The 68,764-nt window shown below is 52.9% G+C and overlaps 3 protein-coding genes across 7 annotated transcripts in view; 1 reads left to right on the forward strand and 2 right to left on the reverse strand.

The window, feature by feature from the left end:
• Positions 1-16,869: 16,869 nt before the first annotated feature.
• On the reverse strand, positions 16,870-30,885 carry MFNG (MFNG O-fucosylpeptide 3-beta-N-acetylglucosaminyltransferase). Of its 2 annotated transcripts, none has more exons than XM_042050842.1 (8): positions 29,536-30,885; positions 24,959-25,007; positions 24,337-24,439; positions 24,096-24,249; positions 22,961-23,046; positions 21,502-21,667; positions 20,907-20,992; positions 16,870-20,063 (listed from the first exon to the last, which is right to left on the reverse strand). In XM_042050842.1, exons 1-8 carry the CDS (start codon positions 29,872-29,874, stop codon positions 19,997-19,999), a joined length of 1,050 nt encoding a protein of 349 aa, XP_041906776.1. In that variant the 5' UTR covers positions 29,875-30,885; the 3' UTR covers positions 16,870-19,996. The 2 variants fall into 2 exon arrangements, with proteins under 2 accessions (XP_041906776.1, XP_041906775.1); XM_042050841.1 differs by having other exon boundaries at positions 16,870-20,066.
• Positions 30,886-31,480: 595 nt separating this feature from the next.
• CARD10 (caspase recruitment domain family member 10) lies at positions 31,481-50,582 on the reverse strand. Of its 3 annotated transcripts, none has more exons than XR_006020069.1 (21): positions 48,324-48,698; positions 47,963-48,100; positions 47,298-47,623; positions 45,268-45,450; positions 44,769-44,924; positions 44,534-44,659; positions 44,191-44,385; positions 43,954-44,091; positions 43,110-43,225; positions 42,826-42,866; positions 42,060-42,180; positions 41,402-41,582; positions 40,459-40,582; positions 39,862-40,102; positions 39,495-39,564; positions 39,054-39,153; positions 38,572-38,730; positions 36,495-36,616; positions 35,768-35,883; positions 35,247-35,537; positions 31,481-34,610 (listed from the first exon to the last, which is right to left on the reverse strand). XR_006020069.1 is itself a non-coding variant. In XM_042050840.1 (21 exons), the coding sequence occupies exons 1-21, from the start codon at positions 50,486-50,488 to the stop codon at positions 35,330-35,332; spliced, it is 3,087 nt and encodes a 1,028-aa protein (XP_041906774.1). In that variant the 5' UTR covers positions 50,489-50,582; the 3' UTR covers positions 34,689-35,329. The 3 variants fall into 3 exon arrangements, 2 of the variants coding, with proteins under 2 accessions (XP_041906774.1, XP_041906773.1); XM_042050840.1 differs by lacking the exon at positions 31,481-34,610 and adding an exon at positions 50,482-50,582 and having other exon boundaries at positions 34,689-35,537; positions 48,324-48,542; XM_042050839.1 differs by lacking the exon at positions 31,481-34,610 and having other exon boundaries at positions 34,689-35,537.
• Positions 50,583-65,247: 14,665 nt separating this feature from the next.
• CDC42EP1 (CDC42 effector protein 1) overlaps positions 65,248-68,764 on the forward strand; it is an 8,178-nt gene continuing 4,661 nt past the window's right edge. Inside the window, exon 1 of one of the 2 annotated variants that reach the window (XM_042050561.1) lies at positions 65,248-65,557. The gene's annotated coding sequence lies outside the window, so the exon portion shown is untranslated. Of the gene's footprint in view, positions 65,558-67,984; positions 68,120-68,764 lie in introns of those variants that run through there. The other variant, XM_042050562.1, reaches the window with a different exon arrangement.

Consider the following 68,764-nt stretch of genomic DNA (forward strand, 5'->3'; position numbering starts at 1 on the left):
GCCCCATCTACCTCACACCTGCAGCTTTATAGAGGGAAGGTGAGCTCCTTTGACTCCCCTGCACATTTTTTTTCTCTGTTGGAAGAGAAATAATCTCATGTAAACCCAACCCCAGCAAGCAGATGACTGCCCCTGATCTTCTCACATGCATGCAAGAGCTTTATGGCCAGAACACCAAACCAACAAACCTCTGCATGGGGAGGCACACAATAAATAGCCCTAAGGGCATGGGTTGGCTCCCTCAAAACACAGGCAAACACAAAGGACCCATCTACAAAAGCAGGCCCAGGATCACGCACACCAGCTGGATGGCACAAAGAAACAAGATGGCCCACTAGACACAAACACACAGGGTCATCAATCCTGTTGAAAATGACACATAGGAAGCTTGTTGTGCCCTCTTGTACTCCAAACCTGCAAACCCAAGTGGGAAAAAACACCCAGACACAAAAATACACACCAAGAGACACACACACACTCCTCAGGGAGACAGGCATGCAGCTCTGAGGACACTTCTGGATGTTCCCTGGACCATCTGTAGATATCTGTTCCCAGTGGATTAAATGCCAAAACTACTCACACCTCCCGGAATCAGAGAAGGAAGCTTGGCAACTACAGACTCAAGTCTCCTTGCCTTTATCACTTTGGGGTGTTATGACTGTGGGGTATTTCCTCCAAGCTCTTTTGAAGCTAAAAGCCAAAGGAACAGAGACTTGCTTCCATCTCTCTCTACTTCCTCCAAGGACAGACAGTATCTAATTTTGGAGGGTGTTGAAGTAGGAGAAAAGGTTTCCAACTCCAAATTAATGCAGGATTTGTTCCTGCTTGAGTTCCTCCAGGATCATCTTGCAGTCTGTTTGTGATGAGTCTCCCAGAGGCTCTCCTGCTGGCACACATCCCTTCAGGACTCAGAAGTGCTGGGGCAGGATCCTTGTACTACCAGGGGCTCTGGGGGTCGAATGGTATTTGCTCATACTCCCACTGACCCAGGAACAACACTTAACTCCAGCAGAACAGAGGTGCCCCAAAAGACAAGCAGAAGCAAGTACCACATCTCCAGCAGTGTGGGACATTTGGGTCCTCAATCTAATTCATGCCTATTTGTCCCATTGCAGATGATCTAGAGGGTACAGAAGCTCACCCCCATGTTTATTTTGCAGAGGCTCTGACCTTGCCAAAAGCCCTGGAAAGATTCTGTTGTTTTTCACTTCACAAATACAAAAAAAAAAAAAAAAAATCACCAAGAGAGAAAAAAAAACCTCCTAAAGACGTCATAGATACTTTAAGTCAGCTGCAGAGGTGCCTCATTCCCTGTGTCCAGCAGTATAGAAGAAGAATCACCTTCTAATTCATTTGCGCCCATGTCTCTGAGACCACTACGTACAGTCAGGCCTGACCTCTCTGCCTCCTTAATGGGGATGAAAACAGCCCCAAAAACCACTTTGGTTTATACTTTTCTGCTCAGCTCCTGTTCTGTTGGGCTGCCACATCCTCTAAGACTGGAGATGCTGTTAGGGGTGAACAAGGGAGCTGACCTTATTAGAGCAATTCCCTAGTGTTATTCCAACATATGCCAGGGAGCTGTTAAGTCCTAGAATAGCCCAGAATCCGGGAATCACAAAAGTGATGATAAAACTGATTTTTTAACCCTCTGTGCCCAGCCTGGAGATTATCAGTTCAATGAGGACAGTACCTATGGTCCGTGTAGGGAGTAGGGGCTGGGAGTGCAGCCAGCCATCCCCCTCTCACCCCTCAGCCTGTGCCATGTACCCCCCCGAGGAGGGCAGGGCCAGGCAGGGAAGGCAGCCACGCAGGCTGCCTGCACTACCTTCGGTGTGTGCTGCCAGGGATGGGAGCCTTGCTGGCAGCGTTTCCAGCTCACGGAGCCGGCAGACCAGCCCTTCTCCCTCTCTGCCTCTTCCCCTGCCCATGTGCCCATCTCCCACTAGGGTGCAACTGGGTCCCACGGATGGGGAAAACAGACCGAGGGAGAAGGCTGGGCTCTGCCCTCCTTGCAGTCAGAATCTCTCACTGATCTATACTGCGGTGAGCAGTGACAGATTGATTTTACAGCTCTGCTTGCAGCCGGCCGCTGGCCCTGGGCTGTGGATGAATCAGCTTTCTCTGGTCCTTGGCTTTTATTTCATTATTTTACTGCAACCTCGCTCACAGGCAGCTAAAGAGGGAGCGACAGGGAGAAACACGAAGTTGGCAGGTTTCCTTCCCTGCTCATGTGCTCCCAGCCTGGCTTTGGGACTCCAGGAGGAGGGAGGGAAGGGATTGTTTTCCAGAAACTGACATCTGTCAGGAATAAAGACATGAGACTCCTTCTACATGGGTAGATGCATGTTGCAGTGGCTGTGGGAGACAGCAAGGACTGCGAAGGCACTGCACAGCATGAACAGTTCCTGCTCTGCTACGACAATGCCCCGATCTTTCCCCCATGGAGGAGGGCCCAGGATTCAGTAGACAGGCAGCATGTTTGAATATAACAGTGCACTCAATCCACGAGTGCGTTGGACACTAATCTGCTTACGGACTCCTTACAGAACCTGGAAGGGAGTTCAGGTTCTCCTCTTACAGCTGTGGACGCAGAGGAGGGGGCAAGGGCTGTGCAGCTGCTGTCTCCATTAGGCTGAGAGGTCTCGGAGCATGCCACAGATATGAGGTTCTCCTGGAATGAGGAAGCACCTCCAGCATGGAATTAACCTTCTTCCCTCTCCTGGCTGTGCATATTGTAGACGTTGCCCAGGGAAAGCCAGTCCTAACTCTCCTGGTTCTTGTGCCATCAAGAAGAGCAACAGTGAACTCAAGCAAGGATGAAGCAACAAAACCAAAGGACAGAAAGGTGTTGGGTTTTTCCAGCTCTGGTCTGGAACAGTTCAAGCCAGACTGGTCAAGCAGTCTGGAGGCAGAAGAGCAGAGAACAAAGGGACCAACCAAAGCTCAACAAATGTTCCTCTCTGCACCCCCAACACCTCAGGAATGAATAGGAGCAAATATCAGCTCTATCAGACTTGCTTCTGAAAAAATACCTTTGTCAGAACTGAAGATCTACTCAGAGAGCCCCTCACCCGTGCTGGCACCTGCTCTGCAAGAGGAGGAGTAGCCAAAGGAACCCAACACCAGTTTGGTCTGTTCAGCCTTCTTCCCACACACACACCTCCCAAGGCGGGCTTCACATCACCATGGGTAGTACTTTCACTGCAATGGGTTCAGGATGCCTTGGAGCTTTCTCCTGCTTTATTCCAGAGCTCTCCAGCAATATAGACCGCCTAGGGAAGGAGTGATCCTCAGAGGACAAATGTCTGAAGACAGACAGCTAAAGCACTGTGTCATTGGGCTCCCCCAAGCTCACATATATCCTTTCTCTCCACCTGCCCCTGAGCAAGCACCAGAGAGTGGCCTTGAAGGTGGCCAGCACAGCTCAAACCGTCAGAAGTCAAGGGCCTTTGATCTGCAAAGATCAAGGTGTAGGAGGGGAAAGGAGGGGAATCAAGACAGGAAAAGCAGGAGAGAGAGGCTTCCCAGTGGTCTGTCCCAGCAAGAGGGAGGGAGGCAGCAAAGTCCATCTCATCCACTTTGTGTAATCTTTTAATCTCTTGGTTTTTAATCTCTCACATCAAGAATGAGACACATCATTAAGAATAGAAGAAATCCCAGTTGGAAGGGAGATGGGGATGGTGAAGGAGACAAAAAGTCCTCTTACTTTCAAGCCTTCTGCCTTGTTCCCTTTCTCTATGTCTCTCCCCTCCTTCCTTTTTCCTCTCTGCTTACAAGCAATAAAAAGGTGACCTGGCACTGGGGGCCTCAGCACCCAGAGAAAGGGCAGTGCCGTGACCTAGGTGTGGTGCAGGTCAAGCCCTCCCTTGGGTGACAGTTGGCAGTGACCCACCGGCACAAGGCTCAGTGCCCCAGCTCGTCTTGAAAAGCTCTTCTGCAGCCAGAGAGACAAACAGCAAACATTACCAGACAGGTTTTCTCTTGTCAGAGACGGGGTGACCTGTGGAAGCCAGCCCGACCCTCATTGGGAGAGGAGAGACAAGTTTTTGGAGGGCAAAGGAGGACCTGGTGGCACTGACTGACTTGTCCCACAGCCTCAGGCTGGGCACTCCACATCTCAGCTTCTCCCATCTGTCCAATCCCGTGGATAACAATCCTCACCTCAGAGGGTGATGGAGAGAGGTTAATGAATTAACATCCATAAAAGCTTTAGATAAAAGGCTAAGGATTATTACTGTTGTTGTGCATGGAAACAACTCCTAACGAGCATTTCCCATCTCCTCCCTCCTGTGAGCCTGGGGGATCATCTGACACAGATCCTGCCACACAGGAGCTCCCCCAGAGATGGAATTAAGGGAGAGGGCTGCAGGCTGCCAGAGACACTAATCAGGGGAAAACAAATTGGGGCCACTCTATCAACCAGCAACACGCCGGGCTGTGGGGCCGAGAGCCTCCCCACTCACTCTCTAATGACTGGGGACAGGTCCATGCCACTCCCATCAAAGTTCAGCAGGAAAAAGCTGCTGACTTCTGACCATAGCAAGTCTGCCCCTCCTCTTGCCCTTTTGAGGCTGTCGACTGACCCAAGATAGATCACAGGGATTTGCTTTAAGGAAAGCTTAATCCCCAAAGGAAACTTCTGTGCTGCTGGCTTGTGGCAAGATTCAGGAACAGGCCAGGCAGATGTTCCAGTCATAGGCATAGGAAGAGGCTGGCTGGGATCAGATTTTGGTGCCTTAAACCTTGAGCAAAATGTTTTCTAGGCTAGGGATGAGAAGTAATTCAAAGCAGGAGTCTTAACGTTATACATCTCTCCCTTACACACAAGTATAACCTCAAGGGACAAAAGCCCTCCCTAACTCGCCTGCTATAAATACACCAAACCACTTAAAATGGCTACGTTAAAAGAGAGCTGGTAATTTGATAGTGGTCTCCACTTAATTAGATTAGGCTCTTCTTGAACTCAAGGGCTGAAAGCAGCTCATCCTCCTTTCTTTTTCAGTGTTATCCCATCAGCTGCCATGCAGGAAGTTATTGTACTCACCCATGTCTTGGGCAGCTGGATCACCAACCACATCTGTGCCACACAGTGCAGAGCTCCAGGTCACCAAAGAAAGTGGCTGCACCAGTAGAGTGCCCTGTCTGGGCTGCTCAGCACTGCTGAAAGTAAACAGTGCTGTGCACAGCTTGGTGACAAAGTTCTTCAGTCACATCTGGGGCACAAATCAGCCTCCCTGCACTGCAGTGGGTGGGAATTACACTTGAGCTAGGCAAAGAGCAAACAGCACAGTTAGTCCCCCTGGCAATAGGAGACCAGAGGGCAGCACTACCTTGGTCTTCTCAGGAGACTAGAGCAGATATTAATAAAACATATACACAGCCAGAGTATTTTAAAAAACAACTGGTTTGCCTGACTTCTCATTTAGAAGGAGCTAAGTGACCTGTTTGTATGTTACTGGAGCTAGTTGGCAGAGTCTGTACCTGAACATCATCAATAATAAGACAGAAAGTCACTTGGAAGGGAGAGGTCTGGTCTTAGGACAGTGAGTTGACTTTGTCGACTCCTGAGAGATTTGCCAAGCCTCCCTAGCAATGCAGTTAGCCAGTCGCTACCTTTCTCCCAGGAGTCTAATCCAGTTCTCACTCAAACTGAGGATAATTGTGGCCCTGCTATTTAACTGCTGTATTGGACTGATGCCCTTCCTATTCGGGTCTTCCAGCCTCTGCCCAGTGAACTTTGTTCTGTCCCTAGCAGGGCTGCATTCTGCCCCCTCCACAAAAGACCTCCAGATCTGGAGAATTAAAATTCCAGGACCTTTTGCTCGCCTCTAACAATGGAGGAATTTTATTTTAACAACAGACAATTTTCTAGTCGGTATCTTCTTAATTAATAATAAAATATATGTCGGGTTGTTTTGTTGTGGGTTTGGTTTTTTTTTTTTAATCCTCTTTTTTTTGTTAGTTATTCAGTTTGATTTTTTATTTTACCTCGTTAATGTAGTGGTGATTTAGATGCAGTTTCCTCTCTCTGCTGCACTTAATGAGTCGTCAGCTTTATTCACTCTCACCCGCATCCTCATGGGAGCATGCTTTGATTTTCTAGTGGGTGCATGAAAACACAGATTAAAGCAATTAGACAGAAATAATCTTAGGGAAAGGGGAAAGAGATCCAGAGCACCTAATTATACCATTTTAATCAAGATACAATTATGCAGAGACTTTTATAGATTATAAATTAACCAAACTCCAAAGGCAGAAAAAATATAATTTTAAATATGGCTCATTATGCTTGTTGTTTCTGTCTTGTGAGCTCACTCAAACCGGACTTCGGGGTTCATTTAGAAAAAAATTCTGGACAGGGCTGTGCAGAAATGGAGGAGAAATAAACTCAGAAGACCCTGCTTGCTAGGAACAGGGTCTGGAAATGGCCTCTGAGGGAAGGTGGGGAACCACAGCACATTTCTCCCTCACTGATCTCACCAGTCTTTGCTCATTGAGTAGGTGTGCCTGCTGGTCAGCCAGGCTTGACTGAAGACCTCCAGTTTCCTGCATGGCTCAGGTAAGGAAAGCCCCAGTTCAGGTCTGGGTCTTGCTTTGCCCTAAAAGGCTGTGCCGAGCTGCCAACGAAGGACTGTGGGTACTGTAGTCTAAGGAGCAATTTTCCAAGATACAAACATTCCAATTAGAAACACAGTGAGTGGGCAAACAAAACACATCAGGCTGGATGTGTTTTCTTCTGAACCCTGGAGGAACTTAAGCCAGCTGCTCCAGATTTATAGCTGCTCCAGATTTATTGCAGCAAAACCACTAGGCACTCAGGCTCTCAGAGCACGTTGGAAGGTGCTCTGCTCCTGCCATCTCTGCAGAGGAGACAGGGAGGACCCCCCCCCCCCACCCCACAGAGCTCCAGGGAATCCCAGTTTCCCATGTAGCTGTCATACTGACTTTATGATGGGGAAAGTGTCCAGACCTCGGGCAGGAGCAGGAGGCCAGCTCAGGCACCTCTGATTTTGTGGCTGCAGCCCAGTGATGACTGTGAGGCATCCTGCTGTTCACTTCTGCCGTGAGCGCAGCTCGCGAGGTGCCTCCTGCACTGGCGTGCGGCACTCCTTGAGCTGCGTCCAGGTGATGAGGAGGCAGGAGAGGGCTCACTGCAGTGATCCTCTTCCTGAGAGGTTTGCCAGCAAGTCTCCTGAAAGGTTTTGCTGCACTGCGGCCTGTGCAAAACACTTCTCCAGAAGAATCTGCTGCCAGGCACCTCTCACAAGGGAATCTCAACCCATCAGGGCTTCTCTCCATGGCCATGGCTCCCCTGTACCATGAGCAGCAGTGCTGAAATGGCTCCTGCCTTCTCCATTCAGGGCAATGCTCTCATTTGCCAAAGGACTAGCCTTGACCATTTCCCGCCTGCGAGTCAGTCCTGCTGACACTGTCTGCAAGGTGAGGATGGCCGGGGTGTGCCCAGAGCTGGTCTATCACAGCGACAGGGACATCACCAGGACAGGCAGCTGGGAAAGGAAGGGGTCTGAAGGCTCCTACTATTGAGCCTGAGGCTCCAAGGAGTGAAAGGCAGCTGCCCTGTGCCAGAGCCATGCTGCACCCTCTGCGTCGGTGGGGAAAACCCTGGGCTGTGTGTGCTGTACCTCCCATCCATGTCTGTGTCCAAGTGAGCTGATGGAGACAGACATGGGAGATTCCTAAGACACCTCTCCCTTGCATCCTCCGCACCCATTTTCTCCTTCCCCCTCCCTCAGTGATGAAAACACGGCTTGCAAGGCTGCTGCACTTCATCATCATCGCCTCCTTCAGTCAGGGCAAAGCCCCAAAGGGCTGTAGGGTTTTGGGGGCGGCCCCGTTCTCCATCTGAGGGCTCTGTCTGGTGGGTGAGCGATGGTATCGGAGTGCCCTCTGCTGGCCCCATTTCCGGACTCTTTGGCCTGTCCAAGCCTTGCACACCCCCAGTAGCCCTGGAAAGCTGGGTCTCGGCTTGCCCCCACCGTGCCCCGGCACCCCTGCCATGGTGGGCACCACTCCAGCAGCCACACGAGCCAGCCCCTGGGCAACACAGAGCGCTGCCAGTGCTGGGCCACAGCCCCAGAGGAGCCAGCATGGTGGGGAAGCAGGGACAGAAATGATTGTAAGCCAGAGATCACTCTCCTGCTTACCAGGTGCTGTGGCGGAGATGTGGCAGAGACTCCCAGTAGCCTTTGGGATATGTGCCCCATTAAGTGGGAGGAAAAGTCCATCCCCTCCTCCTTAGCCCCAAGAGGCAAGAAAATGAGAGTTGTGGTGAAAGAGGCAGAGGAGGAGCACTCTCTCTCCCTTTAGGCTTGGTGCCATTCAAATGGTTGACCCTGTGAATGAGTCTCCACAGAGCTGGGGCAAAACATCCTGACCATTTACCTGTTCCAGATGGTTGGGAGCTTCCGTCACACTGGGATGTGCACGCATCTTATTCTCTTATTCTTTACGCCAAATTTTCCTGCAGAGACAACTCCTAGTGTTTCGACTATCCCAATCTTCGACGGTGAAACTGGCAAGGAAAACTGGAATCATTCTGCCTGCACCCAGGACACCTAGGTTCAGACCCACCCGTGGATTCCCGAGTTATGCTAAGAAAGCTCCCAAGACTGTGTGCACAGAGTGGGGGCCTGAAGTCCCTGTGGGTCAATGCTGGTCTACACCAGCAGAAAACCTGACATGCTGTCTCTGGGCTCTGGAACTACAGAGGTGCTCTCAGTTGCTCTCAGGAGTGGGGAAAAGGAGAGAGCGAGGTGACAATCCAAGGAGCTCAGGTCCCTCTCTGGAGCTGGTCACTTGGTGCTTTGGCATGTAAGCCACGTAAGCAGGGATCGCACTGACCTGACAGATAAGAGGTGAGCTAATTAGCAGTGCTCTTCTCAGGCTCCTTCCAAGCTCAGGTGCTGCAGAAATGCTGAATACCAGCTCTAGTTACTGTTCAGGGCAATTGTTAGCTGGAAAGAGGTGATGGAGACTGGTTATCCAGGGAGATGACTTGAGTTTGGGTCTGGGCATGGTGTGACGAGGTCCTCTGAGAGAGAGATGCAGCGAGGTGCTGAACATGCCAGTAACAAGTGGGCCTGACAGAGCAGAGAGGAGTCCCAGAGGAGCCCTAGAGGAGAATCCCTGAGGAGAAACTTCCTCCCACATGTCATGGGTAGGCAGCTGAGCCCTGCAAGAACTTCCATCAGGAACTGCTCTTTATAAATATTACAAAACAGTGTCAGAAAAAAAAATCATATGCAGTGGAAGGAGGGTTTTTAAAAGAGGATAAAAGGTGTCCTGCAGCCTCATCAAGTGGAACAGTGCTGTGCCCTGCACTGGAAGAAAACACTGAAATTGCTTAGATATGCAGCACATCAAAAGCCTTCATCACGGGACTCACATGCAGCATTGCCACCCTCACTAGGACTGCTTGTGGTCTTGAAATGCCACGCATGGCAGCTCTCTGCCAGGGAGGGAGCTATGAGTGGAGGCCACTCTTTCCTGGCCTCCATTAGAGTAATGTGAAAAATAAGCTGACAGCATCCAAGGTGAGGTAAAAACTTCCCTTTCCCTCAGCTTTTCATTAAGCACTGCTGGAACCATTGCCCTCTCTCCCTGTCTGATAGTCATCTAAATGTCAAGCCACAGACAATGAGGAGCCAACCTCTGCTCCTATTAACCCAAAGTGCTGGAAGAATTGCAGGGCAGAAAAACTACTTTTCCTGGTATAAATGTAAATGTCACTTTACAGAGGACAACTACAGTTTGACAGAAAATCCATCGCCTCTTCCAAATACTTTGTGAGCTCTTTTGGGTGCTATGCTGTGGCTTGTTAAGCAAGCAAGGTGGAACACAACTGCTATTTTTCCAGACTCATCTACTCAATCTCCATCTGCAGTCCATTTATTTGTCACTGGCTGGGCCTGTCACTGCCACAAGGGCTCCCGTTTTAAAAAAGCACCAAAAAACAGTGAAAGGCAGCCAAGACCTCCTTCCTTTCTCCACACCAGACAAATTCAGATCCCTAAGATGTTGGCATGGATCCCATTCTCCATGGTCCCCTGGATAAATCCCAACCAAAGTGGTGTCAGGCTGGGAGTTCCCTGGGCTCCTCTAAATGAAAATGATTTTCTGCAACTGAAATTGAGATCCCATTATCCCAAACTGGATCATGTCCAAGTAGCACAGAAGCCTTCAGCCTGTTTTCTCACCGGCTAGGTACCAGCTCCTCCCAAGTAAGTCAATACACTTCACTGGTGTCCTGCAGCCGTGGTGGGGAACAGCTTCAGGGACACCTCAGGGTTTGGAAAGTTCCCAGGGGGAAGATGCCTGTGATGATTCCTGTGCCATCAAAACCGGACTATCGGGAGAAGAGCTGGGAGACAGAAATCCACACTGAAGTCCTGGAACCAGCCCTGACTACAACTCTCTGCAAGCTTCTTTCCCTCAAGGTCTCTGTGGCCTTCTGCCCCACTCCCAGACTGGTTGTTCTCTGTTGGCACAGACCGTGTGGGAAATAAAGACCAGAATTCTTCTGAGATTCAGGAAATGCTTTTTAGCAGAGCTCTACCCAATCCACCCATCCATTAGTCAGTGACTCCCACTGTCTGCCAGACTGCTTTAATTCCTTCTCCATGAATGCTTCCTGCCTTCACCACCCTGGAAGTTCCTTCTTAGATCAGGTGGAAGGCACTGGGCAGTGTCTGAAGTAGTTAACTCCCCTGCTGAGGATGCCAAGCTCCATCAGCCGTACCAGGGTCCCGAAAAACAAGAACACTCCAGGTATTTTGCACCTGATCTCAACACACGGCACTCCAGGGCACAGAGGGCTCTCAGAGAAACTCACAGCATTGTGGAAATAACCACAGAGAAACAACGAGGAGAGGGAATGAAAAAAAGAGATATAAAAGGGAAATCAGAAAAATGCACACATTTGAGGGCAGGGAAAGCACAAAGAGCAATGCGGAGATGCAGAGCAGCAGAAAGTGAGCAGATGAAATGATACTCACGGAGACCTGGCTATAGGGAAAGACAAGGGGAGGGAGGCACATAGAGGGGAGAGCACAGATGCAAGGAAAGAGAACACAGGGCACGGAAGGGAAGGGGGGAGTCAGAGAGGGAGAGAGGGAGGGATCTGGAGGGATTGCCTGATGTCAAATCTGATAGAAAAGAGGATTTATCTGCAAAAATAACCCAGATCTAAGCCACAGCTTCAGAGCAGCTGCGTACACAGCCACAGCACTATTTGCTCTTAAGTAAGAGCAAAAATGAGCTGGTGCAGGTTGCGAGGAAAAGCAGGGTCGTGCCACACCAGGAGGCTGCCCATCCCAGGCTGCTCATCAGCCTGGACCAAGACAAGGGAAGGCAAGGCAAGGGAAAGAAAGACAGACAGACAAAGCAAGGGCGAGCAGAGGCGGCGCGTCCGTCCCTGTCCAGGGTGCTGAGCAGAGCCCGCCACCCCTGACCCGGCCCGCTCCCGCCTCCTGCCCCTTCCCGTCCCAGAGGGCAGGGGCCGCTCTGGGGACTGCGGGCAGACAAAAGCAGGGTGCTTCCCGGAGCGAGCTGAGCAGCGGGGAAAGAAACACACAGTCAGCTAGAAATAAAAGATATTCTCCCCATTCCTCTCTCCTGCCAGTAATTCCAGCAGCGGGGCTGGGCTTTCTCAGGGCAGGACTGGGTGACCAGCAGTAAAGTATGTGCTCGTGGCTGGGGAAGTGAATGAGCATAAGGCACCTCTAGAGCTGCATTTCGGACCTGTATGGATAGGTCATTGTATGGATTGGGCATCCTCTCCGTGAAGGACAGCCCTCACTCCTCATTGAGCTAGCCTGTGTTGCCCTGGATGCATCTGGGTGCCCTCTGTCCCTATTGCTGCTGTATCCCAGGTTGTCAGAGATTGAGGCGGGAGGATGAACTCACAGCTATCCCACCTGCACCTGATCTGTCCAGATTACATGACCAGGAATTGGCAGTCACACAAGTGCTGTGTGTGTTGGGCCACATTTGCCACACTTTTGGTGAGGAGGTTTCACTCCATGGCCTTGATGCTTACAAAAGGCTTAGTCTGAAAAGAGGTCTTAAAACTGCGGTCCACCCACAGGTGGACAGCTGCTCTGCCCACACAGCAGTTTGAGCTGTGACTGTGGACTGCCAAGTCATTTCGAAAGATGAAAGGGCTGGAATGGAGCTCAGCCTCCTCTGCCCTCAGCTCCAGGATGCGTCTCTGCCTCTTCCCAAACACATCCTGGCCTCACCAGGCCATTTTTGTTCCAGAGAACTGCAGATCAGCTGCCTCACAGAGGAGAAAGCAGTGCCCAGGACCCTGACGAAGCTGCTCAATGGGTATCTACAAATGGTGTTGGCACAGAGTTGCAGAACAAACCTGTCTTTTCACCATCAACCCAGTAGCAGTGCCTCGCTACCAGCAACCAGGTTTTCAATTCTAGCACCGGTAGTCTGGACCAGAACAATGTGTTTTAAGAGCCAGCTGGACAAGCATCTGAGTGGTATAAGTGGTATAAGGTGGCTGGCCCTGCTGCAGGATTAGATAACCTCCTGATACCTCGGCACCTCGCTCATTCTCTGTGATTCTGTGACCAAGTCAGAGTGCACACTTTCCAGTCACACAGATTGTTGTGCTACCAGATTAATAACAACACAAACACTTCCTTCCAACACTGAAATCTTGCTCATACTTCACATGTAGCAGGAACTTGACATGGCATGAACATGATTCGTGCCATGTCCATGTAACAGCAACCATGTTACATGTCCATGTAACACAACTCTATAAGCACCTTTCTCCAGGTCACTGTAAGAGGCAGAATGACCTCCAGGGATGCAGATGCAGGGCATCATCTGGCTCCCAACTCTCCTGTGAACCGAGCAATTCAGGGAGCTTTTAATCAACTGGGCCCACATTACATGAGGATGTGCTGCCTGTCAGCAAGACAGCCCTGTATTTTGGGGTGACTGAAGCCAGGAAAATAAACCAGGAAGAATCAGAACAGAACAGCACAGTCCCAGGTCAGCCAGTATTAATTACCTGCCTTGTGGCATCTCCCCCAGCCCTGCTCTCCTCAGCTGTCCAGTGCCCAGTAGCTCACTGGCTGAGTAGCCATCTCTCTCCAGTGGGCCAGTGCCACATGTTTAAGTTGGAACATTATTCTTCAGTTCTGGGAAATTGGATTAAGGGTCAGACAATACTGACTGTTATTTACCTTTGATTAAAACCAGCCCTCCTCCCTCCCGGGCCAGAGAGACCAATGTTGCTGTTATTTACTCTGCTGCCAAACCTGGAGTTCAATCCCTGCCCTGCGGCACTCAATAAAAGCCAGTGCAGAGGTGGGGGTGTGCAGCAGGCAGGGCTGAGTGGGTGGGAGTGATTACCCAGGCCACCATGTCCAGTTTGTTTCCTCTGCTGTCAGACTCTGCCTTAGCAAGGACAGGGGTGCTCAAAGTGCCTGCCTCTGTGGCTCACAGGGCTGTTTGCCCCCATGCCTGTCTCTGGTCCTCTCCCCTCAACAAATCCCCACTTCCACACAGCTCCCCTTTTTATGTCCTTCTTTCTCTCTCTTCCCTCAGCCTCCACCTTCACCTTCAGCCTCCCCTCCCTGCTTCCCCTTTCTGCCTTCTCTTCTGCTCCCCCTCCTTCCCACCCTCTTCCCCCCAATCCCTTTCTCATTCCTCTCATTCTCCTCCTTCCCTCTCCCCCACTCTCCAAGCCGCTATTCCAGGACAATAGAGCAGATGGCAGGCTGTTTGTTTTATATGTCCCTTTGGAAAATCAGCTCAGCTGTTGAATCTGCGACTTTTGCTAAAAACAGACACCGTCCAATACAGCTGAATGCCAGGGAGAAAGGAGAGGGGGTGGGGGGGGCCCTGCTCTCCCTACCAGCTGCACCAAGACCCTGTCTGTCTGCACCCCACACCATGCCTTTGGGAAACAAGCCTGTCAGAGAGCCGAGAGAGGAGCTTCTCCCCTGCAGAAAAAACACCATGGCAAGCAGAGAGAGCTTCTAGAGTCAGCCTCACTCCAGCCAAAGCTGACGGTGATGTGGGAAAGGTGGGGCAGTGTGGAAGGGGCAGACTCTTGTCAGCACATCCCTCCTGCTCGTTGCCCCAGCCTGCTGCTTCTGCGAGCTGAGTTAGATGGGAGCTGAGTTAGATGGGGTATGCTCAGGCAGCAGATGCAGCACAGAGTAGAAGCCGGCGCTCTTTGCCAGCCCCATGTCTCCTCCTATGCTACTGGGGGCACCACGAGTGAGAAACCACCACCAGCAACGAGTGTGTGGGGAGGGGAAGACAGTCCTTGCCTTTTTCCTTCTGGCTTTCCCCTCTTTTTTGTGACCCCCTAAGCTCCAAGGTACTGGTCATCAGGCCACCATTTGCCACCACAGCCATGAAGACGATGTAGATTTTTTTCTGGTTCTTTCTCTTATCCAAACCACTTGCTTCATCATTCACCTCTCCCTTCATATATTATATCTGCTTATATCACACATCCTTCAGATCTTCATGGTATTTCTGGTGGAAACTCTGCTCCTGAACTCTGCCCCTCCCTGGCCCAAAGACCATCTTCTTCTCCCTGCTTAGACATGACAATACTGTCTCACTGATCCTGCAAGCCCTCCCCTCCCTCCCCACCCTGTCTCTGCTTGTAAGTAATTCACAGTAGGCACCCTGTCCAGCACGAAGCACAGGCTTGCCTTGGCTCAGAACCAGGCTGCTGGATTCTCTGCCAGTGCAATTGCTGGATATTCTATGGCATACCCTCCGTCTGATACAGCATGGCCAAAGGCACCAGCTGCAGATTCTCTCTGTGCCCCACTTCTGGGGGTGGGATGGGGAGAGCAGGGTTTCAGAATAGCAGCATCTCTCCCCATCCAAATGCCCTGTTTCATTGCACTTCTTTTTCCTACACTGCTAAAATCAACACTGTCTTGTTTTCAAGCGGTGGCAGAAGGGCCAGGGCCAGCAAATCCTGTTTAATTTGTTCCTAAAGTTCACTATGGATCAGATGCAGCTCCCAACAAAACCAAGAGAGGCTTAACCAAGGCACAGTCAGCTGTAAAATCAGAAGAGGCTCCTTAGCCTGGAAGACAATTTAAACACAAGACATAGGCAAGGAGCCCATTCTTGGGGTTTGTAATTAATCACTTACAGTTCAAACAGGGAGAGGGATAAGTTCCCAGCTTTCTTGGAGTCCAAGCTGGATCCAACAGGAAGGGAAAAAAATCTCAGGCTGTCAAGGAACAGCCATAAAGAGGCAATGCCATCTGAGCAACAAGATCTCAGTTCTGCACTCCTTTAACTTCCCAAGTATTTAGGCAGAGAGTCTACAGGAAAAATTCCTGCATCAGCTGGTGAGAACGGGCACAGTTACTTGAACATCTACGATGATGCTCTTCTTCCTGGCCTTGCTTATGTCTATGGCAACACTTGCATCCTCTTCAGTGGAGCCACATGATGAGCACTATTTGGCACAGGAGAAAGTTCCAGTTAGTCTGAGATTCCATCTCTGGCACCAACTGCTAGCAGGTTCCTCAAGGAAGAACATAAGGATGGTCCATGCCTCCCTGGGACCATCCACTTACTGAATGGAGTAATCACCCACCCTCCTTCAGCTTTGCATCCGTCCCAGAAGTGTGCAGAGCCAGCTGTCAAGTCTGGTTTTTTAGAGATTGAAGACAAAAGAAATTTAACAAATTAATCAAAAGAGCTGCTGATCCCACTCTGGACTGTCTGAAAAGCCTGCATTGTAAACAAGGACAGAAGAAGTATCAAAATTAAGAAGCTAAATCTGTTGCAAGCAAGTGACCATTAACACTGATGAAAAGACACTCACTTATCTGGAGTGTTATTAAAAAAAGAAGAGGTTCAGGGCCAAACAAACTGATCTCACCTCTTCCATGGTGAACTCTGCCTCACAGGCTGCCATCCTCAGTGGCACTGGTGAGCTGCAGTTGCCCTGATCACAAAAAAAACCATCCAGAGCTGGGGGGCCAGGCAACACCCCCTTTCCTGCTCTGGCTGGGCAGCCCCCAAACAGCACTTTCAATGCACTACTAAAATTTCCGTGCTCCTCCAAGGCCTTGCTTGGTGGTTTCTTTCCTTCCAATCTCCTCTCTTCTTGTTCCTATTTCTCATCTTTTGACTCCTGTCTAATAAACTGCTTGCCTTTTGAAGGCTGCTTCTTAAGCAAGAAGCCTGGGGAGAGAGCTGAAGGCTGCAATGTGGGTACACGTTGGGTAAATCCCACAGTGGCTCAGGAATCTGTTTTTCTTCGGCAGCAGAGCTGTTAAGAGGAGTTGGCACCAGAGACAGAACCATTGTCTGATGTTGCTATTCTTCTCTCTCCCCTTCAAGTCTTTAGCAACAACTGCAGTTTCCCACCTATTTCAGCTAACTTCTCTTTCCCCCTAAAGAAAGGATAGTTATTAGCATTTTTTTTGCACTGTCAAATAGGGCTTTTCTCATAAAAATTCTTCACGCTAAGGGGAAAGTGAAGAAAAGATATTGTTAACATGAAAGCTTTACTTAATATTTTACATTTCAAATACTGTAACTGCCTTTTTCCTCCCCTCCTTCTCCCTTTTCTGAATTTTCAGGATACAGTTTAAACATCATTAATAGTGTTGGTTGCTATGGTGTTGGGCAGGCAGGGGTGTCTATACTTGAAACCTTGAACTATACTTAATGTTGTACAACAGCAGGGTCATGCCAACACCCTTGACTTTGACCCCACTTTTCCCAGTAAAATAAAAAGACCATGTCTCCATTCCTTTTCGTTCTTGGGAGAGGGTTTTTTTTCCCTGCAATGAGAAAAGGAAGTGAGAGCTAGAGAAAGGTAGAGATAAAAAAAAAAAAAATACAAATTTAATAGACCCAGTGGAACCTTTCCAAAATCTTTGTTACATCAAGAGAAAGAGAATAAAAAATGACAGCCCCCTGAAAAGTTTCACATGAGATTGTTTCTCATTTTCCCAAGCAGCTAAACATTTTAATAAACTAGGAAAATGAGACTGTAAAACCACAACATCTGACAGCAAGCCCCAGGGGCAGGAACCATTCCTGAAACTAATTTTAACTCATGTTTTAACGTTGATCAGATTTCATGTGGTGAATGTCCCATTAAGCTGTCTCTCTGTTCTTAGAGAAAACCTGGTTTCTTTTGTCGACTCAGAAGCTATTTTCTTTCCAGCGTATTGTCGTCACAGGCATAGCAGGACTTTTCTGTCATTCACTTCTCTACAGCCCAAGAGATGCCCTGCCCCAGACATCTTCTCATCTGTTCTGTTTCCTTATGAGACAAGATATTTTCCATAAAAGTGGCACTTAACTGCTCCAGCAACGAAGCCCAGTCTTAAACGGGTCCCCATGCAGCCACTCAAGGACTCAACCCATTAAACATCTGATCTTCAGCCATGCAAAAGGCACCATGTCAATTCAGACCAGCTGAGGCCAGGATCCAAAGCGAGCTTTCAGTGTCTCTGCTTTGCTTTTACCTCAGGGAAGTGAAGCTGCTGTACCAGTTTCCTCAAACGAATCGCATTTTGCTCTGATTGTCACTGGGACATCTACAGACACGACCAACTTTTTAACTCAGTCTCTATTAACATCAGCTGAAAGTTTGAATGGGGAAAACTGATACATCCAAAAAGTGTAGGTTTCTCTTGAAGACTCATTTCTTCTCACAAAAGCATATTTCATCTCCTGGTTGAGTTCAAACCCAACCACTTGTTCTGTGGGGCAGGACTTCTTGGTGCTGCATCCCCCTTCCAATAGCTGTGTGTCTGTTTTGTGGATTCTTGGCTGGCACAGCCGTGTGAGCCAAGGGCTTTGCACAGCTCAAGGAATGGTCACTGGCATCAGCTTGCTCCTCTGCCTGCTCAGGATGAGCTTCTAGTTCAAAGGCCTGTTGTGCAACAGAAGGAAGCAAGGCTGTGTGCTGCTACACAAGCTGACTAAATGCCAGTAACAACGACCAGGTTGGAAAACACAGAATCACAGAATAACAAGGTTGGAAGAGGCCTCCAAGATCACTGAGTCCCAACCCATGTCCTAACACCTCAACTAGACTATGGCACCAAGTGCCATGTCCAGTCTTTTTTTAAACACATCCAGAGATGGTGACTCTACCACCTCCCTGGGTGGACCATTCCAGTACTTGATTATTCTTTCTGTGAAAAACTGTTTCTTAATATCCAACCTATACCTTCCTTGACACAGCTTGACACGGTGCCCTCTTGTTCTGTCAGTTGCTGCCTGGTGGAAGAGACCAACCCCCACCTGTCTACAACCTCCTTTCAGCTCTACAGGCTCCTGCCTTCTGTTTTTCCAGGAATTAAAGTGCTCATTCCTCTCTAGATCCCCCTTTGCAGAGGTGGAAGGTCTTTCTGACGCCTTTCCTTTAAACCTTTTGTGCTCTGTGTAGGAGATGCTGGTGCTCAGGGGGTGGAAGGAGGTGACAGAGTGGCCAGTTTTCAAAACAGCAAAGCCACAGTGACAGTCGCCTTTGGCTCTTCCAGCCCACCAGCAGCAGGCTTAGTCACATCAGCAGCATCAAAGCTGAGCAGCTCCTTAGAGAAAGGGCATTTGTCCTTTCATCTGGAGATTACAGGATCTCTCACAGATCCCAGCAGTCTGTTTTGAAATGCCCTTTAAAGAGATACCTGTTTGTGGTACCACCTGCCATTTAAAACAGCCCCTTTGCCTTCCAACTTTCCCTGCAACACTCTCCCCCAGCTATTTAACCGTGTGTACAAGGACAAAATTATGACTAAGTTCCTTCCCCAGCAAGGACCGTTGCCCAGCTTTCACACTGGGCCCTTTATTAAGAAAAGGACCCTTCACAAACATGCCAGAAAGCTTGTAACCTATTTGGGCCCGCTCCTTCCCCCTGCTGCACACAGCAGGGACAGCAGGGAGGCAGAAAGCGGCTATTAGCATCTGGAGGAAAGACCCACAGAGATAAAAAGCTCTTTGCCTTGCTCTTGCCGTTTCTTCATGACTTAATTTTTTCGTCTGGGGACAGAAAAGATTATAAAGCTGTAACCTCTAATCTGCTCCCGAGCGCTCCTTCTCCATCTCTTCCTTTCTCTTCTCTTTCAGCCAGTTCTAATCCTTTATGTCTCTTCTCACAGACAGGAGTTGGAGTCTAATCTCAGGTGACAGGTTGGTAATTAGAGCAAGAGATTATCCTGACCCCACATCAAGAAGGTAAAAGGAGAGGAATAAAGCAGCACCATACAAGATCAAACCTTCAACATTCAATGCGGGAACCAACCCCATCTCGCTCAGTTTCCTCCTGGCTCCCTTACCACACACCCTCTCTTTTGTCCCAGCAGAGCAGGGGATTCCTGATTCTTTGTACTTCCTGCCCATCTCCCCTCCATTGAGCAAGGACTATGCTTTTCCAGGATTCATTCAGCACAGAAGTGGTCACATTTTCCATTTCTATGGACTTTGATTATGCAGAGACTCAGCAGGTCTGTGGCTGCAAAGTGTGGGCAGTAGGGAAAGCGCAGATATAGAGGAAGAGGCCCTGTTCACAGAGTCTGGAGCCACGATGTGCTGCCAGCCACCCTCAGTTGGGCACTGGGTACACACACACAGGGCCCTTCTAGTCCAGCAAGATGCAGCCAGGGCACAGAGCAGCAGCAGCAAGTCCTCATCTCTACCAAGATGCCCAGCAGCCACTATCCAATCCTTGATCTGCCCAGAAGGCATACTGCTCCCATCCCTTGCATGTATCCCAGCACAGATGAGAAGCTCATTCATGTGTCCAGCCCATCTTATCCATCTTTGGATCAGACCTTGTCTCTTGTCCTGTGTCACCAGTATTGAGCGAGGACCAAGAAAGCCATCACAGAGCCCCAAGACCACCACAGAAAAGGTGAAACTGGGAGCACCAAGCTTCTTCAGTGTCCCACTCCCTAGAGGGGAACAGGTGTCACCAGGATTCACTGTAGCTAAGACTCAGGCATCACCAGCCAACAGCCTGCAGGCACCAGGAGGTGTCGGGATAGAGGTGGCAGTGGAGTGATCGAAACCTGCTGGGGAGAAAGCAAAGTAAGGTCAGAGGACAGTTTTTACACCAGCACACAGCTGGAAGATGGAGGACCTCTCCCTTATGCCCCATTCCACATCAGGCACCCACCCTGCACCACAGAGCTCAGGACTGGTTGTTCACCCCATGATGTCTTTTCTCAGCAAAGCCTCCCTCTGGTACCCAAATCCAGCTCCAGCCCATGGAGCCAAAGCCCACAGCTCACCCTGATCACGGGCAGGGAGATGGGCACTGCACCAGCCCCTGCTACGTGGTTCTGCTGATGCTCTTTTCATCACCCAGCTGCTTCCCACCCCTGCTATCTCCAGCCAGGATCTTCCTACTCATGCTCTGCAAATAACAACTTTAGGTTTGTTCACTCAAAGAGGAGAAGGTAAATCAAAGAACAGTTTTGTTTGCAGTCAGCCTGAAGTGAACCTTTTTCTTTTTTCCCTTCAGTTTTCTCAGCAAAGCATAAAAGGAAAAAGCAAGCAGAATTTCCTTTCCTGAGTTTAAAAGAACATTTCTGCTCCTGTCCCTGAGGTAAAAGGTTAGCTTGTTCAGCCTCAAAATGGGAAATAAACAGCAATACTTTCGGCTTAGGAATTGTCCAAATAAAATGTTTTGAACACTTTGTTTCCTCCCACTCACCCAAAAAGGTCTGCAAAGTTTATAAGCCTTCACAATCAGCTTAATGCTGGGGTGCCCCTCACCCCATAAGCCATGTGACTGTAAGGTTTCTGTCCCTCTCTCTTGCCCTCCTGCACCCCGCTGGGCTGCCTCCCCCTCCCAGCCTGTTGTCTGAGGGCTCACACAGCAGCAACACCCAGAGCACCATGCCCCATACCTTGAGGGGTCCTCCTGGGGCGAGAAGGGGCCGCTGAGCTCAATGACATTAAGTTTGTTCTCAAACATACCATAGCTGAGGGTGACCTACAAAGCAGTGGTGAGAAAGGAGCAGAAAGGGCGAGGTGAGTTCAGGAGCAAGGAATTTGCTGTAGGTGACAGAAACTCCCGTTCTAGTCCTTTCTCTGCTGGCTTAGCCTCTGCCTTCCACATCTCTCCTGTCTTCCTTCCCATGATGGTCCACCCTACTAGTCCTTTGCCAGGCAGACACAGTGCCATGTCAAAGGCCCTTTCCCAATCAATCATCATTTCTGCTTGTCCGTGTGCCACATTCTCCCAGGGATGCCCTCAATCCTCCCGTCACTCCCCATACATGTGCTCCCCACCACTGATCCCAGGGCACTGTCACTGGCAGCTGTGCTGCAGGCAACATCTGCTCCTTATTTCAAAGAAGCATTTGTCAGGAAAGCCTCCCCAGACAAGTAGATGATTGATCCAATGCACATCAGCGCCATCAGTGGAACCATGTGCCTGTAAGCTCCCCTCTACTTCTCCTTTCTCACACACCTCCCTCTTGCTTCCTTTCCCCTCCTCACCTGCTGCATGAGCTGAGAGCTGGGGATGAGCTGCAGGTTCTCCAGGTGGGAGTGGAAGAGTGCATTGGGAATCAGCTGCCCACCGACCTTGCACTCAATGATGTAACCCACGGTGCAGTCATCTGGCAGGCGGATGAGCTCGGAAGTGCTCAGGAAGTTCCTGCCACTGGAAGAGAGTAGGGCTGCATGGGTTAGGAAAAGGGTAGGGGCAGATGTAGGCATCCATTCGTGCAGGAGATTACTGAAAACCAGAGTAAATCCTGTAACCAGGCAAGAAATCCCCGAGTTCCACCTGCAAAGATTCAGGAACACGTTTGATCTTTCACCATTCCCAGCCGTGCTGCCCCACAAATTGTCAGGTGCTGCCCCAATACATGCTCAGGTCCTTGCTAAGCTGATGCAGAGAGTTGACAGACTTCCCTGAGTCGTTTCCCCACCTGTTTGGGGAAGTGCACTGAGCCCCTGGGGGCGTCAGACAAGCCACCACAAGAGAATCAGTGGGAGCACACGGCCAGGTCCAGGAGGAAGAAAAAACAGGACATGCAGCTTGGATAAGCCATCCATGCAATGTAACACCACATACTGGGCCACCTTTTGATGACAGGCTAAACCAAATTTCTGTATTGGCAGTAGTTACACAGTGTGAAGCACTGTCTACTGTAACAACCCCCAGCCAGTTCAAATGTGTTTTAAGCAGTTCAAAACAATAGTGGCAGACTTCAGGCCAGGTTAGGCATTATCTATTGGTGCCACTTTCGTTTTACCCTAGATCACAGATCATCCTCCTGACTGAGCCTACCATAACACACATCTCATGGGCTTTGGCTAAAGCAGCCACCTGGTGTGGATAAGATGTGTCCTTCTGGGTATGCTCAGATCTGGTTAAGGCTGGCACAGCCAGTGCCTACCAGTGTATGAGCATTCAGCCTGTGGTATAACCCAGGGCATCATGGAATACATCATCTTGTTGTAGGCCAGGCTAACACAAGACCATGCATCAAGCTGAGGAAATGACAGTGGGCACCCTGAGAAACCAAAGACTGTTTGGGGTGAGGGAACAGAAAACTGGCTCAGGGGGAGAGTAGAGAAAGTTGGAAAGAGGCAGGTGAAGGGGAGATGAGATAGGCAGATAGGGAAATCACTTAGGAGAAGAATCAGAGGAAGCTAAAAGGGATGGGAAGGAGCGTGGGGAGTAACCAAGAGCTTTAAGGAGATGGGGAGAGAGGAGTACATCATCCTATGACCATGCTTGCTGGTGTGCCTGCTCTGGCCAGTTTTCCATCAGTTAGCAGGCCCACCCACTACATCCTTCCTCCAGTCCCACACCTTGCAGACATGCAGCATGTGGCACTCTGCCCCTCTGCAAACACCACATGCACAAATCCAGGTCTGACACTGCCAGGAATTAATGTGCAGCCATGTTGCTCATCCCCAAAGGCTCCCCTGCTCCCCAGCTCACCTGGCCCAGGGCACCATCTTCCTTGCCAGCACGCGGCTGATGCAGAACCCAGCCCCTCCTGTGGCAAACCAGAAGCGCACGGATTTCTGGAGAGAAACACCAGAGAAAATCAGTGGCAGAGGCTCAGACAATACCATTCTCCCAGAGATGGGAATGCTGGAAACCTGGCTTTGATGTCAGGACAAACACAGCCCTATCGTCACCCCAGCCCCCTGACTGCTGCCCAGAAGATGGACTTGCCAGCAGTACAGCATCAATTTTCACCTCCTCATAACCGGAATGGCCAGCTCCTCCTGCTGGCAGCAACAGGTGGGCTGCCTAGGGCAGGCTGGTGTCCTGTCAGACACGTACCCAAAGGCAGAGCAACAACGTCAGACTCTGCCCCTTGGATGATCAAATTTACTCAACACCTACAGCCCTGTTCAGACAAGATGGCAAGTGTTCAGCTGTTCCCCATTCCTGCTGGGACCTGTCTCTCCTTGCAATATTGTGCTGGTTTTGGCTGGGGTAGAGTTAACTTTCTTCCCAGGGGCTGGTATGGGGCTGTGTTTTGGATTTGTGCTGAACACGGAGCTGACAACACAGAGATGTTTTTGTTATTGCTGAGCAGGGCTTACCCTGAGCCAAGGCCTTTTCTGCTTTCATACTGACCCATGGGTAAGGAGACAGGGTGCAAGGGAGGTTGTGAGGAGACACTGCCAGGACAGGTGACCCCAACTGACCAAAGGGATATTCCAGACCATATGACATCATGCTTACTATATAAAATGTGGGGAGAAGGAGGAGCAGGAGGGAACATTTGGAGTGATGGTGTTTGTCTTCCCAAGCCACCATTATGCATGATGGGGCCCTGCTCTCCTGGAGGTGCCTGTGCACCTGCCTGCCCGTGGGAAGCAGTGACTTAACTCCTTGTTTTACTTGGCTTGTGTGCATGGCTTTTGCTTTCCCTGTCTTTATCTCAACCCATGAGTTTTCTACCTTTTCCCTTTTGATTCTCTCCCCACTCCCTCTGGTGGGTGAGTGAGCGAGTGGCTGCGTGGGGCTTGGCTGCTGGCTGGGGTTAAACCACGACAAGTGTGAGCCAGAGCCCCAGAACAACCCACTGCCCCCACACCACCACCACCACAGGCTGTACCGTCTGATTGTTTGGCAGCGTTTCAGAGGCCCAGATGGGTCGGTTGAGGCTGGGTTTGCCCAGGTAAACATCCCACGTCTCCGAGTAGGAGGACAAGAGCTTCAGGAGCACCTGAGGGTTCAGGTAGTTGTCATCATCCAAGTGGCAAAACCAGCTGGGGGAGACAGGAAGACACAAGAAGTTTGCAGTAAGGAGGGTGCCTTTTGCTCTCAGGGGTCCCCCCAGGGCAGCCCTGCCTCACCTCAGGCTGCTGGCCAGGAAGGCGTCGAACTCTGCAGCCATCTTGCAGGACAGGGCCAGGTGGCTGTGCTCGGCAGAGCAGTTGGTGAAGATCACGCGGCCACCTGCCAGAGGAGGGAAAGCTCAGAGCCAGCCCACTTTGCACAGTCACAGGGAGGACATCTGGGCAGGAGGGAAGGGGTTTGTTCACAGACAGTCTCCTCACAGCCCCCCAAAAGGCATCTGAGCCCATGGTGACATGGGTTCCACTCTTCCCCCTACCAGGAGATGAAATCTGGACAAAGCCGAGCAGCTTGGCCAAGACCAGGATGCCTGCCATCCACACACCCACCCTGCTCACCGCCATGGGCAGCGGTTGAGGGGCTCTGTCATGGGCTGCTTCTACCCATGGATGCAGACAGCACCCTGCCTCCAGTGGGCTGCATGCCCTGGGGTAAGCCAGATTCACCAAATCATCGCCACCACAGCTTGGGGCCCTCCCACGGGACACGGCAAGGGGCGTGTTTCAGTGGGCAGTGCTGGAGCAGGAGAGCCAGCCCTCACAGCAGACCCCCTCTCAAGGCCAGGGCAGCTGAGCGGCTGAAGGTGGAGTGGAAAGGTGGTGTCATAGGACAGGTCATTACCCACTCTCCTTTTCAAGGCATCATCTTCTTCATCAGTGAAGATGTAGGTCTGGGGAAACAAGGAAAAGAGGTTACTCTCAGGGATGGAGCTGGTGCTGTTCCTGGCTGCCCACTTCCTCCTCCCACAGCTGGACACACTCAACATGGTTACCTCACTCCATCCTCTGCTGCTGTACCCACTCCCAGGCAGCAGCTGAACAGAAGCATGGCTGTGCTCCCCCTTCCTGCAGTGCACAATCCTCAGCGCCTGTGTGGCTTCACTTTCACCCCCACCCCACTGCCTAGGGAACAGGGGATCCATGACACTGAGTGAGGGGGCAAGATAGCCCTGGATTAGGTGTCAGTGGTACAAAAATTAAAGCATTGTGGTTAAATTAAGCTTGGGTTAAAAGAACATCTGCTTGTGAGTGAAGTGTGCACAGCCCCCTGCCAGTTTCTGCCCCCTCCTCCTCCTCTCTCTCCACTCCCAGGCTTCTCTAATCCCCCTTGCTGCCATTATGTGGCACATCTCCCCCTCTTCAGAGCCAGGCGAGGATCAGGGCTGGTGGAGAAAAGCTTTCTTCAGGCAGAAAATGAGCCTTCATGGAATGAAAAAGGAGTCGCGAGCCATAAACAGTCTCCCCACCAGCTGCCCACAGGCTGGTTAAACACAGCACCTGCGCAGGCACAAAGGGAACAAGGCAGGCAGACAACAGCTCCAGGAGCCATCACTGTTCCCCAAGGCTCTGGCAAGGAGACACAGTCTCTACATCTCCCCACACCCACCCAGCACTTGGGAGATAGAACCCTCTCTAGAGGACGTAGCAGGAGAAATGTTGTGTACATGAAAAGAAGGTAATGAAGGACCCTCAGAGACCACCTGGCTCAAGCAGAGACAGCAGGATGGTTTCATGATCTCAGACGGATGAGCCACAGCGCTGGGTGAATTACCCTCCACCAGCTGAGCTGCAGCAATGGAACACGCACACATTCCCACCCCGCCCCACCAGTAAAGTCTTTTAGTTAAAAGCACTTTCAAGGCAATCATGTGACAAGAAGCAATTAGCGAAGTCTCAGGTAAAGGAACTGCTCTGGGTCAGGGGACCATATCACAACCTTCAGGCAAGGCAGGGATTGTCAGCAGCATGGGATTTCCCTTGCCAGCATGTCAGAGTTAGAAATTTACACTATGGCAAATATTTTCATCTTAAGAAAAAAAAAAACAAACCTGAAACAATTGAAACTTTCTGCCATTTTCAAAAAAAAAACCCCAAGAAATATTTTTGCTGGAAATTACTTGCTTACAGATATAAAACTAACTAGATATCACGTGCTTAACAAACATCACATTTGATTGACTTAAAATAGCAATCTGCATTTTCTCCAAATTTTCTACTTGTAAAAATATTCTGAGGTTCCCAGTTTTCTCTTGATGCAGGATGGGAAACGGGTTTTTTTTGCAGACATCCAACACATTTCTGTGGAACCCAAGGATGAAAGTACACTGTCACCACAGGCAACACCAGACTGTCCAAAATAACTGGGAAAAGGGAACTGTGAGTGTGGGGATTAGGCAAGTCTGATTTTTCTGGCTCTTTCAAACTCTGATCTCCATGGCACACCTGTCTGTGCTCGAGAAACGCAAAAAAAGGTCACAACAGCACACACAGCCTCCATCCATGTCTCTTCATCCCACATATGCCTGAGGGTGGGAAACCTGGAACAGCAGTTGCTGCCAGAGACGAAGCACAGAAAGTATCCCTCCATTCTGGAGTGGAGAAGATGTCAGTGTAGGAAAGGATGTCTGCTGGACAGCAGTGCAAGCAGTGATATGGAGCCCCTGTGTCAAACAGCTTTTTCTGGCAGATCTTCATGAACATCAGAGCCCATGCAATGGATAAATGCTAGACTTCGAGACCTCCTCACCCCAAACTGGGGAAATAGCCTAGCAAGAAAAAACTAGGAAAAGGGAATAAAGATATGGAACCTGAAAACCCAGGGCCATGTTCATCTCCCAGGCTCACAGGGTACCCCTTCTCGGTGAAGAAACCCTCTCCAAAATGCAAATACTTCAGCAGGGTTATAGTTGTGTCCTGCACAGAGAACAAATTCAAAATCTGTGGTGCATTCACATCACTGAAAATCTGAAAGCCAGTTCAGGATGGGCCATTCAAAGGTTTCATTGCTGGATGTGTGGGCTTCTAAAAGGAGGGGAAGTGCTAGAATTAGTCCACATTACCAAACAAAATGCCATTTCACACCAGAAAGCTGGACTTATCTCCATCAAAACTTCTGGGGCCAAGAGTGTAAATCACTCCCAGATTATGCCCAGCCTAAACAATCATCAGAACCGACACTTCTGCTTAGATTAAGCTTTTGCTGAGGAAAAGCCTTTTGCTAAAATGACTTTCACATCAATATCCCATGGGAAGTCTGTCATGGATCAGTTCTCAAGAGGCAGAGCGTGGTCCAGCAAAGAGTGCCCACCTCACACTTCCCCATCTCTCACCAACTGCACGTCTTCAGATTAAACAGAGCAGTTTCAGAGACAATCTCTCTTATTTTCTACCCCAACAGAGTCCAACACAGAGGATTTTTAATTCGGCTCCCATACAGTCTGTCCTTGCCATCAAAGCCACAGCTGTTCCTGCCTCCTGTTACAGTCACCTAAGCCTGATCTGGAAGGTCTGGGTTGCTTCCTTCAGAGGAGGAAACCATGCAGGTAATCAGCTCCAAAGCCAGGCTTGGCATCAGCAACACGGCCAGCTGCTAAAACTTCCCTGCTGGCCACTGGTGGAGAAAGACTCACTGAATTGGTCTCCAGCCATGAGTAAGGGTGAGACAGTAAGATGCTGGGTCAGCGCTAGGAGAAGGCAGCCTCTGCACATCAGGACTTCTGAGACCTGGATTTCTCCAGGACTGGCTCCTAAAGCCTGTGTCTCTCTTTTTTTTTTTTTTTTTTTTGGCTAAGTGAGGTTTTCTATATTGTCAAATTTTCAAAACCAACCATTTCCTGTAAACCTAAAAAAACCCTTAAGCAGGGATATATTAAAAAATAAAAGTTTTTGACTTTCATATACGTCTCTTTACTTCCCTTTCTGCTCCCACTCCCCTTCCCTCAAAGCCATTTCATAAAAAAAGCAGAAGAAAAACACAGAAAACTGAGGAGGGGGGAGGTAAATACTGAACTTGCAACAAAAATTAGTAACACTGAAAAAACTCTGTTTAAAAATGAGTGACACTCCCACTCTACCCTTCCTTCCTATTTTCCTGCTCAGTCTGTGTAGTTTTCCCAGAGGCTGGCAGCAGCATGGAAAATTCAACACCTCTTCCCAGGTTTGGACATCATTTGCATGTCAGAGGGGATCAGAAGAATCTGGGGAGCTAATAGCTAATTCCTGTCATCAGCAGAATGGCCAGGCACTGGTTTGTCAAACAAAGGAGGGAAAGAAAGGTGAATTGCTCCTTTAAAACCCACTGGGAAGGCCCCACGAGCAATATCCTAATGCCAGTGCAGCCACGTGGTTGGGTTTGGTTTCTCCAAGGAGCTGCTGGGCTGGAGCCGGCCGGAGAGGAGAAGTGCATCTGGAGGAGGAAGCAGGGCATCTCAGATGCTGAGAGGGACACACAGCCAGGGGAGGAAGCATGCTCAAAATAGGACACGGCTTCCTGTGCCGACCGCAGCAGACCAGAGAGCTGCAGCACCACGAAGTGGAAAACCACCCTTACCCAGAAAACCCCGCATTGCTTCAGGCGCTCTCCTACCAGTACCTCCGCCCCCGTCCCCCTTCCTCGCTGGGGCCTGAATTTGCCTTCTAGGCACCCATCACACACAGGCAGAGGCAAAAAAACCCCAGCCTTCAGGGCAGCCACAGGATTTCTTCTTTCTTGAGGAGCAACTCTGCGAGGGAGGGAGAAAAGCGCCGGAGCTCTGGGGAGTACTCCTGCCCACCAGTAAGCCGGTCTGCACAGCACCACTAATGTGGTGCCCCCCATCAGTTCCTCTAACAGGAAGGAAACTCTCCAAACTCTGTTTTAGCAAAGGATGGAAACATCGGGCCCCCAGTTAAAAAAAAGAAAATTAAAATCAAAAATACACCCGCATCACTTCAAGATCATGCACATGAAAGCATCTGCCCAAGAAAGGAAAGGATGGATTGTGCTGATGTGCTGGGGAGTGAACAGGGCTGGCTACAGGAGGTCCTGCAGGAGCCTGCCTGCCTTGTTCTCTTGCCCACTGCACTGCCTCTTTCCAGGGCAATGGGTGCCCAGGCACCGTGTAGGCATCCTGACGAAGGGCCAGGGGAGCCTGTCAGCTCCAAACCCAGCAAACTCATGGCACTAGGAGGTAGAAAGCCACCATTTCATACAGACACGGGATGGTCTGTGCATTCACTCTGGTGTGGCATCTCTGCCAAGCTTTCCCATGAAGCAGCAGTGAAACATTTTGCTGGGTAGCATCTCCCTTCGAATGTGGAGTGAGAACTAGAGAAAATGAGGCAAAGTCCCGGGGGGCACTACAGTGCCCAGCCTCCCCTTCCTCTGGCTTTTATCACCATTACCAACACCTTCTCTGTAGTCTGAATCTACACACTCACCTGCTCGCTGGCCTGGGATATCCACGTGTCCAGGAGCAGCTCCATCCTGCTCTGGTGAAATCTCTTGGTTGTCTTCACAGCTATGAAAATGTCCCCAAGCGTCAGGCTTCCCTCAGTCCTGTACTCCTCCGGAGGATGGGGTTTGAGGTCCTTCTGCCCCCTGCCACCAGCTCCCTCTGGGCTCCCTCCGCTCTGTTGCTCTGGCTTCTCCAGCATCCCCTCCCTGACCCCTGGGTGCTGAGCTGCGTCCCGAGCCCCGCGGTGCCGCATGGAGAGGAGAGCCACGCTGGCAAGGAAGACTGCGGCCCCAGAGACACCACGGATGAGCCGACGGCCCATGGCTCCCAATCGATCCCGCCGCAGCCAGTATCCTACCGAACAAGGACAAGCTCTGCCTGTAGCTCCATGTGAAGCTGTCTGCTCTTCTCGAAGCCTCCGAAGGGGCAGGATTAGTCAAGAGCAAGGTCTGAACAGGATGTGGTCAAGGAACAGGGTGGGCAAAGACCAGGAAGCCAAAGAGTCAGCAGACGTGAAGGATCCCGGTGAAGCAGGGGGGATTTTCACAGACTACGGAGGGCTCAGTGGCCCAGCGAGGCAGGGACACATGACGGGAAAACACTCCAAGGCGACGGCACGTGGCTGGCACAGCCTGCCAGGAGGAAAGCGAGCATCCCCGCTCCCGACAGAGAGGCCGAGTGTCTCCAGGCTGGGTGTTGAGGGGGCGGCCGAGGAGATCAGAGCCACGAGTGGGAAGTCTGGACCGAAGGCATCAGTTGCCCAGAAGACACCAGCCCACACATGCGAGCCAGGCGCTCCGGCAGCAGGCGAGCGGCGGCTGCAGGGACCGGGTCCAGCGTGCGGCGGGGCTGCCTCTCCACCTGCTCCCTCCCGCAGCTCTGGCTCCTGCCAGCCCCGGTCCCGCCTCCGGGCACGGGGCGGGGCGCCAGCCCGGGGGAGGAAGGATGGAGAGGGGGGAGACCTGCGTCTGACAGTGGGCTTGCCTCACCAGGGCATCCCCGGTCCGGGACGCCTCCAAGGTGACAAACGGCAGAGCTGGGAGGACAAACCTGTTGCTTGACTGATTTCCCCGCTTCTCCGTGACAGTCCAGCCCGATCTCTGCAGCCCTGCTCGGCCCGCTGCTCTTGAGGGAGGAGGGGAGGGTGACACTGATGTGGGCTCTGGTGAAGTTAAGGTGTGGGCTCCTATATTGTTCTTGGGAAGAACGACTTTTCCCAGGAATTCCCTCAGCCCCAAACTTTTCCTATGGATACACGTCTGAATTGCTGCCCCTGCCTTTTAGTCGCAGCCTGCCTCCCCACAGCAGGGTCGTGTGTTCCCTGCTGTCCCTCCCACCTCCCACCACATCCCAGAGTCTCAAGCTTCTGATACCCATCTCCCTATACCATGACTCTGCTCCTGAAGGTCCCTTTTCCTTGGCCTCCAGCCCTGCAATCCCCACCCTCTGCCCCACCTCACATCACCACCAGGATGTCCAAGGACATTCTGCTGCCCAGGTGGCAGAACAGGAACAGGTACACCAGCAACCGAAAGCAGGAGGAAGGGCCTGCTGCCTCCCTTTCAGTTGTAGAATCATAGAATTACTTGGGCTGGAAGGAACCTTAAAGATCATCCAGTTCTAAGCCCACTGCCATGGGCAGGGACACGTTCCACTAGAGCAGTTTGCTCAGAGCTCCATCAAACCTGGCCTTGAACACTTCTGGGGGAGCATGGCGGGGGTGTGTGCAGTGTCACCGCAGAGTTTATATCCCACCCAGCTCCTTGTCCCCTGCAGCAGAGCTGAGCTCAGCAACGTGTCCCTTGTGGCTTTCATGCTGTCCAAGGTGACGCTTCCCTTTCTCTGGGCAAGGAAAGGGGATGTCCTTTCTCTCTGGAAAACTTCAGAGACCTGCAGGCACAGCAGCAAAGTGGCACCTCCAGCTCCTTCCCCACTCCCCGCCTTCACCACTGGTCGCCCCTGTGCCACCTTCACTTCCAGCCCTCTGGTTGCCAACAAGGGGTGAGGATATCAGAGACCCTCAAAAAGGTGTGGGAGCCCCTCCCAAGGACAAAGACCACCATGGAAGGGAAATTTGGGGGTCAGCACCACAGATTGCTGCATGCTTTTGCTGGTTCAGTTAGATATAGGGTAGGTGACCATGCTGCCCCCTTCACACTACCTGTAGGCCACTTTACAGAGTAGCCAGAGGGGTACAGAGAGACAACAGCCCAGGACGGGGGATGACATCCATACCCCCACCTCAGCTTCCCTGTGCAGCAAGAGTGGGGACAGCAGGATGGTAGTGCTCTACATAAGCTGCCGAAATCAGAGTGCCTCCTCAGGGAGCGACAAGCTGTGGGCATCCAATCTCAGCATGCCAAAAAAATAAAAATAAAAAGTAATAAGTTGGTGCCCAGAAGAATTGGTGGGGGTGTGGAAAAGGGCACCCCGCCCCATGCACATGTCAGATCATGGAGCCTTAGAAAAGAGGGGCAGGGCAGCCTGCCAGGGTCCCTCTGTTCCACACTCCCACTGTGCGTCCAGCCACAGACACTGCCCAGGCACACAGGGAAAACCTCCCTGCAGGGCTAAACCCGTGTGCTCAGTTTCTCCAGGTCTCAGACACACACTTTCACACCACCCCTGTCCCTGGCTACTTTTTTCTTTTGTAAGGAAGAAACTACTGAATCCACTTCTTCCTCCTTCTTCCCTGTATTTCTCAGTCTCCTGCCTTCCCCTGAAGCAAGAATATCTCAAGAGCATCTCCCATATCCCTTTGGAGGGTCCCTGCAGGTTTTATTTTTAGATCCCTTTGAATACTGATACTTTCTCACACTGATTTGGGGCACAGGGGGAGTCATTCACCTTCAGGCCTTACATTACTGCAGGGATGTGAATGTGGTGTGACTGGGATTGCTCACATGGCTGGCCACTGCTCCTGAACCAGAAATTAACCTCCCTGAGTGCTCCAGCCACATGCCAGCAGCCTCAGGCACCTGTAAAGGAAGCTTCTATAGCTCCAAGGCATCCTGCAGCACCTCCCAGCTCTGGCTTAGGAAATCATTTGGGAGGCACAGGTGGGACACAGGCACAGGATCATTAGTGATGGCCCCAAAAAACATTACAAATCCTATTCAACGCTAACTCGTACAGAGCATGGTCCCAGGAAACTGCTGGGGCAGGGGGCCACTGTGGACAGTGCTGGTGACTTCCCAGAGTGACACATGTGCCACCTCGACAATCCCCTCCCTGGAGGGAGAAATCTTGCTCTCAGTGACTTTACAGGGTTTGCGCAAGGCTGTTACAGCTGGTAATTGGTGCCCAGGGCTGCTAATTGCACTGTGCCAGTTACCTAACCTGTGACTCATTCCTCCGAGCAGGCAGCCACCCCCCCCCGAGGAGGTAAAAAGAAGGTGGGCTGGAGTGTGCAGGGCAGAGAGGGTCATTTATGTTTGCCCTGGAGCCCTCTGCCCCACTTTTCACCCGTGTCCAGAACAAGTTAAGGCTGGATTTTGAAAGCCTCAGGGGACAGAAACTGGATAAAGAGAGAGCCTGGAAGAAGCCTGGGAGCAGGAGAGGCAGTGCTGCCGCTGCTTGGGCAGCTGGGCAGTGCCAAGCTGCCCCCAGCAACCTTGTTTGCCTCCCTTTCCCTCTGGTTAAGCACTGATGACCCAGCGAAGTGCTGATACGTGATTCTTTGGGGAGGGAGCAAGTGCTAAGCTAGGAGTGCATACCCAAGGTGGAGGGGCTGCTTTTAACCCCCTTCAGCTAGGCCATAGGGCTGGGGCTGGCTCCCAGTGCCAACAGGGATACGAGGAAGTTTCAAGCCCTGAGTCACAGTGCCTCACACACAGTGTTTTCCCTGAATACTCAAGTGCTATTTTTTTCTTCCCCCCACAAAGATGCAAATTCCAATCTCCAAATCCATGACAGGGTGAATGGGAGCTTGTTTTGGGACTTGTCTTCTCATCAGCTCAACAAGAATCCCACTTTGTTTGCCTGCAGGGCAAGCACCCTCCCAGGGGACTGGCTGTGCTGGGATGCTCAGGCTGCATCCCCTGGAGTGGATGTCACTTGGGAGCTTTCATCTGGAGCCCTGTGTATGCCAGTTCCCCCTTCCCTGAGAGAAGAGTTGCATGGCTCCAGGGCAGAGCGAGGACTTTGCTCTACATTTTAGTGACTGCAAGTTAAAATCTTCATTTTCTTTCCTCCCCCCTTCACTCTCGTCCTCATAAAAGACACAGGCAACTGGTTTAGAGCCTGAAATAACACCTCACAGGGGACCCATGAAGATCAGCAAGGTAATCTTTGCTCAGAGCTTCACAAGTGCATGGCACCAGCAGGGCCAAACCACAGGGGCAAGGAGGACACAGAGAGGACCTGACTGGTGCTGGTTGCCCATCTTCTCCCATTGAGCCCAGAACCAGCAGACTCTGCCTGACCTCATGCCCCACAAAGCTTCCCAGAGCCACAGACTACCTGTTCCTCTGGCAAGCCTCAGGAAAGACCACCTACCACCACAACCACCACCTCTCCATTGCATGGGTATCCTGGCACCCCTTTCCCATGGCATCTGATAGCGGTGGCTGCATAGCAGGATTCAGGACCATGCAGCATAAGTGAGCACTGCTGTGGCTACCCAAAGCCTCCATCTTCCCCCTGCCAGAGTCTGAACCCACTCTTGGCCCCATGTCAGGGTGAAAACCCCACTTGCAAGGGCATTGTCCCCCTTTCTCCTAGCAGCATGGCTGGGCTCATCTCCTTGTTGTCCCCCAGGAGGGTGAGGTAGCTGGCTTGTCAGTTCAGGCTAACCAAGGCATGGAGGGATGCAAAGCTCTAGGGACCCCAGACAGACACAGTTCAAAACTCGAGTGTTTCCCTGACTTCCCTAAAGCACCCTGACCAACATCAGTGCTGGGGAAAGGCAAAGGATTGAAAATCAGGTGCTATGTAGAAAAGAGAGGGGACTTAGTGTGGGGCACACTTAGCCTGTCTCTCCCCACACTTCTTGATGCCCTACAACAGCAAAGGCAGTGCTCCCTCCTTCCCCTGGAGGGCTGGGCAGTTGGATCTCACCTAAAGGAGGAGAAAAACATCCCATCGTACATCACCCATAGCTCCCCAGTAACACACAAGCCCACAGCCTGCCACCCATTCCCATTATGAATGGTATTTAATTCCCCTTTACAGGCAGTTTGCCAATAAAAGGCTCCATTAATAATTTACAAGCAATAAAGAGTACAGCTCCTATAAAATAAGGGTTTGTTGCAACCTTAGTGTCACTCCAGCCACCGTGGGTCACAGGCATATGAGCCATGCTCCCTGTGCCTTGGGGCCGGAGGCGAGGTAGATGGGAAGAGAGGACCCAGAGCACACAGTGCCACCAGGCAGGGGAGATGGCAGTGACGGGAGAAGAGCTTCAAACGTGTGTGAGAAACGTTCCTACACAGCCTGATCCCACACAGCTCCCCTACATTCCCTGTCTGTCAACCTGACCACGTACAAGGGCAGCCCACGGTGACCGGGAACAGCCCACTAGGGTGGTTTCCACCATGATGGCGGAAGACGTCTTTCCAGTGAAATACAGAAAGCTCAGACAGGGGAGGCACTGTGTGTTACTTCCTGGCTCTTGGTGGCCCTCCAGAAGACGAGAAAGGCTACCCTGGGGGGCCTTTGCTGCCAGCATCCCCTCAGGGAGGAAGAGCACGCTACCTGGAGGGGCTTGGGAAGGCAGGGACTTCTGAGAGCAGCTCTTGGGGACAGTAGGTGTCAGTAGCCGCTCTGCCACCCCCAGCTCAGTCATCGCCCTCCTCCATCCACAGTGGGCGGGCTTGCTCCTGGAAGATGCATCCACGAACCACCTTGGGCAGCTCCTCCACGTGGTTCCAGGCATGGGGCTCCACGCGGGCCCAGGAGCACGGCAGGGTGTGGAGAGCCTGCTCCACACCACGGCACACCTTCAGCACCTCCGAGTCCCGCTGGCCCGCCTTCCCCAGCAAGCTCCTGGGGAAAACACAGGGACAAACATTACCCTTGGCATAAGCAGGTGGGGCAGCAAAACCACCCAGGAACGCCCTCACACCTACAGAAAGCCAATTAGTCCCCTCAGAGAGCCAACCCCAACACACACATCCAGTGCTCTCGCCTGATCCGCCTTCTGTCTCTGAACAGAGACAAGGGCTTCTCTCTCCTCCCGTGATGCCCTCCATCCATGCCACACCGCCTTTCCTCACCTGAGTCCTCTAATGTTCTTCTCAGTGACCTCGACATGGATAACGATGGGGTATATTTCACTTTTAATTAGATCCCTCACACCCTCAAATCCCAGCTCTAGCAGGCAGTGTTTATTCTGGAAAAGAAATAGAATAGATTTACTGATTTAAATGGAGAAAAAATAACCCCAGCCCCTGACAGTTACATTAAATCAAACCCCATACTGTGCAATATCATTGCTTTTCCAATACTAATTCCATTAAAAATGAGATTTATGGACAGCGCCAATAGAGACGGGGAGAATTAAAGAGCAGGGTCACCCACTCCATCACTGCCAATCCAACCCAAGAGCTCACTGGACCCCACTCTCAGTCACAGCCCATCTTCACATCCCCTTTGTCATTGCTGTCACCCACAGCCTCACATTTCTGCCCTGAGCAGAGCTGTTGCCACCTTGGTGAACATGAGGAATGAGAGAGCAGGGAGGTCACTTCTGAGTATGGCATGTCCCACTGACTCCCCCACAAATCCCCATCTGCCATTTATTTTATCTGAGCTCATCAGAGACTCAGGGAAACGTCTGTACCTGCTGCTCCACAACCTAAAATACTCTCTGAATTACACAGGCCCCAAACAAGCAGCTCCTTCTCTATCACCACACAGCTCTCCCTCTTCCCCCTCCTCTCCTCCGGTCTGAATGAGGTGTCCCATCCTGGCCCTTTGTCCCCACACCAAAAGCCTCAGCACCTTTTCCATCGCCTCCCGGATCATGCGGATTTGTCCACTCTCCCTCTGGTCCTGGCGGGCAGCTCTAGACACAGGGTGCTCCTGAACATTGGTTGCACTGGGATCCCTTCCTGCTAGCTTCTCTGCAAGCCAAGAGGAGATAGGAAGAGGGAGATGTCAGCCCCTTGTCCCTCTTGCACGGCTTTCTACCTCAGATCCCACACATTTACTGCTGCACTGGTGCTTATCGAGTTTGGTGTTTATGGATTCTGGAGAGCAAGTCTAATTATACAACATCACACATTGGCATAGATCTCCTGCAGCTTTCTGGTAGGGAACAAGTGAGAGATCACAGCTGAAGACACCTTGCATGGCAAGAGCAGCACCTTGTGTTGTACCACAGCAGCCTAAGCTGGCTCACAGACATTATCCACCCACTTTCCCCACATTCACACTGTCCCAACCCCTCCCTAACAGAGTATGGCAGAAAAATAACCACCTTATCTTGCTAGGTGGGTTTTCTGCAGGGTTTGAGAGCTACACAGGCTTATAGACGGCTCCTGTAAGTGAGCAGCATGGCTGGGGAAGCAAGAGGAGTGGGTGTATCCTGGGAGAGCAGGAGGAAAATGGGGACGAGTTGAACCTCCTTTTGCTGGTGGCAGGCTGAGCCACCTTCCCTCCTCACAGGCAGGACAGCAGCCAGCGCCAGGAGAGCAGCAGAGCTGATGCTGTGACAGAGAACTGGGGGCAGAGCTGGCTGTACAGAGCTGCAGCATGGTCAAAGCAATGGTCAAAGCAAGGACTGCCAGGTGCCCCTGGCACAACACACACACCCCCAGACCTGGCTTGGGAGCCACAGCCCCCGCAGCCCAGTGTGGCTGAGGCAGGCGCCAGGCTTTACCTGCCCACCATGCTGCTCTAGGCAGCTGCCCACACTGCCACGGAAATATGAGGAGGGATCATAAAAAGGCTTTTAGGAGCTGCTTGTCCCTAAGATAGAAATCAAGTAATATTTTTAGCAGAAGGCATGTCCGGAGCATGCTCCAGTTGTCCCAGGGCTCAGGCTGGCTGGGCATCCTCTGGTGGCACAGGTGTTTCTCAGGTAGACCTGGATCCTGCAAAACCATGTTTCCTTTGCAGGCAGCAGACTCCCATGGAAGATCAAACGAAAATACAGGCAGCAAACAAAAGAGAAATGGCTTGGGGCTCATGGATTATTTTTCTTCCCTTGCAGCAGGCAAAACTGGCAGGGGACAAGGAGTTTTTGCCCTCAGTGTAAATTCCCAGTGGCAATAAAAGCTTTGAAGCAGGTCCCCGTGCAGTGTGAGGGGGACCCTGCAGAGGGCTCAGCAGGACAGGATATATAGCCAAGTCACTCAGCTGAGAAGCCCAGCGGCCAAAATTTTCAGAGCCATCCTTCAGCAAACCAGAGATTTTTCACTACCTCCATCATTACCTCGCAAACGAATAAACCAACTCATTTGTCAGTCCTGCAGTTGGCAAAAGGAGCACTCTAAACACCGGGAAAAGAGAGCACCAGAGAACTGAGGAGGAAGGAGGAAAGAGGGAGTTGTCCTTCCTGAACATTCCCTGTGGGAAAAATGCCCTTTTTCCTTCAGCCATGTGTCAGCCTCACATCTACTGGCAGAAGGAAGGAGATAACAGCACTAAGGTTGAATGCTTCCATTCCTGGGCAGGAAGAGCTGGATGAAGTCAGCCTGCAGATCCCACATCAGCCAGGGTTTTCATGTCTGGGAAGAGCCACCCAGAGCAGCAAGGCAACACTACATCACCACCCACTCCAGGGAAGAGAGAGGATCCCCATGCCTCAGGACCCAGAAGTGAGGGCTGGCTTCCCTGTGAGCCACAGGGATAGGACACAGTTAGAAATAGCAGGGAATATCTTGCAGACACTCAGCCCAAAAAAGTGACCTGTTAACAGGTATTACGTGGGAAGACTGAGAGACTCCCACACTTACCCACTAAAGGGAGATCTCTCACGTGCTCTCCGAGACTCCCATGAGACCGTAACTCAAACTTCCAAGAGAAGAGCAGCTCTTCACCGAATTGGACTGACCAACCACTCACTGCTGCCTACCTGCTGGGCACACATGGAAGTCCAGGCGAGAGGTGGGCAGGTCCAGCAGGTTCCTGATGAGCCGTGGTGCAATGCAGCTTGGGGACAGCACCACGGGACGGGGTGTCTTGACCACCACAGGGCGCACCAGGCTGTAAGGCTTCAGGTTCGTGTCTGGGTCTGGAAGACAGCAATGAAGAAGAGAAAGCCAAAGGTGAAAACATGGGAGACCAGGCCAGCCTACAGTCCATCCCATTCTTCTGTACCACCCCCTCCTCATCCTGAATCAGGGAGGTACCTACCAAACTGTCTTATGTCCCAGGAAAGACCCTACCCTGGTTACAACACTCACTCATGGACAGATATCCTGGATGTAGACCCCCTGCCCATTTTCTGTGACTCCCTTGAGTTACACAGCAGTTTATTCTCCACAAAAAGTTGGATGACCAGGGGACAACTGGGTCTGCAAGGGTGACAGGGCAGGCACAGGGCTAGCAGCTCACCTGAGCAGGGGTCCAGCCACAGCTGCTGAGGGGGCTGTTCTGTGCTCCTCTGTGGTTTGGATTTCACCAAGCGCAGTTGGCCCAAGGCCCGTTTCTTTAGCTGAGGAGAAAGTGAGGGCAATTAGGCTGAGAGCACTGACCTTTTCACACACGTGCAGAACTGGCTGCAGAACACCCTCTGGCAAAAAGGATGGAGCACCCTTACAAAGAGCAAGGGATTGGCTCTGCCACCCATTAGGTTCAGTCTAGGAAGTGGGGAGGTGGTAGAAAAGCAGCCACAGAGAAGTAACACTGCCTGGGCTAAAAGTTTTGCTTGCTAACCCATCTGCCACCTCTGTAGGAGTTGGTTTACCAACAGAGTGGGGCAGGTTGTATCTGAGGTGGTGAGATGGCCATGGGCGCACACACACACGGCTCTCATCACCCGCTTCCTTGGCTTACATTATTTCTGTGGCCTCTCTGCTGCCCAGGCATCTGGTGCTTCTCCTGGATCTTCAAAAGCTGATGAGCCCTGAAAAGACAGGGAGCTTGCACTCAGCAACTCCAGAAGCCCCCAGGGACCATAGCCTGCTGGGATCCTCTTCACCAACAGGTCCCACACACCTGCTGAAGCACAGGCGTATCAAAGCCCTCACTCAACCTCCCAGTCCCTCAAGGGCTCCCAAACACTACCACACTGGTCCCCATACAATCCTTAGTCATCCCACACCATCGAGAGGCCAGTCTGCACCCCCAGGACTTCTAGGGGATGGTCAGCACAGACAAAGGGGGCGGGTACCCCAGGTACATCCCTCCTCACGCTGGTTACCTGCTGTAGTTGGGCACTGTGCCCTTGTCCAGGTCCCGCACGGTGAAGGGATCGACGCGCGAGCAGTACCACTCCAGGCGGCCTCTGTGCATGGTGTCCGTGACGTGCAGGATCTCCCGGCGCTTCACGCACAGCGCATAAGGGTCCGACGGCTCCAGGAGGGACACGTTGGTGCGGACGTAGAACGAGTCTCCAGAACATTTCTTCCCCTCCTCCAGGGCTGCCCGCAGAGGCTGGTATCCTGGACCATAAAACACGGGTCACCACAGGTGGGGACGCAGCAGACAACGGTCACCGGTAAGAAAGCCAAGTCGCCAGCACAGTTGTGATGCTATGGATTGGGGGGGGTGGGGGGGCAGAGGAGGCAAACAGACAGAAGGTCTGTACCTCTGTCCTGTAACTCAGAGGATGCACAAGTCACACCAGACAGGGAAAGCTACTGGAGCTACAGCCAACCCCTGTGTCAGACATGGTGGCCTAGGACCAAACAGGAGAGGAGAGAGAATAACTGAGATTTATCTCCAGGTCTGGGTGGAAAGTCTAGAAAGGGAGGCAGAGAGCTCAGGCTCAAAGGAGACCCAGCTGCCAGCACCTTACCTTCTAGGTCGAGCTGAAAGATGAGACTAGAGGGCTCATCCCAGTGCAGCAGGCTCAGGTAGGCAACCTCCCGTGTGCAGTTCTCCAGGGAAAGCACCTCTTCCTTCAGCGATGGCACCCTCAGCTAGCAAGGACCGATGCCGTTAGACCTAAGGGCTGGAAGAGCATGCACCCCCCAGGCTCCCTCACCCATTAGGGTTACACAAAAGGTGTTACAGAGCGAGGCAGGTCTGGGAAAAACTGTATCTGAGGGCAAGGCATCCTCAGCCTGCCTCTGGCTCCCTCCTCTGCCTCTGAAATACCTGCTGCCAGCCATCACCCAGCCTGGATGGTGGGCTGTCGTGAAAGGAAACGTGTGTGTGCATGAACACGTGTGGGAGCGGGAGCACTGGTTTGTTTTCAGTAACAGGTGGGATATTAATTCAAGTAGTGCAGCTGTATTTCAAGTGGTGTCATTCTTGGCAAAACAAATGCCCTTCCCTCCCTCCAGGAGCTTTCTTCAGAGCAATTATTCTCTAAAGCTCAGGAGGGTCACAAAGGCCTGAGAAAACTTGCTCCAGAATTGATTGCTTTGCAATGGGCATGTGCAGGATGCAAACTGCTCTGAAAAAACTACAAGGTGACAGACAACTCGAGGGACACAAAGCCGTACTGGCACCTTAATCGTGTGACTCCTTTTTGTTTCTCCCTTCCCACAGCTCAAGGAAGTGTTTCAGAAGGTCTTGGCATTTTTATATGCACAGGTACACTCGAGTGCCATGAGACCTGGGTGGGTATTTGTGCTGTGTAAAGCTCTAGATAGGGAGCAGTCCTGGAAAATAAAAGAAACGGAGGTGGACTTCAAGCTGGGTAGAGATCAGCTTGCACTGGGGATCACTCCACACTCCTTGCATCATCCCAAGTGCTTTGCAAACCCTCAAAGTGAGCCCATTCCCTGACTCACCTCAATGAGCCGGCACCCTTCCCTGAGTCCTGCTTTTTCAACCCGTGAGCCTGGCTTGACCCACTGGACATAAATTCCTGTCCTGTTCCCTCCAAGGATGGAGATGTCTGCTCCGAGCCTCTTCTCCTGGGGTGAGGGGTTGCTGGGATGACCCACACTCGTGAGCTGTACCACTAGTGACCTGGCAAGGAGAAATGCCAAGTCTGGCAACTGAGGTTGACTGCCTTTGCTAAGAGCCAGTCCCCCATGCCTTGTGTCCAGCTACAGGGTCTTTACTGCAGCACAGAGCTCGTGACTCACAGCATGCCCATCACCAGGGCACACAGAGCTCACAAAGCCCCACAGGCCCTTCTATCCGACCAGCCCCATCAGCAAAGCCAAGCTGGGCTCCCACAGTCCTTCCCTACTTGGACAGACACATATCCAGCCCAAAGCAACATCCCCACCCCTGCCATAACAAATAGGACAGTGCAAAAAATTCAAGTTCTGCTAGGAAGCAAGGACTATAGGATCTTCATTTCTCTCCTCTCCCACTCATGAGAAAGAGCCTGCAGTGGGAGGGGCAGAAAGGAAGGGTCTCCCAAGCGTGGTCCCTGGCACCACAAAATGTCCCCTCAAGCACCACCACAGAGTGCCCAGCTCAGAGAGCAGCAGTCACCTCCTGGTGACCTCCTTGCGTCTGGAAAGTGTGGACAAGCAGATCTCTGACTTCACCCTGGTGTACGTGCTGCTGGAAGAAGAGGAGAAGGCCCCCAGCAAGGTGCCAGCAAAACTGTTGCCTAGGAGAGAGCAAAACGGAGAGGGAGCACTTCACCTGTACTAACGCTGCAGGGAGCTCGTGTTCTGGGGATGGCAAGGGTCTGCCATCCTCCCCTGGCCATTTTCTAGCATCTGACCGGGAAACTGAGGCTGCAGGGAGGCTTTGAATGGTCACCCTCAAGAAAAGCGTTTCCCACATTGCCAAGAACAAGCAAATCTTTGTTCCCTTCATCAGCACTTCGGCCAGAAGGCAGCAGAGCCAGGGCCACCTGGATGTGCTCAGAGATCAGCCACCAGCACCCACCACAGGGCCTGCCAGCACCAGGAGCTTCACTCCAGGAGACTTAGAACCCATGACAGCAGATGAAGGGACTATCCAATAACACCCCAGGGCAAAGGTATTTCCCTGTTCTATTACCTACTCCCCTCAACAGCTCTCCATGAGTCAAACAGAGCTGATACAAATAGCTCCCTGCCTCTGCAGAGGAAAAGCCAGCTTTTCCAGCTGCTGTGCCTGACAGAGGGTCCATAGTACCATGCTACAGGTGCAGAGCCCTTGCAGTGAGCGGTACAAACCAGAGGGGTGAGGGAGGGTCAGTTGTCCAACCCCTCTCCCCACAGCCACCACTTCTTTTTAGCTAAGCCCATTGAGGAAAGCCTTGTACCTGTTGCATCTTCCATGCTGCTAAAGGAGCCACAGGACAAGCTACAAAGGAGACACAAAATGGATCTGTAAGGTAGCAGCTTCTCCAAAGACTGTTTGCATCCCGTTCTCAATCTCAGCTCCACAGACTTCCCCGCCATCCCCAAGCACCCCTGCAGCCACCACACAGCTCCCAGCCAGCCTTCCCACTCTGTTCCCACTCCAGGTTCTCTCCTAACCCTGCCAGGCAGCTCTCCCTGGACCCCACAAACCCCACAGAGGAGACAAGCAGCCCCCAGCAATCACCTTTTGTAGGGCATGCATCTCTCTTCCCGCTGCCGGCGGAGGATGGAGCCGATGCAGGGAGGGAAGGGGAAGGTGGAAAGGCGGTTGATATCCTTCTCGCTGTCGGGAGTCACATCCTTGGGCAGAGTGAGAGACGTGCTTGCTAACATCAACACCCAGCACCACTTCTCCCCTCCCTTCAGGCCAGGGGAGCACATAGCTCCTTGGCTACCACAACCCTCTTTAGGATACTCCACATCCCTCCAAACTCCTAGGGGCACCTTGTTTTCCCAAGCAGATAGCTCAGCTAGGGATCCATGACACTGCATCAACATCTTTTTGCAAAGTACAAGCTGCAGGAGAAGTAGCAAGTGAAGAGACTATCCAACCCTTGTCCTTATATTTCTGTTTTAGCCACCACACACCCAGAGGTGTGAGTAACCCTGCCCATTTCAGGGTGCTCTGGGATGACAGTTCAAGGAGTCAAAGGAAAGAACCTGACTCCCTTAAAAACAACACGATGCTGCTACAGGGCTCAAAAGAGCCTGGATTTCTCCTCCAGCTTGTGTAGATTAAACAGCATTTTGGGAAGGATAGCATCTTACATGAGGCTGTTGATTTCTAGAGTGTCGTATGGGATGAAGAGTTTTGCTTCCCCCTCTTTGCCACGCTTTGGGGCAGCACTGGCTAGTTTGTTAGAGACTGAGAGAGCAAAGCTTTGCACCCGAGATCAGCTCACACCTTACACACCACCCCATGGCCAGTCTTCCACCAAGAACTCCAACTCCAATGCCTGTGTGCCCCTCCTGAGCAGTGTCTCTGCTGGCCTCAGCTGAGGGCCAGCCTCACGTGGTCAAGCACTCACCATGCTCTGAATGGCTGAATCCCCCGGGAATGGGGTAACAGAATTCCCCAGAGTATCCACGAGTCCATTTGTAGGGTTGTCTATGAGGCTCCAGGTGCTGCTGAGGTTGGAGCAGAGGGAGTAGGAAGAGCTGCACATCTGGGAGAGAAGGGACTCCATCATCCCATTTGCATCCCCCAGAAATCAGTCCTGACCCCTTTGCCTTCCCTCTTGCCCCTTCTTTCTAGCCACCCTCACCTTGCTGAGGCTGCGGCCCCCTTGGCACCGCTGCAGCTGTGCCTCTAGCGTGCTGTTCAGCCCTTCTGCCTGGCTCAGCTTGCTTAGGAGCTCATCCCGCTCCTCCTCCAGGGCCCGCACACGTTTGCGGTACTGGTCCTTCTCGATCAGGCTCTGGGAGTATTGCAGCTGCACCCCATCACGGCTCTGGATGGCCTGCAAGGAGCCAGACTGAGAGCGAGAAAAGGCACAGAACTGCGCTGCTAATCCACACCTCCCACCCTGGCATGGCTGGACAAGATCTGCTGGGGAAGGAGAGGGTATCCAGAGCTCTGTTCCTGCTGGGAGGTGAAAAGCAATCTACCTGGTCCCGCTCTTTCTCGATCTCCTCCAGCTGCAGCAGCACTGTGTTCATACGGTGCTTGTAGAGATCACAGTCCTTCTGCAGCGTCCGGTATTTGAGCTGCAGATCTTCCACCTCCTGGAGGTACTGGTAACAGCAAGCAGTGAGCATTAGCCTTCCTGAAAGCACCTGCTTTACAGCCCCCTCCCAGGCCCCACTTGGTGTGCAGGGACAGGGGCAGTGATGAATGCTCTACCTTATCCCTCAGTTCTTCAGCCCACTGCAGCTCATTCTGCAGGGAGTTGAGTTTCTGACAGAGATCCTGCCGGTCATCTTGGGCTTCCTTCCAGTCATGCTCCAGGATGTCCAGGAGGATCTGCTCAGAGCCTGGCACTGGGCCCTCACCGGGTGTCTAGGAGGTGAGAGGGTACCGTCACTGCCCCTCAATCACCCAGGGAGCAACAGACCAGGGCAGTGACTGCCACAACTGCCATCATCATCCTGCATCAATCTGCTGTGCACTCCAAGGCACAAAGTCACACTTGTGAGCACAACCAAGAATTACAGGGCTGGAAAAAAGCACCTGTCACTACCCAGACACAATGGCAGGCACCACAGCCAAGCAATATGCTCAGAGGATGGGACAGGCCAGCCCAAAACAATGATTTCCCCATCTTTCCAGTGGCTGTGTAAACAGCACTGCGGGTAGCCCAGGAAAGCAAGTGACCTGGAGCCTGGCCTGCCCTGGGAGGTACCTGCAACATGCCCTGCAGCTCCTGCAGCGATGCCGTGAGCCGCTGGTTCTCAGCCCACAGCTCAGACACGGCGTCGGGATGGCCCCGCTCCTCGGCCTCTCGCTGGGGCGGTGCAGATGCCTGTTTCCGCAGCAGGCTGCACTCCTCCTCCAGGCTGGACACTTTGCATTTCAGCTGGTCCACCTGAAACCCAGGGACAAAACAGTCTGACACACACGGCCCTCCACCTCCTCCTTATCAGGAGAGTGAAGCAGAGAAAGTGCTGAGAAGAAAACAGGTCTGGAGGCGAGTAAGGCACAGGAGGCAACCACAGGCAGCCATGTGAAGGAGTATCCTACTGCTGGGCCAAGGTTAGCCGCACAGCTGCACACAAAAGCTTCTCCCTCAGGGAAAGGAGGAAGATGCACTTGCATAAGCACATTCAGGATCTTCTCTTGGTGCAACAACTTTCTTGCTACCCTGGGGCACCCACGGTGGAGCTGGCCTTGATCATGGGTGGACGTGGGACCTCTGGTCCAGGGCCAGCAGCTGTGAGTATCTCAAAGACTCCTAGAACAGCTAAGAAACAAATCCACAGCAGAAAAATCCACTGGAGGCTATTCAGTGTGGGGAGGCCACCTCTGGCCTGGGAGGTGTTTGAGGTTCAAGCTGCTGGAGGCTGCAGCGTACCACGGGGGCATCATCATTCCCTGGCCTGGTCTCACACTCCTCCACCAACATGTCACGGGAGACAGAAAAGGTCAGGGACTTTTAAGAGTAAGAGAGGTCCTCCCAGACCTGTAATGACTGATTAGATTGATCAGAGAACCAGTTTCACAGGTAAGTAAGGCTTTGAGAAGAAACGGGGCAGCAGAAGCCTATCAAAGCCACCAAGAAGCACTGCCAAAATTGCCAAGAAGGGATTCAGGAACTGAATTACTTCTGTGAATCTGCTCAAAAGACCTAGAGTGACTTTTGGGGACCAGACACTTCTGGAGTGAAGAGTCAGGAGGGGAAGGCAAGCTGAGACGCTGCTTCCGGGGGATTTCTTCAGTGCACAGTTACCTCCAAGTGATTCACCTCCCTGCTCCAAAGAGGCCCAGGGGACCTGGCATTGGCAGGAATACCAGAAAAAAGGTAGGGGAGGATCCTGGCACTGGCAGAACAGAATGAGGTATGAAAGGTAACCACAAGGCTGTGTGAAAGGTCCAGGCCCAGACTGGTAGGGGGAATGCCAGGAGGCAGCAGAGCACTTAAAAATATGGGTTATTAATAGGTTCAAGGTAGGGCTGTCCTTGCCCAGGCAGGAAATGGATGCATGTTTGCTGGAGGTGAGAGCTTGGCAGCTGGAGTGCAGTGTCACGAATTCCTTCAGCTATGCAGGGCATGAGTCTAACCAACGTCATGAGAGACATGAGGAGGCGGTGGGGAGTGGCAGGGGGGATGGAGGCTGGGCCAAAAGGCTCCTAAAGCTCAGCAAGGTAGGCTGGGCAGCTCCAGGCAACACACACGCACCCAGCGTGGGCGGCTGCACTGCCACCGGCCTCACTAGAGAGAGGAAAACGCAAACCCTTTAAGGGGGAAGAAGTAAATATAAACACACAGCTTGACAGAGTGAGCTGCCTGCCGCCTGCCTGTGCTGCCAGAGAGCAGAGCAGGCAGCACAGGGCAGCCAGCACAGGCAGGAGCACACAGGGCATCATGTGGTGCCAGCGGCCAGGCTGAGAGTCAGCAGATGCCAGGGAAGGCACCAGCCCTGCCTCTGGCTCCTCTAGGTGATGTACCCTCAACTACATCAGCTGGCAGGAGCTGGTGATGTATCTCCAGCTGCCCCTGGGCCATGGCGAGCCTCCTGCACTGTGCCCATGTCTCAGCCCCCTGCAGGGCACATTTCCATCCCGAGCAGGGCAGGATCCCCAAAACACATCCTGTGTGCCATCAGCTCCTTCATGCTCACAGTCTACCACGTGTGGACATCCGTGTGCATCCCTCTCGGCCGTCAGACTCCCGGCACGTCCCACTGCCCACCCTCGTGCTCCCCAGCATCCTACCAGCAGCTGCAGGTCCCTGCTCCGCAGCACGGCCACGTTCTTCTCCTCGCAGAGCTGCGCGTAGCGCATGGCCATCATGTAGTTCTCGTCCTTCAGCCTCAGCAGCTCCACGCTGTTGGAGTCCCACTCCTCTCTCAGCCGCTGGCAACGCTCCTGCACCTTCAGGAGCTCCTTCAGCTGCTGCTCCAGCCGGACTTGCTCTTGCTCCAATGCCTGGTTTTTCACCTGGAGCTGGTGTTCCTTCAGCAGGTGCTCTTTCCGTTGAGCCCTCACCTTCTTCACCTCCATCATCAGGAACTGAGTTAGTCCCTCAGGGCCTTCCTCATCTGGGGAGAGACAAAGGAGAACCTGTTCCTGGCTGCTGAAACAGGGGTAACCCCAAGAAACAGATTTGCCCAATGCTCTGTTTTCCACCAAGAAGTGACAAGTTCTCCTGCAGGTTTGCAGCCCTTGTTGCCCCAGGCTTATGGCACCACAGTCTTCACACCTGTGTATGTGGCCCCCTCTCTGCCAGTTCTAGAGTACAGAACTGTCAGGATTCCTCACACACCGGCAGCATGAACCCGGTTTTTACGCAGGCATGTGAACATTTCTTCAGAATGTGAACATTCTGGCCCTTCCCATGCAAGCAGCAGCTAAAAGGAGAACAGAGCACCTGCTCCTACCCAGGATCATAGAGCAGCGCTGGGCTGGTTCCCTCCCTGTGAGCCGTGTGTAGTGCTCTGGGTAATAAAACTCCAAGGATTCCAGGAAGGCTTCATAGCCTCGCTTTCCACGGCGCCGAAGGATGTCCATCAGGTAACCTGGAAGAACAGACAAAGGGCTAGGATGAATTCCCTGCAAAACAGAGAGAAAACTGAGTAGCCCAGCTTCATGGTATGAAGGTAGCATCTCCACTGCAGAGCACCTCAGAGAACAATGAAGCTGAGGGAGCAGTGCAGTGTGTGTAGCACCCACTGTGTGTCAAAACCAGGTTATCCTCCACAAACCAGGCCCATCCAAGTGCAAGTTCGTGTCTTCTCCCACCTGTCTGGTTGCTCTTGCAAGGGAATCGGCACGAGTTCAGCACCTCCTCCTCATCCTGCTCGTCTATGACGCGGCACTGGCGCAGGTACGGGGTGAGCTTGGCTGGGTTCAGGGAGCGGGTCAGCTGGTGTCGTGCGCTCTCGATCTTCTCCCAGATGGTGTCGTCTTCCTCCTCCTGCTCTGAGAGGCTGCTGGCTTGGAGAGACGCATTCTCCACGGCTGGAAGGATAAAAGGAAAGGATAAAATGATGAGGAATGATGGAGGAGCACAGGTAGAAGGCATGAGTAGGCATGGGAGAACAAGAGTCAAGGTATGATCCTGCAAACGATCCACTAGTCTTGCAAACAGGACTCAGATACATCAGAAAACATTTTACAAATAAATGGATCTATTTATCTAAAATAGATTTATCTGAAATTTATCTGTTTATCTAAAATACAGCAGGATCTTGAGTGTCCACCTAGAGCCTTGCATATGCAAAAGGCAAGTGGTGCATAAGAGAGTTAGACGCGTATACAGTAGGAAGTCTAGAGAAGATACCATCTTCATCCCTCAAACATTCTGAAATCCCCCCAGCCATCACACACCTTCCCTTTTGTCCCATCCCTGAGAATGGGAAACTCTCAGGACCAAGAGTTTTCACAGGACATGCTTTCTCATACTTGGGGCTGGAGAGGATCCAGCAAATGAATCCGTGGCACTGTGCACCAAGCACTGGTGACCAAACAAGTTCTCAAGGGCACCATCCCACAGAGAAGCTTGGCTACAGGTACTGGAATCAGCAGGTAATCACATGAGCATATCTTTCATGTATCTTCCACGCCGCTGTATGGAGCCCTGAAAATACGTTGCAACAAGGCAAGCACTCTGCCAACGAAATAAAGCACGAGAGAACCCCTCAAGTGAATGGGCCAAAACCTCTCAGAGTCATGGTGAACCTGCTCTTACAGTCCTACAAGCTGTGATGGAGCAGCTCTGTGCAATGTGCTCTCTCCCCAGCTATGGATCAACTCAGTGTTATCTATTTTCACTCAAGAAATGAAGTCTGCTTCACAGGCCAGCACAAATCCTTTCAGCTGTCAAGGCAAAGCACAGCAAAGATCTCCTGAGACTTAGAAGCCATCTCTCCTCCAACACGTGCATGGTTACCTGCTGCTCTGGTGTGGGCATTAAGTTCAGCTTTGGTACCCCAGGCACACGAACATTCCCAGGGGCAGGGCAGAAGTTCATGTTCCACAGGGGAAGGAAATGTCCTAGTCTTTTTCCTTTTCTTTGGAAATTTGGGGGTGGAGTTCTGTTGTCGGGTTTTTTCCTATCTCGTGGTGCAAATTATATCATGCTATTTCAGACTGACAACCAGCACAACAAGGAGGATGGCTGAGAGAGCTGTGCAGAAGTTAATCCTCCAAATGCAAACACAGGAGGCTTGGGGTCTGATGGATGAAAGATAGCAGGAACGGAGAATTGCTGACACCACAAAAGAAGCCCAAGTGTCCCATTTTCTGCACCGAAGAGTTTAGGACCCCAAATACAAATACAGACATGGATTGCTCTAGGTTGAATAAAAACAGTGTTTCTTGCAGAAATTGAACTCTCATTTGAGACTTTTGCCACATAGACACAAGTATGCTGGAGGACGACGCAACAGCAGGTCACAGAAGTTGAGCTGTTTCAAACTCCGCAGCAGATTTATCCCTTTAAGTCAAACTGTTTCTCCAAGAAACTCAAGCCGGCTGTGCAAGCCGCGACCAGCTTCTCGGCAGGCAGGCTCGGCAGAGAGGGAAAGGGAGAGGGAAGGAGAGAAAGAGAGGGGAGGGGTGGGCAGAAGGTTCCAGAGCCGGTAGCCCCGCTCCCGCCCGGGGTGCCCCCCTCCCGCGGCGGGCGGAGGGAGCGCTTCCCTTTCGCCGGTCTGAAGGCGCTCTTCGAGAAATGCCGAGCCGGAGGCCATTCCCGAGGAGGTGGCTGGGGAAGAGGACAAGAAGCGCAGACATCCCCCACCACCACCACCACCACCACCACCACCACCACTCCCGAGCCAGTGCAAAACTCACGCCCCGGGGCGATGCCGACGAGCAGCCGCCGCCCCCGCGGCAAAGGGGGCCCAGCGGGGCTCCGCCGCCCCGGGACCCCGTTCCCGGACGGGGGCTCGCCCCTTACCTGCCATCCCCACTCCGGGCGGCTGCTCTCCGCTCCGCTCCGCGCCGCCGCCTCTCCGCCCCGGCAGGTGTGTCTGAAGCGCCCTCCCCACCCCGCCGCACTTTCCCAACTTCTTTCCCTGCCTCCCTCCCTCTCTCTCTTTCCCTCCCTCGTCCAGCCGGCTGGAAAGGAACCGGTAACCCCCGGGGCTATGGAGAACCTAGCTCTGCCCACCTCCGGGGGTCGCGGGGGCATTCACCGGCGGGGCGGGGGCGGATCCCCTCGGCCCCTCCCGGTTTCTGAGAGTCTCCGGCTGCTGCTCACCTGAGCGAGCCGGGGAGGGGTTTTTCTCTGCGTGTGTCCTGTCCTTCTAACCCGCCTCGGTGCCCAGCCCCGGGATGGAGCTGCTCCCCGGAAGGATGTTGCTCGCCAGCCACTTCTCTTCCGAAACGCGCCCGGCCTCAGCCCCCGACAGACCGGCGGGGGAGGGGGTGCTCGGCTTGTCTGGGACCCTGCCCGGGCAGAATAGGGGTCTCCTCGGGCAAGGCGCAGCACCCCCCCCACCCCCCCCCCCCCCCCCCGCGTTCTGCTGCAAAGAAGAGATTCGTAAGGAGAGGTTTTCTTTGGTTCCAGGGCTGCAGAAATTGTAGCCAGACCACCCCAGGTGTAGGGCTGGTTCTGGATGGAGGGGGGATCCAAGCAAGGGGAAAAAATTGGGAGTGCTGGAAAGATGCCTGATCCAGGCCAAGAAGACGTCCCACAGGCTAGGTTTTGGCCCCAGTCCTCAGCTGTGTCCGTGGGTGGGTGGGTGGAACTGGGTGTGGAGACACCCCAAGGCAATGTGATAGAGATGTACTCCAGGGCATGCAAGGGCTTGCAGCCTGGGCCTGACCCGGCACTGAGTTCCCCAGGCCAGAAATAGATGCTCGGAAGCCTTCCCCTGGTCCAAGTGGCCACAGCAATCCCAGGAGTGGACCTGTGTGACCCCACAGCATCCCAAAGAATTTGCACAGAGTACCCTCCACACCTGCCATGTACTCTGTTGCCCAAATCTGTGCATACCATTGGACAAAGAGGGCTCTGGGAGAGATGGAATCGGACACCATGGTTCAATCCCAACATCAAGCCTCCCCCTTCAAGGCTAAGATGTTTTTCACTTTCTCTAGCAACCCTATTTCACCCTCATTTCATCACTCTCAGCTGTGTCCAACCTCAATAGCCAGGCTATGGAGTGCAGGCTCTGTACCAGAAACTCCAGTGCAATATCAAGCTCGTAAGAAATGGGAGTTCCAGGATTCTCCCCAGGCTTGGAGTCAGCCCACAGGGTAGCCCAGAGTACTGCTGTGCATCCCTCCAGAGCTCTGAACACAACATGAAGGAGCCCTGCATTGCTCCTGCTCCTGCCAACGCACTCCCAAAAGGGAAGTGCTCTCAGTACCCCACCACTGCAGTGTCTGACCCCACCTCTTCATGGAAATCTTTCTCTCCTCATTCACGTAAGTGAGGAAGCAGACGTATGATCAAGCCCCCCTTCCCTAAAAGATTTCTCCTTCACCCAAGCTGAACATCTTTAGTTTCTCCTCCAGGGCCAATGGCAGGGCTCCTGCACCAGTTTCAGTAGGGTGATTTGAGGGAAGGGAGGCTTTAGCAAGACCCTTTCCCCATCCTGCTAAGTTCTTTTCAAGATCAAGCCCAGCCACCAGCGGGGAATTGAGAGGGTACCTGTGTGATGCACAGAGCACACAGCCTTTTTGTTGCAAGATACACACAGGTATTGAGCAAACGCCCAGCACGCGCACGCACGTGGGGCTTTCAGCAAACTGCCCTCGGATGGCATCCATCCCAGCAGGCACTGCTTGGCACCCCGAGCACATGAATTTGTTGTTGACTCTCCCTCCCTGCGAGGGGTCCCAACAGCCCCCTCTCCTCCCTTGTAAGCCCAGCGCTGCACAGCTCCCACACAAAGGGTGCACGGTGACCCAGGACCACCAGCAGCAGGGCACAGCTCCTGTCTCCAGCCCTTACCTCCAGCCAGAGGCATCCAGCTGAGTGATCAAAAGCAAGTACAAGCAAGGTTGCCTGCTGGGAACCCGTTCTGACTCAGGCCATGTCAATTTTTGCCTACTAGTTATTCTCTCGAAAACAACTCTGGTCTCTCTCTCTCCCTCTCTAGTGAAAAGATTTCCTGAGCCGGCTATTATGTGGTGATAGAAGATAAGATCTTCACAATCCTGATAAAAGACCCAAAGCAAGAGTTGGTTTCTCTCATTCACACAGAGAGAGACAAACTCAAGGCTGATGACAAAGAAATCCTCTTCCTGCACCCACCCTGACCCCACGGGCAGTGGCTGCACTGCTTTGTGACTCAGAGCACTCAGACACCAGACAGAGCAGGTCCCACATCAAGAACAGCTGAAGAAATACCTTCACCCTAGGTTGCCCGCGGAAGAGTCTCAGACATCCAAGTCCAGGGAAAAATAAATAATTCAATAATTGACTGGTGTGGCATTAAGGGCAGGTCCTTAGACTGACTAAGTGACTAATTTCCTTAATTTTTTTACGAGCTCCATTACCTGTTCTCCTTCATGGAGACTCTCTGAGTTTGGCAGGTACTCCAGGAGCAAGAAGACCACCCCTGTCTCTGGGCTGGGTAGCTGATCCCAACAGATCAGATAGATAGCTCCTGAGAGGAAGAACACATTCCATGCCTGTTTTTCGGCCAGGGTGTGGAGGCACAGGGATGCAAAGCTCATGCTTTGGAGGGAAGCTGCAGTTGTATAAGACAACCCCAGTTTGCTGGAGATACACAGTCCCACCAGACGGTCCATGCTCACAGCCAGGTATTAGATTTCCAAAATAGCTTTACCAGTAGCAGTTACTTTTGTGCTGGCACACTTGAGTTCACACTAGGAATGACACTGGGGTGTTTGGATGGTGGGGTTTTTTTTGTTCTTGTATTGTTGGTTCGGTTCGTTGTTTTGGGTTTTTTTTCAAATCCTAACCAAAATAGTTGCACTACTAAAACTTTCCAAGCCACACAGGCTCACACAGGAAATCTATAACAAGCTAGCAAATGGTGAGCCACACGTCCTTTCCACCACCAGAGGAGGGGCTTAGCACACATGGCCCATAGAGTGTGGCAGGCTGCTGGGTTTTCTGCAGGATCTTGCGGTGTGCGGTGACCGATGGCACTAAGAGGTCAGCGGGATCCCTCCGAGGCAAGTGAGCCCGTGCTGTGGAGAGCTAGGCTGGATATGCCTCAGCACTGCATTGTTTGCCCCTGCCTGGAAACAGCTTTAGGAAGGTCTGAGGCGGGGCAGGAATTCAATAAATTCCTGATTGTGTGGCTAAAATGCCATTGGTGCAAAGCTCAAGCTGTGCTTACAGATGGTGAGCTGGGTGCTCTGGAAAGTCTTGCCCTGTGTTTTGGGAAGCACAGCAAATTTACAAAGCTCCCATGAAACTGCCAACGCACACGGTGTCCAGAATGTGAGCCAGTCAGAACATCTTCAACGATATATTTCTTGCTTGGTCCTTCTTGCCACCCCCCCACACTCCCCCCCCCCCCAATCAAAATAAGCTATTCTTCTTGCAGCCTGGTGATTTGCAGAGACATGCAGCTTCCACTGAAGTTTTAGGCAGAGGTTTGCTAAGGTCTCCAGGGTGATCTCCCAAGTCAGGTTGAGGAAGCGAGTTTGAAACAACCCCCCTAAATAACAAAAACTTCCACCCTGCAGTAGCTGTCCCAACATGATTTGGTGTCATGAAACAACTCTCTGCAGTTTCTGTTCCTGTGTGGAACAAAACAAATGCCAAAAACACAAAAGAACTTGTGAAACGGAGTTATCAACTCCAACCTGATTTAATTGGCTCATACACTGCTTCATGCTGGATTAGTTAACACACACAGTAAAAATAAACCTTCTCCTGATGACTCTCATCAAACTCGGTGTTTATATTAACAGCCTTTGCAAGGACTTTGACTTTTTTCCCCGACACTTTTAATAGCAGATGTAAGACTGCTGCAGCACACTGACAGTGGTTTATTCCCTTCACAGTAGTGGCTGCAGAAGGGAGGAGGAATGAGGTGCCCCCTCAAAAACTGAGTGGCCTTTATAGCAGGAAGGAAATGCGTGTATCTGTGTGGAGATAGCAAAACAAGCAAATATTTCCCTCAGCATTCCTCCCCCTCACCACGCACACACCCATTGCCTGGAGCTACAGGAGGCAAAAGCATGTGGGAGCCTTTTGGTAAGGTATTGGCAACAAATCTCTGTCCTCATTAGGGCACCAGAGGTGTGCAGGGTGACAAGGAAGACCTGAATTAGAGCAGAATGACGGGATTAGAGTCACTGGGATGAGCTTTCTCGCTCCAAAACTGCCCAGCTGCCTCTGGCAAAGGTGCTCCAACTCAACAGTTGCTTTATTCTTAAACCATTATCCCTGTGGGATTAGTCCCAGCTTTTTCCCCCTCTCTCTCCAGAATATAAACCAACCAAGAGTCCATCTCACTGCTCATGGTGAATCCAGTCTGGTTGGTCACCCTTTGCAAGAGGACCATTAAAGTCTGTCCTCAGCTGCATAAGAAGGGTCTGAAGGGTGACAGCACAGAGGTTACACTGAATACAGGGGATCAGTCTGCTCTCCCCAGGTATGACCCTCTCTGTATAGAAACTGGGAGTGAATTCTGCTCTCCAACAAAGGATCCGCCTTTGCTTTTTACTGGTGTGCATGCAAGCAGAATTTGTTTCTCAGGGAGAAGAACCACACGGACTGAGGGTGTACCCACAAGGAGTGGACACCTGCTTTGAGAAGAAAACTAATTACTGTCTAAGAGGAGAGGTGATGGGGAATAGAGCCTAGAGAAGGAACAGCAAGCAGCAGCTCAGCAAACCCAGCCCGTTTGCCTTTGTGCTCCTTGCACGCCAAGGCTGCAGCCACCAGAGGTCAATGTGACCTCACCAACCTCACCCGCTGGGTGCTGCACAGAGCCCCTTTCAAACTGAGACGTCAAACGCAAGTATGAAGTAGTGTTTTCCACCTCTTAGGACATAACTTTGGGGCAGATTTGCATGTAGACCAACAGCCAAAGCATTAATCACGATATGACTGCAGTGTTATCCTGGGAAAAAAAAGAGCTTGGGAATGCAATGTCCCCAGTTAGCATCCTGCAAGCCCACTGAATTGAGACTCTTACTTGGCTATGGACCCCACAAGTGCTCCTGACACCCCGGGCATGTCTCATCCTGCTGGTTTCAGTGTGACTCAGGTGTTCTCACCAATCCCAGCCTTGGTAGCAGGAAAGGGGTGGAAATGGGCAATCTGTCCTTCCCTGAGTCCCACTTCTGCTTTCTGGGATATAGGTCTGTCATAGCGAATGAGGTCTGCCCCAGATCCAGGCTGGCTGGATAAAACAAGCAGCTGACCTGCAGCCAGAGGAAGGCAAATGGGTTAAATGAGCAGGGTCATCAGTCTGGATTAGAAGTCAAGAGAGGGAAGATGAGACTGTGCAGAACAGAAATCAATACATCTAGACAGCTTTGTAGCAGCCAGCCATTCCTCTGCACTCCCACGTGTACCACTTCTCCTCTCTATTTCCCCCATGCCCTCCCCTAGACCTCCTCAAACAGTCACTGAGGAGCCCTTTCCACCTGGCCTGCCAACCCCTTCACCATCTATGTGGACACCCACCTAGTCAGAGCAAACAAAACACTCCTATTCCACCTCCAGCAGAGCTCCAGCCTTGTGGGATGGACAGGTTTCCCCAGACAGTACACAGTGTCTTCTCCAAGAAGACTCCACTGCACTGCAGGATCATCAGTGACCCCCTCCACTAGGCCAGCGTCCCAGACCAAGAGTGTTTCCACCATCTCCCAGGAACATCAGCTTAGGATGGGAGCAAAGAGAGACCAAGAGGCAAACCCTGGCTTGTCTTTGCAGGGCAGATGAAGGCAAAGACACTGAGAGAATGAGAAGAACCAGCCCAGATGTCATCATAGAGATGAGCAAACTGTGAGCAGTTTGAATTCAGAAGAATAAATTGTCACCAAGACATCAGCTGGTTAGCTGGGAGCTCTGCTCACCCCACTTCAGAAATACTCTGAGTGCTTCAACAGGAGGAAAGGAAGAAGCATAGATAGAAAACACTGCTTCCATCTTCTCTTCCTCTTCTCTGAGATGATCCAAGTCCTCTATGGCTCCTCTCCTGAGCTGGTACATAAACACGCCCCAGGGTGTTCAGCTGCCAGAGTCCCTGAGTCACTGTCAGACTGAGACTGGCCAGATGCTGATGGAGGAGAGGCAGGAGGGGTGATACCATCCCACAACACTCATTATACTAAATATGTGCCATATCAGGGAAAGCGACAGGTCAGGACTATATCAAGACCTTTTCCTCTTGGCTGGAGAGCAAAGCTGTCCAGGACATGAACAGGGGAAAGAGCTGAGTACATGCTAACAGCACAAAGTCTCTCTGGAGAGGGCAGAGAACAGCCAAGGGCTACCATCACTTGTAACACTGCTCCAGAGCCATAGGGTGTCACCATCCCACCAGCCAAACCCTTGGGGAAGGAGGTGGTTGGGCAAAACCCAAATGCTTTGGGTCGGCCTGGCCTTAAACTGGAGCCCTTGGAAAGGGAGGGATACGGGGAGCCAAGGGCTGTGCTTGTTCCTGCCACGCAGACCTGCCAGGGCCCCTTGCTTCTGACTGTGAGGCCCTTCCCAAGACCCTTCCCTACCCATCCCTTTCACGGAATGGCTTTACACTGACAGAGAGCAGGTTTAGATTAGACATAGGAAGAAATTCTTAACTGTGAGGGTGGTGAGACACTGGAACAGGCTGCCCAGAGAAACAGTGGATGCTCCATCCTTGGAAGTGTTCAAAGCCAGGCTGGAAGGGGCTTTCAGCAGCCTGGTCTAGTGGAAGATGTCCCTGCCCATGGCAGGGGGTTGGAACTGGATGAACTTCAAAGTCCCTTCCAACCCAAACAATTTTATTATTCAGTGATTCTGTGACCTACACTGCACCCAGCTATTCTTATCCTACAGCTGACTGCAGATTGCTGCTGCACTGAGCCAGGCCTGGGCTTACTTGTGGGACTGCAAAGGGGATGTAAGTCCCCTCTGCTCCTGATAATGCTGCCTAATTGTGTGTCCTCCAGGGCATCCACCAGAGGTGGCACAGAGCACCCCTCAACCCACACTCAGTGAGAGCCAAGGACTACAAACCAAAGCTGAGACAAATTCGGTACAGATGTGACCTAAGTCAGAGCAGTATGGAGCCAGAGGTGAAGACAAGAGCATGGCATCCTGGACCTCATTTCCTCCTCCACATACCACCAATGGTCACACCAGATGCCCTGCAGGATGTGACCCTAGATAACATGGGAGGTCTCCAGCCCTTCTGGCAGCTGTATGGGATCTGTTCTGGAGCCATCATGCCTGAACAGGCACCCTCCCCTAAACACTCCTGCATGCCTGGCATTCCCAGAGCTCCCCATTCCTCTGTCCCACAGCCAAAACACCCAGCTACCTCCTGGTCTTGGCCTGAGCCGATCTCTGCCCTTTAGACCATCCCACAGAGACCAGCATCAGCCAGAGACAACCATGGGAGGAATCAAAGCCTGGCATGTAGCAGGAGCTGTCCCTCACTTCCCAGGAAGCTAACCACAGTCTCTCCCCTAGGCCAGAGCTTCACAAGGCCCCAGAGTGCAATCCACGGCCTCCCTGGAGCTGGATGCCCATTTCCCCTGCAAAGAAGTCACACCCTGCCACATAGATGCAATCCCTGGTCTAAGAGTCACAGACAGTCGCTTGCTGGAGCCCGCCCAAGAGCAATGAGCTTTCCAAGTCCTTTCCCTTTCTTGGGGGTCTGGTAGTCACATAAACAGGAAGAGCCTGGCCCTCTCCCTCCCCCTTCCAGGGCTCTGCCTCCCTCCGCTGCTCTGCGGCGGGCACCGGCATGATGCAAGCCCCAGCGCTGGGCTGCTTGGCCCCCTCGGGAGGAGCTGCCGGCTGGCCCCTGACCTCCAGGCTCCGCATTTCCTGTGGCAGTCGAGGAGGGAGACGAGGCCCCTTCTTCCAGACGCTGGGGCTGGGCGTAAAGGGGCCTCTGTGGGCTGGCCTGCGGGGGAAGAAGAAAGGTCACAGCGGTCCTCTGCCTGCAGCGGCCCGAGGTCGGAGGAGGCAAAGATGCCAGCAGCCCCGGTGGAGGTGGGAGCACTGCTGGGATAGAGGCGCCCAGCCTAAATGACAGGGCGAGGGCCACGCTCCCGGCCCAGCCCTGCAGCCAGCTCTCCAAACCCTTCTTTATCTCCTGGCATTTATTTTTAAAAGCTTTGTGGCCTTCTCTCCGAAAACCAAAGGCAGCTGCACCGGGTCTGGGCTGCTGCCCAGGAGGGAGAGCCGGTGCCTGCAGGAGAAGGGTGCAGCTGCAGAGCCCAGTGCTGTTAACCCTCAGCAAGCTGCAGGAATTGGTGCCCATCCTAAAATTAAAAAGCTGGACTGTTGCCTAGGACAGTGTTATCCCTTTCCCCCAGGTCCCTCTAGGGAGGACTAAGCTGAGACAGGCATCCCCCCACCCCTGCACACATCTCCCATGGGTCATGGCAGGGAACAGGACTGAGATCTGCAGCAGGGACCAGGAAGAAGAACAGAGCCTTGCTGAAGGCATTCAGTTTGAGAGGCATATCCCTGTCTCTGGGGTCCCTATCCATGCTCGGGCTCTGTGCAAGCCCTGGCTTGTAAAGGCCCAGGATGCTGGCCAGATGTGATGCCCGCTCTTCACGATCTGGCAAGAGGTGCTGGATGCCCGGGGTGAGCAGGGAGGAGGGATGGCATCCCGGATGGAAACCTCTGATATGCCTCTGCACTGATCTCCACTCTGCCCTGGAATGTGCTGGCCAGCAGCATGTGGGAAAGTGGAGGCAGCAGAGACCTTGGATGTGTCAGCTCCCCGGCTGAGTAAACAAGAGGAGCCCTGGCAAGCATTCAGCCCCAAGTATCCAAGACCTTGAAAAAAGGGGGCTGGAAACGGGAAGGTTCTTCTGTCCTCTTCTTGCTCAACCTTTGCAAAATGTGTCCTAACCTCTCCCCTACCTCAGGTGCTAACGCCAGCTCCTTGTACCCCTAACAAGTCTGGAGAAGAAGTGTGGGGAGAGACTCTCCCTGCCCAGTTTCCAGCACCATGCTGTTAGATCTAACATCCGGGAGAGACGCTGCCTCAAAAGCAGGGTCTGGAGAAGAAAGAGGTAGGATAAAAGGATTTATCACCCCCCACCATGCACACATATCCATGCCCCTTGGCAGTCTCCCAGACAGCAGGGAGCACAGAGCATGGAGAGAGCTTCCACCAGCAGTAGTGGCACTGCCTCGGGGAGCACAGTGACAACCGGGACAAAGGCACAGTACAGCTCCCAGATAAACACCTTCCCAGCCCCACCTGGGGACATTCCCACTGCAGGGTGCAAGTTCCAGCCACACTGCAGGTTTCAGAGGCTCAAGAGAGGCTGACAGCGCATTCCCCAGTGCTGGCTGGAAACGTGTTCCCACCACTCTTCGGGTTGTCAGCATTGCCTCCCTTGTCTCCTCTATAAAGTGCACCCACTGTGAGTCAGCTCCTCATCCCCTCTCTCCACCCAGGCACAGGAACCTGGGGAAGAGGGGTGGGCTGGGGAAGGTCCCTCTGCATCCCACCAGTGGAGCCCATCATCTCCTGGGGGCTGAACTCCTGCAGCAGTGGTGCTAGGAGGTTGTGCCTTCTGGCCACCGTCCCGTGTCCCCTATCGCTCCTCGGCAGGCGCAGACTCCCGGAGAATGAGCCATTGTTCCCCAGCCCTGCAGCCTCTTCCTGTCCCTGTAGGGCTGTGAGACAAACAAAAGCAGAGCCAGACGCCATGGGGAGGAGGCTGGATCTGCTCCCCTCCTCCAGATCCCGCAGCAACCCCACAGGCAGGCAGACGGATGCCCGCCTTGGGGGAATGGGCAGGGACACCCCTATTTTTAGCTGCTTCTGCATCCCCACCCCCTTCCTTCCGTGGGCCAAAAATACATGGGCTGGATGGACAGGCAAAGTCATTAGGATAAAAGGGTTGTCCAGGCCTTGTGTCCAACCACTCCCCTGGCTTTCACCTCTTCCCGTTGACCAGAACGGGTTCCCCAAACATGGTCTCCCTCTCCCAACATGGATGGCCTATCTCTTCATCCCCATTCAATATATCCCCATATCCTCTCTCTGTACATTGTACCCCTCCTCACACCTGCATCTCACTCCTCCTCTGCTCCATGGATGCATCTCCCATTTCTTGATGGTCCCCTCTCCCATGCCGCACCAGCCCCGGGGATCCACTCCCTTCCCTTGGAATTCCCCAGCTCCTCCTTTCCCCAAAACACCTTTCTGCACCTCCTCATGCAATTCATTTCCAAAAGGCTGCTTCCTTCCAAAGGCCCAGAGTTTCCTGCTCCTCACGCCCATCCCCTCCTTTCCCACTGCATCCCTCCTACCCGTACCATCACCCCTTTCTCTCCCCACCCCAACACCCTCCATCCCAGCTCCCTCCAGCCTGCACGGGCTTTAAGCTCCTGTAGATGCGCTCCCACTCCTTGTCCTGCCAAGGGAACATATTTGAGGAGAGGGCAAAGAGACTCCCAGATGCCCCTGCACACAGAGAGCTGCTTCTCCAAGCACCAAATTTATATCTAAGCCCTCCCCCCAGTCCCTCCTGCATTGACTTTTACGAGGTCTATGAACAAGAACTGGAGAATCAAGTGTGGGGTTGTTCTGCGGAGATGTAGTCTACATACATAAATAAATATCTTTATATTTACATCTCCTTTCCTAGCACACGGAATCACTGAAGTGTTTCCAGGCCACAGGCAGCTGTTCCTGGATTACTTCTGGTTTATGCAACATGCTCCCTCCCCATCCCAGCTATGTCCCAAACCCCCCTTCCCTCTCCTCTGTGCCCACGTAAAACTCAGAAGGAGAGCATAGATCAGGATCTGTCCTGGGGTCCGTCCCTCCATCCTCTCACCCACAATACCCCACAATACCCCACAATACCCACAGCAGCCCTACAGCACCCCAAATCCCTGGCCAGCAGATGGGACTAGCATACCAGGAGGAAGCTGGGGAGTGTGGGGGGAGGAAAAAAGATGAAAATATTTGGGATAGGAGATGGGCAGAGGGAGGGAGGCAGCCCGCCAACAAGCCTGGGAACTCATCTGTACCTCCTCCTGGGCTTTGGCAAACCCTGAGGCTTTGAGTTCCCAGCCCTGCTCCCAGGGGAAAAGCACACACTCCCCCCTTTGCAAATCCCACAAGCAGGACGTGGTCACTCCCATTCCTTTGGCTTCCCACTGCTCCAGGGGAGGGGAGCTGGAGGAGTTGGTGGGGGAAGTTAGAAATGGGTGTTTACAGGATCATCCACCCCACTTCTAGCATGAGTGGGTCTAACCCAGTGCTGCTGCCTGCCTGGTGGTGCTCACCACAACCTCCCCGCTCTCCTTCCCCAGGGCAACACAAGGATCCTGGGAACCAGACCACTCTGGTCCCTTTCCCTGCTTATCTCAAAGGCAACAGGCACAGTGTGGGGGACTCAGCACAGGCCCAAAAATGGGTTGAGCCTGGCCGAGCACATGTCTGGGGGTTCAGCCAGAGAGAAATCACCCTGGTGGAGAAACTATAGGGCATAAAGGATCCAGTGCCTACAAAGCCAGAGCTGGCATCTGACCAGGGATGCTCCTGGCAAGACGCTGGGTGCTTACACCTATCCCTTGCCCCAGGGTGTCACCTCCTGCCACCACTCTGGCTTGCTCACCCTAAAACCGGCTTTGCTTTCAGCTCATCCCCAGGGCAGTGAGACATGGACTGGAGGCAGCACCAAGGGCCATGGGCTGGGAGCAGGGAGGAGGGACCTGACAGCACCACGGTGAGGGGGAACTGGATGAGGCCATGCCAGGATGTGTGGTGGGGCAAGGGAGCTATCTGCACCCCCATCCCCATCACAGCAGGGTTCTGTTCCCCACCCCACTGCTGGCAGTAATCCCCATACCCATGTGGTGTGTGCCCTTACGGCCCCGAGGAGAATGGAAACATCTGGAAGTCACCTGCAAACGAGCAGCACTTTCAGTTAATGAGGAAATATGAGCTGGAGACCTTAGGCAGCAACAGGATATCTGCTTCTTGTGCACTGAGCAAGGCAACCCCTTCCCACCGAGCCTCCTGCCTGCCCTGCTTCTCCAGGAAGTTTCCAGCACTGCTGTGCTCTTGGAACTCCATCCCTGGAAATTTCCCAGGGAAGGAGGGCGGGTGGGAAAGCAGCAAGCAGAAATGGCAAGGAATATAAACCCAGGGGTGAGCCCCCTATCCACAGGCTAGGATGCCTTCATCACCTTCCCTTGGCTTCCCCCAGGCACTGGTGAGAGGGAGTAGGGGGGTTTTTCTTTCCTGGGGGGGAGTCCTGTATCAGCCTCCTTCAGGCACTGGGTCTGCGAGCAGAAGGCTCTGCAAAGTGAGATAGGATGAAGGACTGAGCACTAGAAAGTGTGGGGCAGAGACCTCAGCCCCCCCCCCCATCCCTCCATTCCCCTCTCCCTCCCCATCACACTCAGTCACCTGTAAGACCTCAACCCTGTGTTGGAGGGATGAGTGCCGGGAAGATGAGGGGTTGCAATTTGCACAGCCCCGTCTTTGATGTTGTGGTAGTCAAAGCAAATCCTCATCTGGAAAAGCTGCCAAGCCACTTGTCTGCTCCATGATAAGCCCAGTGGCCGGTCTCTCTGTAATGGTGAGACTGGTACTGCTGCCTGGGGCTTAGGGTTACAGCTGGGATGAAAGGTTGGGGTGACTGGAGGTAAATGAGCTGGGCTGGGAGGGGTCCAGGCATAAGCTCCTGCCCAGGGCATCCATGGGTGGTACCGTGACTCTGCAGCACTGTCCAGCCTCCCAACCACCTCTCATTTATCAGCTGAGGTGGATAAATAGGCTGAGAAGCAGGATTGTATGGATTGATTTTCCAGGCTGTTGTATATGAAAGAAGGGGGTCTAACCCAGCAGCCAGAGGCCAGGATGAGTACTGAGACCTGGAGCTGGCACATACCCTGACCCTGGAGGTCTCCAAAGCACTTCAGTGCTAGACCTGGAAGTACCAAAGTCAGAACTTGGCTGGTATGACTGCAAGATCACAGGTTTGGGGAAGGGTGCTGAAGAGAAGGTATTTCCAGATGCTTTCCTGGAAATGAAGCCCATCGTGGCCCAGAGCACAGAGATGCTTGGAGTAGGAGTGAGGAGGAGGAGGAGATAGTGGAGAGCCAGCCGCCCTGCAAGAAGAGGAACGTGGCCCCCATCCCATCTGGAAAAGATTTGTTCTGCATTCCCCAGTGGAGGCGGCTGCCATCGCCCAGGCTCTGCTTCCTGATGCAGCCTCTGCTGCCGGGCATGGGGCTGGGGGTGAGGGGGAGCCCCTCCAGCAGGGTGGGGAGAAATGCCCTGGCAGGCCATGCAGAGGAAGGAGACTCAAAGAAAGGGTCTTTTCCTGCCTCTCCCACCACCCCCACTAGCTTCCGCTGAGCAGGACCTAGGGGAAGGAATGCCTACCATACCTCTGGCAGGCTGGGAGGATGCATGTCACTATTTCTCCTCCTTTCCTTGCTGATGGCAGAGCTCATCCCCCATCAGAGCTAAGCTTCCATCTTCCTCCAAGACACAGACCCACTTAAAGTACCACCAACATGCACAGTCCTTACGATCTTAATTCCTAATGGAGAAAACTTCCACAGAAGGCAGAAACCCCAACCTCCGTTTCGCAGAAGAGAAGCCAGACAACAGTGCCAAACCCTGCTACTACTGCTTAGCAAACCTCTGAGCAATAAGGTGCTCCTGCCCAGGCACCCAGCATGAGCCATGTGAGCTCAGTGAACGGCCAGGCTCCATTTTGACATCTCCTCTGCAGACATCTTGTCATCCCTTCAGCCAAGCCCTACTTAACCCCAACAAGTCTTGTCTCGCCTTCACCAGCAGAGACACCTCCCTTCTCATCAACAGGGCGCTGAAGAGGTGCTTGTGCCTGGCCAAGTGGTCCCCAGCAGAGCCACTGAGCAGAGCCTGAAGGCCATGAGGGTCACCAGTGGCACTGGTGATGCCACACCCACCAGCAGGTTGCCCCTCATCAGCACTGATAGGGTCTTCTACCCTGTGACCACCAAGGGATAACACATGATGCCAGAGGGATGTGGTGTCCCATGTGTGAGCAGAAACTCTTGTTGGTGCCACCAAAGAGCACCTCCTTGCATTTATCCGCTGCCACCCCCTCACCCTGGTCTGACACACTGCCGCTGGTATGACGCTTGTCCTGGTGCCGTAACACTTGTCCTGACCCTGTAACAAACGCCAGCCTGGCCCACATGGCCTCCAGGGAGGCTGTCATCCTGCTAATGCCCAACCCAATGCTACCCACAGCTCCTGGTATGACCACCCACCCCCAGCCCCCCGTCCAGACTGGCAGTGCTACACCACGGCACTGAGAGCTTCCTATCCAGTATGGCATCGGGGACCCTGTGTGATACCCGGGGGGTCACACACACACAGGGTTCAAAGCCAGGCTCCTCTAACCAGGTTAGACAGCAACCTGGCCTTCCCCCTTCCCCCAAACCCATTGAAGCAGGCACCCGGGAGCGGGAGGCAGCCAATGCCGGCAGACGGGAAATGGCACTGGGGAAGCGGGGAGGAGGAGGGGAGCGGCAGAGAAGTTCCTGAAGTTTTCTGTCCTGGATAGTTGGAATAAATCTCATTTTCTCTGGTCTCCTTGCCGAGTCGAGGATTGGCTCAGCAGTGCTGCAGCCCGCCCTCCTCCTTCCCACGTCCCCTCCCCGCCGGCTTCGCTCCCTCTCTCCCGTGGCATCAGGGCGTCAGCCTGGGAGAGCCAGCTTTGGGGGGACAGCCGTGGGAAAAGGAGGGGGGCATGCCTGCCCCTTCTCCCCCACTCCATTCCGGAACATAGCACCAGTAACCCTTGGAGCAAGCTACAGGGGCCTGCGGAGAGTGTCTCGCAACTTTTCGTCTGGAGGACGGGGAAAAAATAATAACCCTGGTTCGAAAGAGGTAAATCCTGAAAGTTTTGATTCATGGGTTTGTAGAGCTGGGGACGGGGGGGTGTTGGGACCAGCAGGAAAAGGGTGGAGAGGGTGTTTGGAGAGGGGAGAAGCGGGAGGGGTGGCAAGGCGATAGAGACGGGAAGGATGGTAAAAAAGAAAGGGAGCAGAAAGCAGGAATGCAACAGGAAACTGGGAGTGAGGAGAGGGGACACAGGACAGGGGGGAGAGGCAGGAAGGAAAGGGAGTGAGAAGAGGGTCCCGCGGATGGGGGAAGGCAGCGGGACGCGTGTCTCCCAAACCCTGCCTCTGGCTACCCCTCAAAGCCCCACAGGCTCTTGGCACCTCGATTTTGAGGGTGTGGAGGAAGAAAGGGAGCACTTTTTCGTAAGTGGGCAGGGAAGGGATGGCTGGAAACTGCCCACCTCCATAGCTCCGGCCTCCCTCTACATCCCAGCGTGTCTGCTTGGAAAAATACCCTTGTTCTACAGAGATATCACTATGTATATATATAGCGGCCAGCAGCACAGGAGTCAGATTTAGGCGTCTGCCTACTGCCCGGCACTGCTCCAGGAAAGCTGAAAGAGGCCCAACCCAGCCAGCCAAGCCCCTTTCCCCTTCCCCCCAAAAGCCTGTCCCTGCTGGCTTTCCTCATCCCAAAGCAGTCACCCAATAGGGGAACTTTTGCCTCCTTTCCTTCGGGGAAAGGGAGGTTTTTCATCACTCAGGAAGGCTGGGAAAGCCTTCCTGGCCACCCACAGCCATTTCCACCCGCTCTTCCTGCTGTTGAGACCACCCCAAATTTCTCACCCTCTTTTGGAGTATGTCCCCTTTGGGGGAGGGAAGAGGCTGCTTTCAGCAGCTCTATCCAACTAGACATCTGGATTATTTTCCCCCCCTTTCTGGTTTCCGCTCTTCCCAGCAAGCAGAACAGCTCTGGCCGTTCCCAGCTAGTGGAAAACCAGTGGTAACCAGCTGAACTCGGGGGGGATATGGGGGAAGCCAGGCTGGGAAGAGGAGGAGGAGGAGGAGGTGCTGGCGGTGGGTCTTTGAAGGCAGGGGGCTTCCCAGAGGAGGCATGGAGGGAACCAGAGAGAGTATGCCAGGGAAGGGGAGGTTGTGATGGGCTGTGGGCTTGCTGTGCCAGGAATTGGCAAACACGGAGGGCTGCCAGAGAGAAGTGGTGGCACCCGGACAGAGAGATGGCCAGGCAGAGGGGTCTCTTTGCCCAGTGGAGGAAAGGACAGCACAAAGGTCACCCTTTGCCCGCAGAATCATGAGTTTCCCTGGCATGGAGGAATCTGGTTGGGTGAAGGGGAGGGCTCCAAGGGGCAGGGAGTCACACCAGGGTCAGAAGGAAAGAAGAGAAAGGGGGAGATTGGAAGGAGGAAAAGCTCAACAGGCCTGCCAGAAACCTGCCATCCAGGTAGGGTTGGGCACCAGCTGCTTCATTCCCTCCCTCCCTCCCTCTCTCCCTCCCTCCTCTCCCAGTACCTGCTGCCTGCCAGCAGGCAAGGAGAGCCAGGGGCCAGGAGGTGCTGGCTTGCTTCCCTGTGGTGACCAAGAGACAAGGAAGGGCAAACACTTTCCTCCACCCCACTCCCTCACTCAATAGTTCTCCAGATAGGGAACAAGGGGATGCTCTCCTCCCATATCCCCCCTTTTCCTTGCCTCCTCACCCCACCCCAAGGTGTGATGTCCCCCATAGGGGTCTTCAGGGCAGCTGTGTTGTGCAGGGGACCTGGGGTGGGGTAGGAGGGTCCACTCCTGAGAGTAGCGCTGCCTGGTGCAGCACATGCTAAAGGGCACAATCCCAGAGCCTCACTTTGGGTTTCTCAGGGGCTCCAATGTGCAGAGGAAAGGGAAAACTTGAGGGCTGTAGCTCACCTAGTCCCCTCTCCCAGGTCACATGCTTTCCTGGGACATCCCAGGGACAGCTCAAAAATATGGTTGCATCTCTCCCCCTGTAGTCCAAGACCCCAGCTGTGCTGCAGGGACCACCCTAGCAGCTTCCTTTGCTCTCCAGGAGAGCCCTGACCCAATGGCTATGTGTGGGCTTCTGCCAGGGAAAGGAAATAGCCCCCCAGTTTTCCCCTCACCCCGAATCTGCCACATGCCTGGTTTGTCCTGGCTGTGAGGCAGCACTGCCTGGCCTCTGTGGACAGGAGGAAGACATGAGCTGCATGAGCTGGGGAGCTGGGGGCCAGCAGGAACCCAACCTGCCACCATCCTGTCCCTGCTGCCACCCCAGGAGGCCACTGCCACCCCGGGGAGGCAGCCAGTGGTGCTGGGCACTGCTGGGGGAGGTTTGTTTTCCCTTCCCCAGTCATTAACCCCTGGGAGATAAGAGGGGCCCCGGGTGAGCAAACAAGGCCAGGGCAAAGCAAAAACACATCTAGCCGGCCAGGAAAGCAATTTCGTGTCCAGGACTCCCCTTCGTCAGAGCCTTTGCCCTCCTGGCACTGCCTGGCTGCTCCAAGGTGATGCATGGACAAGCAGGAGAGAGAGGCAGGGAACGTGGCAGGGGGAGCCATGCAGCAGTGGGGGTCCCAGCACACGGAGATTGAGAGAGGTGAGGCTCCTGCATCCCCTCTTGGCATGCTGTCCTCCACAGCCAGCCCTGCTGGAGGGACCCAGCTCCGTCCTGACCCCCCAGCCACAGAACTATCCAGCCAGAACTGGACAGGGAGGGCTACCCAGGCCACTGACACTCTGAGATGCCCCACATCTGAGTCCTCTCCTTTCCCCAACTCACCCTCTCCTGCTTGCTACGCACACCAGCGGGGGATCTGCTGATCTGAGACTCCTCCCCACTGACAAGGGAGGTCATCGCCCTTCCATAGCGCACCCAGCTGCTGCTTCCTGCTGAGCCTCTGGGACCCACCTGAGTGCAGGGACCCACCCCACCTTCTCCTCCAACCTCAGGCAATCACCTCCCTTGCTGTGCCTCAGTTTCCCCTGTCTGCAAAGCAGGTGTCCTCCCCATGCTGCTGACTCCCTGCTTCTCCGGCATGTCTGCCCAGCACCCGGGGATCCAGCCAGCGAAGGACAAACAAAGCAATATACAAATATTGCATTTTTGCTTCCCACCACTCCTCCCCGAGAAGCACATGGGCCTCAGGCCTCACCCTCTCCTCAAGGGTTCATCTGAATAGCAAAAAGGAGGGAGAGGTTTCTCGCCCCAGGAGCTGGGGCAGCCAGGCAGGGCATTGCTCTG

Source organism: Corvus kubaryi, unplaced genomic scaffold, assembly GCF_017639235.1.
Source record: "Corvus kubaryi isolate FWS band 111438036 unplaced genomic scaffold, C.kubaryi_AGA036_p1.0 74, whole genome shotgun sequence".
NCBI lineage: Eukaryota > Metazoa > Chordata > Aves > Passeriformes > Corvidae > Corvus > Corvus kubaryi.

Bases quoted from the DNA above. Each gene is read 5' to 3' on its own strand.
- CARD10 (XM_042050839.1), bottom strand. From the start codon at position 48,606: ATGCCTTCTACCTGTGCTCCTCCATCATTCCTCATCATTTTATCCTTT. The intron at 40,103-40,458 runs GTAAGGTGCTGG...TTTATGGTCCAG, and splicing joins CTTTCAGCTCGACCTAGAAG to GATACCAGCCTCTGCGGGCA. The intron at 38,731-39,053 runs GTGAGCTGCTAG...GCTGTCTTCCAG, and splicing joins GTGGCTGGACCCCTGCTCAG to ACCCAGACACGAACCTGAAG.
- MFNG (XM_042050841.1), bottom strand. From the start codon at position 29,874: ATGGGCCGTCGGCTCATCCGTGGTGTCTCTGGGGCCGCAGTCTTCCTT. The intron at 24,250-24,336 runs GTGAGGCAGGGC...TGTCTCCCCCAG, and splicing joins TTCCTGGCCAGCAGCCTGAG to CTGGTTTTGCCACTTGGATG. The intron at 20,993-21,501 runs GTGAGGAGGGGA...ACTGCTTTGTAG, and splicing joins GCTCTCAGCTCATGCAGCAG to GTCACCCTCAGCTATGGTAT.